Genomic DNA, 51,054 nt, shown 5'->3' with positions numbered 1-51,054 from the left:
TATTATTCAATGGTTCTCACAGCTAGATACTACATACTTTTCGATAGGAATAATACACATTTTTCATATATATTAAAAAAAAAAAACGATAAAGAGTGGTATTTAATTTCCCATCTTCCCTTTTTTTCTTTAATGAGAAAAGGAAACAAAAATGACAATGTCAATAAAAATAATGATAGTAAAAAATAAGGAAAATAAAAATAAACATTGCTAGATGATGAGGAATCCATTTTCCTAGTAAAAGGTTCTTAAAGAGGGGCTATGTTGAATCTTTCAAAAATACAGTTCGTTTTCATAGCTTTTTATTTTTTATTTTTAATGTCTTTTATTGTAGTTGCATATTGGAGAATTTCTTGTGTGAAATTATCCAGGCTGGGTTTTGATTCTGTCCATTTTTTTTTGTGGATATGAAATTTGGCCATAAGTACTACCAGTTGTATAAGGAATGTTGTGTCTTTGTCCAGCTTGTTGTTTAAAAAAAAAAAAAAAAAAAGTTTTTTTCTTGTAGGCTAGAGTGATCATATCACTTGTCCGGTTGTTGTTTTTTCCCATCGTCCCTGAACGCACCACTCCACACCCGCTGACGTCAGCAGGAACCCGGAAGAGCACACGGCGGCTTGTTGTGAGTTGTCGCGGTGGCTTCGCTGCTGCTGCTGGTTTGGTTTCTTCTTCTTCCTCCTTCTGTCCTCCTCTAATGTCGAGCTCCACGGGACCGGGTCGGCCCGGTCCGAGGCCCCGGTCCTCCCCGCTGCTGCTGCTGCTGCTGACGGGGCTGTTGGGGCTGTTGGGGCCGGTGGGCGCCGTGTCCGAGCAGGGGAAATGGATGCAGAGCGTCGACAGTGTGAGTATCCTCCTTCCTGCGTGTTGTGTTGTGTTGTTGCCCCCTGACGCAGAGCTGGTGTGTCGGTGTCGGTGTCGGAGGCTCCAGTCGGGGCTGTTTGACAGTTTACCGCGGTCAGAGCATGGATGTATTATGGGTCAGAGAGGGAGAGGGAGGGGGGACACCGACCCCAGGCCTGTTTCTACCGCCGAGGCTGCAGGTTGGGGGTCTGCTGCTGCTGCTGTAGCACCATAGACTGTAAAAAATAATGTAGCACCGGAGCGAAACTGAAACACGCGGCGTAAAGCGCACACACCGCTGCGCCACAAACACACACACACACACACACACACACACACACACACACACACACACACACACACACACAACGTTATCTCGGTGAAGAGACAACCTGTTTGAATTTGCATTTATTGGTTTAAATATACAGAGATAATGCACATTAATAAACATTTCTGTAAACATGCCGGTTCAGCCAAGTTGGCTAATTTTCAACCGTATAGTCTCTGGGGCAGGTGACTTGAGCACTACAATAATTAAAAATGCATTAAAAAATAAAATAAACAAACACAAAACAGTACTACGTATGCCTACTTATATAAAGTACAGTATACAATACAATATATTACAGTGCATAGGCTACAATAAAATACCTTCATTACAGTTTCAGAACAGATGGTCACATACTTGACCGTCTCTCAACCATAGTTTTAAATGTATTTTAAAAGAAAGATAAGTGTCATCCTCCCTGAGCTGCACTGGAAGAGTAGTCCAGGTCCAGGTGTGAGTAGCTCTCACCGAGAAGGCTGCCTGACCAAAAGCTGCCTGACCAAAAGCACTCCTTCTGTTCACGACTAGTGAGGCATGGACAGACAGTAAACTCAGGACCAGTGAAGCAATGTAACACACTGAACACCGTCCTCACAGAGCAGTGTGTGTGTGTGTGTGTGTGTGTGTCCTGACACCTGAGAGAAACCAGCCATGTTTACTGGTCCACATATCCGTTCCTAGTAACATCCTGATCTCTCTGCTGGGTTATCAGAAATGTAGCTATACATATCAATCATCAGGTTTATTAAGTTGATATAAAACCAAGTGTCCGGAATAGTTGTGTTGCAGTGTTTCACTTCAACACAGAGGCCACTGGAGGGAAGCAACCATTCCTTATCATTTTAATAACAAAAATATTTTATTATAATTTAACTATAGTGATTATTTTCAGTATTTGACCATAACTGATGACTATTAAGGCGTTTTTATCAGGGTTCTTCTTTTATTGGACCAACACTGTAAAACATTACATTTAGCCTAATTTATTATTGTCATGTGTGACTAATAAAGTAGTAGCAGATCCTCACACTTAAAGCAGAAGTGAGTGATATATTTGTGTTAATATAAGTCTTAAATAGTTGTATCTTCCGACAGCAATCACTTCTATAGAGTGTTTGGTCTGAAACACGGGTCTGTCAGTCACTCTGCTCTGCTCTGAGCCGAGGAGAAAACATTTATCGTATCCTACAGTTTTTATCCAATGAGGAGAGAGAACGGCATGCAGGGCTGTGTGTGCAGCCAAGGAACGCCGTGAATGTGGCGACGTAGCGACGAGGACTGTTATGGTGCGTTCAAGGAAACTCGTATTTTTCCGACCGTGAAGTGGTACCAGTTCGATCTGGTACGAGTTCACCGGTCGGAAGTTACGAGTGGCCGTTATAGTGACTTTCACCGGTAAAACAGGTCGGAAAAACACGAGTGGGTTGCCTGGAACGCTACAAAGTCGTAAGTTGTGACTTGAAGCTGTAATTTACGATTTCAAAAGCCTGCCTGGAACGCAGCATTAGCGAAAACGACCGGATCACTCACTTCTGCTTTAAGAAGTAGAATCAGCATTATCCTCAGGGCCGTTGCTAGGAATTCTGGGCCCCCTGAAAGAATACTAAAGTGGGCCCCTGCCCCCTGACTTTTCCACTTTTTTTCTTAGACTACATATGTATTACCATTTTTAATTTAGGCTTCTTTGTTTTGATGCTAATGCAGGTGTTACTATGAGTTGCCTATTAGTCAGGGTCGTATGCAGAATAATTCAGTCATAAAGACACAAACAGAAAATGTAGGGGTGCACTGCACACCGTCACTAACTTGCAAAGCAAATATTCACATTTCCTTTTAATTCATAAGCCTCACACACACATTATGTATGACAGATAACAGATTGTATGAGTCGCCCCCTTTCATGTCTAACCAGTGTAAATAAATAGAACCTTTCTAAAGACAGCAAATTTCCTGGTTGCGCATGTGCAAGAGGATGAAAAAATTCACATGCGCTGTCTCAAATTCTAGGGGCAAAATGCTTCCATTTAGGGGCAGTGTGGAGTCCTGCACCGTCACGTTTTCTTGTCCTCTTTGACCAACAGTTGATTTAACCTGATTCACATTCTGAGCTCAAAGCACAAGCAAGAAAGAAAACCACAAATATTTGTAGGGCAGATTTGCAACTTGTGAATTTTGAAAAATCATATATCAATATAAAAATCTCACATCTTTCTATCAATCAACTCACCAACGGAAACTTTTGTACCTCTTGTTTTATTTATTGACTTATTTCACTATTATAGGATTTACATGCCTTAAAATAATGTCTTTTAATGTGAAGCAGTCTGTCATTTTTTATTTTAAACACTGTAGTAAATACTAAGTCATAAATAAAATAAAGTGAATTATTAATTACAGCTCTAGCAATAATAATAACTATGGAGCTGTCATGAACCATTCAATAACTTGACAGACATGTAATCAGTAACTGCTTTCAGATCTTTTTCAAACATAAATACTGCAGGGTTCCTATGCAAGTATGGAAAAGTATGGAATTTGATTTGATACATTTACAGGTCTGGAAAAGTATGGAAAATGGAAACTATTGTATGGAAATATATCCATCTTAATTCTTATCTGGGTCTTATCTTAAGCTATTTGGGTTAATTATCTTGTATGCGCTATTATACCTAGCTACAATCTCCTGGAAATTATTTGGTGACATAATGGCATACAAATTCAGAATAATGAAATTTAATAAATAAAATAAAATAAATTTCACAATTTATTTACATGATACACATCTAATTAATCAAATGTCACAATTTATTTGAATTTTTTTACCGATAAATCTGGAAATTAGGGTCTGGAAAAAGTTTGGGATTTTGAAATTTTGAATGTGTAGGAACCCTGATACTGACATTCTCTGATCCTCCTGATGACTTTATTGGAGTTGGTTCTCAGTCAGTCAGTATGAAGCAGCAGTGGGTGCAGCGGTGTCTTCCTGTCATGTGTGAGTTTCCTCTGTAGGTGAAGTTAGTAGGTTGGTTTCTGTCACCATCTGCCAGCTGTGTGCTAGATAGTTGACCTGCTGCTGCTGCGTGCCTCTTGTAGAAGTGCTGTAGTTTCACGAACGCTCACAGACTTTTTTTTCTCATCGGCATAATGAATAATGATGTTGGCTCTTTCAGAAACAGGTGCAGAGGTGACGGTCGTCCGTTTTCCTGTAGTTCCTGGTTCTGACGGTTGAACAGGAAGTAGTGGGGCTCGGTTACAGCACCACCTCACACCGTGTGCTGTTTGTTCTTCATGTACAAACACAATGAGGCCCAGTCAGGACTGAGATTTACAGTCTTTTAAACACACTCAAACACACACAATACAAGAGCAGTGTGGCTGTTAGCTCTGTTAATACACCCTCTGTTTGTGTTAAATGTATCTCATATGGGAGTTTGACTGTGTGATGGAGTCGTAGATGACACAGTGAGAAAAGCACTGGAAAATGTGTCAGTCAGTTGATCATAAGGTTCAGTATTTAGTTTCAGTGTTAGTCATAGATGGAAAAAAAAAATCCCACTCTTTCCTGACAGGAACAAACAAAAGGAGTGTAAAAAAAAAAAAGGGTCATTCTATGTAGCACAGTTGCACTCTTTTTATTATTTATTTGCTCCGTTTATTACCGGCAGCTCGATTTGAAGTTAGTTTCAAACATGTCACACTGGTCTGTCCTGCCGGTCCAGTCTTACGCCGTGTTCCCGGCAGGCTTTTGAACCCTGAAGTCACGACTTCAAGTCACGACTTACGACTTTGTAGCGTTCCAGGCGACCCGTTTCCAACCTGTTACCCGTGAAAATGCACTAGAACGCCAGTCAAACCCCGAACTTCCTGAAAACCACGAGCCTGGAACGCACCATTAGTTTGGCTCAGAGTTACTATCACAGTGACAAAAGTAAGGACCGATCCATTTTAAGATCCAGTTTAACACCAATGTTTCTATGGCAACAACCATGAAACCTGTGCTGATGAGTCGCACCCAATAACATAGTTACATAGACAGCGATGAGAGAGTTTTTGGAGACTGTTAATCCATTTGTTTGTTGTTGTTGCTTGTAGAATATTCTATTAGTTTATTATAGATCCCCATTAGTCACTGCCTCAACAGCCACTGTTCTTCCAATATTACAATTATCCTGAACCAAGCAAGCCAAATGGGCCATGCATTAATAAAGTAAAAACAAGCACAAACAGCACACCAAACTAAAAAAAAAAAGAGAAATGAAGCAAGAGGAAATCACTAAAGCAGACATATGGAAACTCATCAAGTGTTGAATTTTCAAACATTATCTTCTTGGACAAACACAGCTGAACAGTTAGATGTGGTTCATTGGCCAGCCAATTGTTATTATGTTAAAAAAAACAAGGTCTTTATTTACCCAGAATGCATTGTAGCACAGTCCGTCTCGGGATCGTTAAACTGTTTATTGCCACAGACAGCCCTGTCACAGTTATTACATCATCACCAGACCGCAGTCGTTTTGCATAATGGTTCAAATGATTTCTCACATTTCATCACAGTTTCCACGTTGGTTTGTTTCCACATTAATTGGAGGTTCGACTGGTCCTCTTTTTATGACATCATCTCATGGCGCCGTCTTCTTCTGCTGTGGTTTCTGAGTGGAGAATTAGCGCCACAAACTGTTTATCTTACGGAACCTCATTTCTAATATTCGACGGCCGCATTTCGATGAGCATCTATTGACATTAGCTTCATGGATTTAGTCGGGGATCCAGGGTTCCTACGCAAGTATGGAAAGTATAGAAAAGTATGGAATTTGATTTCATACATTTCCAGGTCTGTAAAAGTATGGAAAATGGAAACTATTGTATGGAAATATATTTGTTTTATTAATCTTATCTTGGTTTGGTCTCATCTGAAGTTATTTGGGTTAATTATTTTGTATCTAGCTACAATCTCCTGGAAATGATTTGGTTGCATAATGGCAGACACATTCAGAATAATGAAAACAAATGATGAATTGCATGCTTTTTTTTATATTATGCACGTCTATTTACTTAAATATCACAAATTATTTGATTTTTTTACTGAGAAGTCTGGAAATTATTGTCTGGAAAAAGTCTGGAATTTGGAAATTTCAAATGTGTAGGAACCCTGGGGATCCCAGTAACTTGGAGGAGGTGGCGGTCAAAACCACACATTAAAAAAAAAACATCTATGGATCACACAATCACCAAACTTGGAAAGACAGCAGGTTTGAGTGTCTAAATATAAATGTGTTTAGTTTAGTTAGTTTAATGCGGTGTATAGCCAAAGGAATGCAGTCATTCAGTTTGGTTGGGAAAAAACAGCGTTTAAAGAAAAGTTGCAAAAGTTTGACAAGCAGAGAAAGACGATTAAAATGCTACGTAATTAATATTTATTTGTATGGCAATTGTCCGTCCACTAACATGTCATAATGGTGACAGTCCTGGCCTGTGCTTTTGTACATAAAATTATAACATTAATATTATTATAAGGTGGAGGCTTCAGATAAGCCCACTGTGGGTTTTTTTTTTGCCTCTCCCTGCACTGTTTCATTGTCATCTATTATGTTTTATGTTGTATACTTTTAAATTATGCAAAATAAAAAGAACAAGAACAAAGAACACAGTGTGATGATCTGTTTGTGTGTGTTTCTCCTCCAGGAATCGGTGAAAACACAGAGCTTCTTCTACTTCTCCAAGACTCTGTTCAACAGCAGCTTCATCCAGCTCAGACGTGAGTGGAACGCGTCGTCTTCTTCTTCTGTCGACATTCATTTTATTGTGCCTGACATTTTCATGAATCCTCTGTGTTAATAACAACTGTGTGTGTGTGTTTTGACAGTGGAGAACTGTAACTCCTCGTCCCCTGTCAGTCTGAATGTGTCCTGGTATCTGAGGAACTCCCACTGCTCTGATGAGGTCTTCAGCTTGGACGTGAGCTACACTCTGACTTTCCTCTGCTGCTGCGTTCACACCTTCTAAACTTGTCAACAGAAAAACATGAAAATGAAAAACAAAGAAAGATTTATTTTCAATACACTTAATGCAAAGTAGATTTTTTTTGTCAATGATTAGCAGCAACACATATTTTTGTGCTTTAAATCACGCTGCACAAAAAATGCGCTTGTCAGAAGGTGGCTATAGAAGAAATATTATACATTGATATTATTTCCAACTTTTTTTTAGGCTTAATTTTTAAACCAACATCAGTCATAAATCATACACCTTAAATCTTGACAAATATTTAAATTTTTTTCTCCACATGCCGAATATGACGCCATCTGGTGGAGAGTAGTAAAACTGATCAATTCCGTGGCAAAAGCCCAGATTGACACCCAGATATAATGAAATAAATGTATAATGCTTTAATGGAAGTGTACGGAAGAGGATTAATGCTGCATTCAAGACAACTCGGAAGTCGGAAAAGAACGAGCTCCGAGTTGTAAAAAATGAATTGAACGGCGTCGAACTCGGAAATTAGAGGTCGGGAACTCGGGTATCATATCAGAGCTCCGACTTTCCGACTTGACGTCACGACAACATCAAAACATGGCGGCACTCGTCTTAAACGGTTAGAATTTAGACATTTTAAGTTATTTGTTGAGGTTTTAATGCATATTTTTGTGTATTATTGCAGTAGCCGATATGAATTACGTTTATATTAAGCTGTGATTGTTGTATGGTGTGAAATTGCGGTCCTCGTATGTGACGGAAATAACGTTTAACTGTTATCAAGGCTGTAACGTTATATGTGCACTCGTCTGCGGTGTCTCCTCTCCTCCAAAATAAACATTTACTGCTGCATTGATTTTTACTATTCAGCTATGAGCCACAATAATACACCAAACTTCCTTCAGGTATCCATGTTTTTTTTCTCCCGAGTTCCTGCAGCGTGAACGCAATGATGTCGGAAGTCGGACATTTCCGAGTTGGGAATCCCGACCTCAGAGTTGTTATGAACGCAGCATAAAGTCAGAATTCTTCTGAGTTTAAAGTCAGAATTCTGCCATACAAATAAATATTAATTAACGAAAAAAATCTCCTAGACCGTCTCTGGAGCTATTGAGATTTTTTTTTTTCTCAACAAAAAACAAAAAAAAACATCTCAGACTTTTTTCTCAGAATTCTGAGATTAAAGTCAGAACTCACTTTTTTTTCCCCACAGCGGCCCTAATCCTCTTCCGTAGAAGTGAGATCAGATTGCAGTTTGAATGGGTTTCAGTGGTGCAGACTCTTGTTTGTCCACAGTGTAGTTTAGACTTGCTGCAGGAGCTGAGCTGGAAATAAGCAATGACATCATGACATGGTGCTTTGTTAGTTGGTGACACAATAATTTCCTGCAAAGGATTAATACAGTACTATTCTATTCTATAACAAGATCAACTAAAGATACACAATCTTGCCACAAAGTCATACCGTATGCATGAACACAGCCAACATGATAAAAAAACGGTGACCGTCCCTGTTCAAATGAATAATCCGTCTGTAATGTCTGTCCCTTTGTCTTTCATTGTGTTTGTCTGTAGCTCAAACAGGCGAAGAACTACTTCAGGTCGACAGAGGTCGTACCGGGAGGAGGAAGTGGATACTACATCTTCCACCAGTACATTGCCTTCGCCTGCCAACAAGACAGAAATCCAGACTGGGTCTCTCTCTCTTTGTCTTCCGCATGCACACACACACACACACACACACACACACAGATATACGTACACGGTGCATACGCTGACACATGGGGTGTGTGTGTTTTATATTACAGTTCGGCACGAAGACAATGGATGAGAAGACCCGACTGACGGGACTGCCACAGGAGCAGGTGAGGAGGAGTTCACCAGACCAGATAGATACCAGGGTTTCCACTACATGTAATTCAGGGTTCTTACGGATCCTCAAAAAGTCTTAAAAGGCATTGAATTCATTCATCTAAAAACAAGGCCTTAATTGGCATTAAAATGTCTTAAATCAATTTTTCAAACGTCTTAAAAATGTTAACACTTGGTAAGTGGTATTTTATGGTTGTAATTGGTCTCAAATCTCTAAATAATTGGTAACATTCTGACATAGAGAAGTTAGTGGCGGCCGTCAACGTTAAATCTCTCACCGCCACCAGCTCCCGAGTCAGTGTTTTTTTTTTTTCCGGAATTTTTATGCATTTATTTTGAAAGGACAGCTGGAAAGAGACACAATCCAATGTTCATGTAGCAGTCACTTTACATTGGATCACATAGGAAAGTGGGTAAAATTGTCCCTAACCCTATTTAATTGATGTGGTGTTTTTTTTTCTTTTTTCTGCATTTGTGTTTATTATGAAGTCGGTCTTAAATTTCATTTCCAGTGGCTTTAAAAAAGTCTTAAGTCTTAAATTTAACTTGGCTTAAAGCTGTAGGAACCCTGTAAATGATTGTGGCGAAATTCGTGTTGTGTTAACATCACTGCAAGTCAGAGTCTTCTGTCTTCTGTCCTCACTTCCAGTATAGTAAGCTCCACAGTTCACCTTGTCCTCGGTCTCTGCAGCCCTGATGAGCAGCTGTATTTTTGTGCGTGTAGCCACTGTCGCTACACAACGCCCCCTTAACACACAACACAACAGTCAATACAGTGATCCAGCATTGTTTTGCTAGTCGCACAGTCGCATGTTCTGCTCTGCTCAGTTTATGTGGCACTATGCAACAAAAGGCAGATTATTTCTCACAGTTCTGCTAAACCTACTCATGTCTACCTCAACACACTGAGCTACAGAGGGAACAACACAACAGCCTCCTTCAACTGCTAAACCAACCGGACAGGACAACATCGTCCTTTCTTCTGTCCTAAAGCTTCTTTCTGTCTTTCAGCCAATCACAGAGCAGACTTCAGGCAGGAGGAGAAGAGACATTGAGCCTCCACAACCGAAGGTGTGAACATACAACACACATACATACTGAAACTGAATCTGTTGAGCAAATGATTCAAACTGATGCTAAGGCTTTCTGCCAACTTGTTTGTACAAAGTTTTTGGAGCCACGGTAACCAAGATATGCTACTAGATTGTTTTATTTGAATGTTTATTTTGGACATTATAATAAAAACACACAAAATAACAACGCAATAAACAGAGAGAATTGTTCTAAAAACGAGTGGGATGAAGCACATACTTACCCGGTCTCTTCTATTTCAAAGTGAATTCAACTTAAATCAGGTCTCTAGGATTCACTCACAAAACTAAACTGTACAGTACTGAACCATATTACTAGTACTGTACTGAGATCTTCAAATTTCCACTAGTCCAAAGTCCAAACTAATTAAAAGAAACAGTCATGCAACACAAAGTTGTGAGACACAATAAAAAGAGAGTTCACTTTCCTGATCCAAGTGTTTCATGCATATATATACAGTATATATACAAAAACAGCCATGCCAAATAAAACTTAATGTACCCATATCTTGTTTGCTTCATGCTCTACTCGCTCAGTAATAATAATCATCCACTTATAGTAAGTAAGTCCCTCCAGAAAAATGTCATCATGTGATCACATAATTCGACACATAATCAGCTGAATATTATGTGGGGGGGATCACATTTTTTAAAAAGACGGCACATTTTTGCCACAAAAATCACAGATTTCTGTTCAAAGTGCAGGAAACATGCGGACGGCGCTTTCGTGATTTCATAATCCTCCTCATTTTCGACGCTAAAAGGTCACATATGTAGATCTCTTTGCAATAAGTTGAAAAATGTTTACTTCACACAGAAGCAGCCAGTTTCCACCTCCTGTGAGAAGATGAACAAATATTTTTTTTTTTTTTTTACAGCAGCTACTGAACGTCTTTGACTGCAGAATATTTTATAATATTTTGTGCACTTTCTGTGCTGGAGCTGGGGGAATCACTTTTTTTTCTTTATCATCAAATTGCATTTTTTTGCATGATGTTCCTACAATTTCATCATATCAAATTGCATAAATAACCCGCATGGTCCAAAACCTGCTGCTGCATAATGAAGGATTTTTTGCCTGCAACATCACAAAAGAAATCAGTGTTTTTCTGGAAGGACTGAATAACGATCTGTTGGATGTAGACGGGTGGGATCATTGTAGGTTGTTTCCACTGTAGTCAGTTACACACAGAAAGGAATTGCAGGAGCTTTTAAACTTGGTGCAGATGTATTAATGACAAGTACTGAGGAGTGTATTTGTGTTTTTTCTGCAGAGATTCTTGATGTAATTTATATTTCTGTAATGTTTGAAGCTGATTTCACTGCCCTCTCCATCTTTCTCTCAGGCGGCTGCACCGGAGAAAGAAGCAGCACCAGAGAAAACAGGAAAAGCCGCCGCCCCCCCTCCCAAAGAGTCAAAGGTCTGTTTATGAGTCGGTATCCACCACCAACCAACCGACTTAACAATACCGTGGTGTACAGTAGTAATATAAAATGTATGACTCAACTATAAAATGTACTTTTAATTTTAACAAATATTCCCCTTCCAAAATTCCTCTGGTAAATAAATATATCAGGTGATATCGTGTTGTGGTTAAAGAAAACAAAACTTCCTTTTCATTGTAACAAAAAACAAAAAAAATCAATCAAATAAATTCTTTAAAAATAAAACCTTTTTTGTTTTAACATAAATTCAACAAAACAAAACACAATACGTTCAGAACCCCTGCAAAACAATAATACCCCCCCCCCCCCCCCCCCCCCAGATATAGCAGGAAGGGAGTTAAATAACACATTTATTTTTAAATACAGACACAAAGGACACAAGAAAGAAGAAGAAAGGAGGAAAAAAAACGTTGTGCTGTTCTAGGTCGCGCAGCAGCAGCGTTTTCTCAACAAGTCCCAGCCTAGCAGCGCATCGTTGGCATGGAGATCACAACCCGACCAAACCAAAACACACATTCAGTGATAAAACAGATAATTCCGACTTGCACTAAGGCCCTGTCCACACGAACACAGGTATTTTTGAAACCAACTTTTATGGACCCCGGTTAAAAAAAAATTTGCGTCCACACCACCGGTGTGATAAAAAATAACTCCGTCCACATGAGACCGCAAATCCGTCTCCGCCCAGGGTCTGCAGATAGTTGCCCTGCGGTCCGGATGCGGACCAAGGTCTGTCATTTAAGGACCACTGACCACAGTATTAAACATTATTGGGCGAAAAAAGAACAATGCTAGCCCGTACAGTTGAACTTCTCATTTTGACATCTTGCATCTTAAAAAGTCTAAAATTTGAAAATCTAAATTTTAGGCCTTAAAATGTCTTAAATTTGTTGAATTATTGTGTTCAAGTCTTATATAATTTTAGACAGGTCTTTGGGAAAATCACAAAAAAGAAAGATCACAACCTGCGATTGGTCAAAAACTACAAATCCCACAATTCTCTGGCCTCAACAATAACAGTAGTTAGTGTAAGTAAGGGAGAGTGGAGCTGTCGGTGAAAAGAGGGAACAACGCCACGTCTGGTCCTGTTCTATGTTGTTCGTTCACACGTCACCGTTTATTCGTTACGTCCGCGGTGTAAAAGGCCGTGACGCAAAGACGCGATTAGGCGCGAGACGCGGTATACGCGACTTTTTTTTTTTTTGCGACAATACACCCGATTCTTTTATGGCGACGGGACCCTCGCGTCTTCGTCTATTTCATCGTGTTTGGTGGGAAGACCCACAGGGGCTTCCCACTCAAACACGAGGAACGCTTTTTTTTCGCGCGAGCTTTTACGCGCAACCAAACGCGAGATACGCGAATTAGCGAATTAGCGCTCGTTTTGACTCGTGACCATTTTGCGTAAATTCGCGTCTTCACGAGCTCGCCCATTTTCACTACGACAACAACATTTCTGCTCTCACCAACCATGGTTGAGGTCACAACGCTGCTGTAGCTGCTCTGGAAGTCCGAGACGCCTGAGGCCAAACGCCGCTGTCTTCCGGGCTGATGAGCTACAGAGACTTTAGAGTCAAAGAGGAGCAGCGCGTCGCTGTGTCGGACTGTTTGTTTGGATTTAATGAAGAAGCTGCACAGAGTCAGGTGAGCAGAAGCTGCCCCCCGCCCCCCTCCCCTCCCCTCACCGTGGAGCCGCTGCTGTCTCACAGCCACCACCGACCCCTAGAATAAAACACCACCGACCCCTAGAATAAAACACCACTAAGCCGTGGACGGTCGCTGCGTGGCTGAAATGCCGACGGCTAAAACAGCCGCCACCAGGTCACTGACTGGAGAGTTTTAAAGTCGGCACATGGACGCAGCTCAGACCGGCCGGTGCCTCAGCGCGGTGTCCTCCCGTATTTTACCTGGGTCGCTACCGGAGCTTGATATGGAAAAAAACAAACAAACGCCAGGCGCACGTCGCTGTGGAACAAAGTTGACGGGAGAATGTGCGCAGCCCTAAGCAAACTCTGACCCATGCGTAGGCTACGCATGGTTTGGAGGAAAAGGGGAATTGAACTGAAGCCAGACTCAGGAAATGTAAGTGAGAAGAACGATTATGTTTTATTATCGGCCGTCACACATTTAATTTCAACCCGTATGCGTTAGATTCATGTTGCCACGGTGATTTAATTCAACAGTGCCCTTATTTTGCATCGGACTGGTGTTTCAGAAACATCTTCTTAGAATCTAACTTAAAATTCAAAATCAAAATTCCCTCTCTATATTTAATCACCACCATCTCTCCGTCATATTGTCCACTCCCAGAGCGCAGGAGGAGGAGAGGACGGCGCGGCTGCATGGGATAAAGCATCCGGTCATATCGAGAGTCAATTAAATATCAAAGACTGGGAAGAAGCCACTAATCACAATCGTTACGCTCTGTTTTCTTGTTATCAGTCCTACTTAATGCTGTTCATCACAAAAACCGAGAGAAAATCAGCATAAAGAAAAGCGTCATGTTCGTTAATTCTTCAGAATATATTTCAGGATGGAGGAAACCACTAACTGACTCAACATTTTTTATCGATAAGTCTAATTACTGTAAATATATAAATCCAGCGGTGAGCCCCGTGCGTAATGCTGCACCGCGGCACCGCTGGAGGAGAATAAGGAGGGAGAGGGTCTTCAGGGACCAACGACGGCCTGGCCCATGATGGTGACTGGTTCATAACTTGTTTCAGATTCACTACAACTGTTGTCATTGTTGTAACCATGTGCCGAACCGGGTCCAACATGTGAGAGGCAGCGCACCAAAACAACAACGCGTGCGCTCTGTGCCGCTGACGCCGTTAACAGCTGCAGCAACACGTCACGTTGTCACGTTCACACCTGCAGCTAATTCACAACAGCGACCAGAGGTGGCAAAAGTACTCATATTCTGTACTTACCGTAAGTAGAAGTACAGATACATGTGTAAAAAAAATACACTGGTAAAAGTGGAAGTACTGATTCAACTCCTTTACTCAAGTAAAAGTAAGAAAGTACAGGCTCTGAAATGTACTTTCAAAGTAAAAGTAAAAAGTAAAAATGAATTTTTGCCGTTAATGAAACCTACATCATTTGATAATTTTGTTAAACAAAAAAAGTTCAGACAGAATAATCAAGATTGAAGTGACCAGAGGCAGTGGTTCCCAACAGACTCTCACAAAATAATAATAATAATCATTTTTAAACAGCGTTTCACGGGTTGAGTTTTATTTATCATGATAATTAATACATACTTAGTAACAAGCCTGTAAGTTCAACAAATCAGTATATGCTACTGTGATTTAACTAGCCTAGTTAAATAAAAAGATGTAGTTTAATACCATAATATATAGGGCTGACCAAAGGCCAATGTATTTACTTCATGTGTCAGATATTGTGTTGGTCATAATACAGAACAGGTTGTGGCTCGTGTCTGTTGATTAAAGAAGTTGAAATATGTCCATGTTTGTCTATTCTGGGTCACATTAGAAGTCATCACATATTTCAGGCCAAAGGGGAAGTGTTGGTGTTTTTACTGTTCTCCAATGTAAAAATGGCTCACGTTTGACCCTTAACATTATTCACGGCTTAAAGCCATCTGCCTGTTGGTTGCCAGTGAATTAAATAAATAATATGTTCCATAAAATGTTTTAATTTCGCTCCCCAATTTCTTTTTGTGCCCCCAAATAGTTCACTTTAGGCGTGTATTTTCAACTACAAACAAGCCTAACACGCAACTTAGGCTATATATTGTAATCAATTTTTAATTTTGTGACTCTCGCATTTCTTTTGTACACTTTTTATTTGTCATGATAGGTCTTAAATTTCATCCATAATGGTCTTAAAAAGGTCTTCAGAGACAAAGCAGCCTGTGTTGTAGGTGTGGTGTTACTAATAGCGTTGTCCCTGTTGACGTGTCCCTGTCCTCTGTGTTTGGCAGGAGGCTTCCCACTTCCCCCTGGATGCGGTGGCCCAGAGCTGGGAGGACGGACCCTACATGTTCATCCTGCACATCGCAGAAATAAAGGACAAGGCCTCAGATCCCCCCACAACCTGGAGTCTGCAGCGTCAGTACATATTTACACATCTACACACACACTAGCACTCCATTGACAAAGACGGTGTGTTGTTCTAACTGTTTAACCATTAACCATCAGTGATGTTGAGCCTGTATCCTTATTGGTGATGAAGCCCTGATGTGAAACTGTTCAAATATCATAATCACAGGAGCAACATAATGTTCCAGAGAAGAGCACATCATACATGTTGATGAGGATATAGTGACTTATACATCTGACTGACCACACAAATGAAGTAAAAAATGCTGGTAACACAAAGGTTTAACTCCTAAAGGGATAGTTCAACATTTTGGCAAATTGGCCCATTGCCATAATCCCTATAGTCATAGTAGTAAGTTTGTTACCTTTAATTGTCGGTGCAAGCTGTTTTTAGAACGGCGGAGCAGAGCAGCAGCCTGCTCAAAGCTACACTATGGAGGCTAAAGGAATTTCTTGGTTTCCCTCATCAAACTCATCAAATACACAACCTAACAACTCCAAAACGCTGTCGTGGACAAGTTGTGACCTGCACATTCACCACGCTATGAGATAATAATGGAACGTTACGAGACAGAGTTGTTTTAGAGGTAAATACATGCAAAACCGCTGATGCACGTTGCATTCAAGGACAGTTTTTCAGCAAGCAGACTCTGTATTTACTCTGTATTTACCTCGAAAATGGCTCCGTTTCGTAACGTTGTGTTATTATCTCATAGCGTGGTGAATGTGCAGCTCACAACTTGTCCACCAGAGCGTTTTGGAGTTTTTGTATTTTGTATTTGATGAGTTTGATGAGGAAAACCAAGAAATCCCATAATGAGCCTCCGTAGCGTAGCTCTGAGCAGCTCACGGCTCTGCTCCGCCGTTCTAAAAATAGCTTGCACCGACAATTAAAGGTAACGAACCTACTGCTATGACTATAGGGATTATGGCAATGGGCCAATTTGCCAAAATGTTGAACTATCCCTTTAAGGTTTAGGAGCAACATCTGTTTTAACGTTCATGGATGTTGACGACGTCGTGTCATGTGCAAATGCTTTGCCTGTCTTTTGACTTTTTTTTCAAATTATAGTCCATATAACTCATATGACAGACCACAGCCGGGCTGTAAACCTCCACTGAAATGAGTGAAGCAATTAAAATGATTGGACATACACATGAGGATGGGCTAGTATGGTAATAGTATGTGTGTGAATTATAATCCGGTTCTGTATTGTTTTTTTTGAGGGCATCTTTTATGTGTACAAATCACAAAATGAATAAATGTAATACTAATTACACAATGCAAAAACTAAAACATACAACAACAATATAGAATTGTAATTAAAAAAGATATAAAACAAGTTCATATAAATGAATATAATAATAATAATAATTTTTAAAAACATGAAGGGTCAAATCCAGTTCTGTATTCTAATGAACTTTGAGGTCCAGTCATGACACTTGTGGACCAATCGATCTGACGTCGTCTGTTTTGTTGTCTGCAGTGCAGATCAGCATGAAGGGTCCTCATGACTACATCTCAGCCTCTGAATGGCCTCTGATGGTGGTAAGGACACACACAAACACACCTTCACATTCACATTCACACTCACACAGGAAAACACAAATGAAATATTTCACCTGCAGTCATTCAAATTATGAGTGTACTTTTATTTTGTCAACAAGCGTATTCAATCAGTGAGAAAATGACAAACGCTACAACAAATCTACAACAATCTATCAAACATCTATTTATATAGCACCTATCACAGTCATAAAACAGAGAACAACCACCAGACAGTAATAAATAGGCATCCATAAAGGTGCAATCACACAGATTGGTGCGTCATTAGCTGCTTTTTTAGATAAATCAGAAGACACAGCTCTTGACATCCCACAACCTCAGGTGCCACAGATTCAAAAGCTCTGTCAGGAAGCCTTGATTAGAGGACCGTATTAATAGTAGCAGCATTGTGGATCAGTTGTAGCCGACTCTGCATGTCCGGTCACGGCCGCTGTTTTGCTGAGCCTCCTCCCGTTCGTGCATTTGAAGCCTTTGATAATCAATCAGTGGATCGATGGATTACCATACACGTTACGATGTGTTTTGTGTAGTCGTATCTGTCATAAACAAGAGATTACGGGGCGCGGGGTGCGTTTGTGTGGCAGAGGAGAGGAGCTGTGACACGGGTCAGAGGCTTTGATGCAAGTTTACTTTTAAGCCACGATGTGGAAATAAGGAGCCTCCACTCTCCCTGTAACAGGTTACAAGTCGTTTATCTAACATCACAATTAGTCCGAAGCTGTTTAATGACGGTAAAAATGAAACATGGTAAATATCCTGCATACTTTCTCTTTTCTGTGCTGCGCTGATCAGAGCGGTGTCCCTAGCAACGGTCTAATTTTACATGAATAAAATATATTTTAATCATTATTTTGTGTTACATTATTGAATGATTTAGTTGTAGGCCGTGTTCTAAGCGGGATAATGTATAGTTGGTCGGTTGTTAATGGAGAAATAAACCCCTTCATGTTGTATGAAACCATACAACCTGTCGGGGTTTATTTCTCCATAACAACCTCCGAACTATACATTATCCCTTACATAATCGTGATAATCATAATACCGTGATTATTTCTCTTACAATAATCGTACCAAGAAAATGTATAATCGTGACATCCCTAAGTTAGTCACAAAAACAGTCAGACACTGAGTTTGTGTTGTGTGTGTCTGCAGTTCTACATGGTGATGTGCATCGTGTACGTGCTGCTGGCCGTGCTGTGGCTGCTCCTCTCCGCCTGCTACTGGAGGGACCTGCTCCGCATCCAGTTCTGGATCGGAGGGGTCATCTTCCTGGGCATGCTGGAGAAGGCCGTGTACTACGCCGAGTTCCAGAGCATCCGATACGACGGCCTGTCAGGTAGGTGGGAAGAAACACCACGGAGGTGACTGTTGTTGTTGTTGTTGATCTATGGGATGGATGAGCAGCCGTGTGGTGTCTCTCCCTGCAGTGCACGGGGCCGTGGTGTTCGCTGAGGTGCTGTCTGCGGTCAAGAGGACTCTGGCCAGGGTGCTGGTCATCATCGCCAGTCTGGGATACGGCATCGTTAAGTAGGTTTTCACCGGCTGACTGCAATTTGAGGATTCCTTGTATTTAAAGGAGCAATGGAAAGTAGGGCTGGGACGATACGCTTTTCTCCCGATTCGATTCTCCCACGATTTTTTGGATGCCGATTCGATTGAAATTGCGATTCTACGATATTGCCGATTCTCTCGATTTTTAGTCTGCATTTTTAACACCGGTGAAAAAGTTGAATGATCATGATTCTCTACAGACTATTCCAGGAACCATATTTCCCCAAAAAATACACATCACAAGTCAGTTTTTAAGATTTATTCAGCAGCAATATATATGTTTACTCTCTTTTCAAAAGCCTGGACTGCATAAAAGAGGCAAAAATCAAAGAGTATAGAAACAAACAGGCTTCTGAAACCTTTCTGACAAAATGAGATATAGACTGAGGTCAACTGCTACATTTTAACATTTATCTGCACACAAATGTAGGAGCCTATAAATGAACATACTCCATTATAAAGTGAACTTAAACCCTTTTGAAAACCTGGACTCTCTCTGTATGTAAAAAAGGCTAACAAATGCACATGGCACAATATAAAAAAAAAAATATATATATATATATATATATATATATATATAATTTTTTGAAGAAAAAAAATTTATTTAAAAACCACCCAAAAAAATATCGTGATATTTATGTGAATTGATTTTGTATCCCACCCCTAACGGAAAGACTATGTTTATATACACCGATCAGGTTTAACATTGTGACCACCTGCCTCATATTGCATGAACAGCAGGAACTTGTTCAGCAGTCTGAGCAACAGTATCTGGTCTGTTGGATGGGTGCACATGTGTATCAATGAGCCTGTGGCCGCTTCACAACTGTTCCTTCCTTGGACCAACTTCTGATAGATCCTGACCACTGCAGACCGGGAACCGGCTGCAGCTGCAGCACATAAGAGACCCAGTCCTCCTGGTCAGGCTGGATCACATCCTTACACTGACCATTTTTCAACAACACATCAACTCTGGGAAAAACATGTTCACTTATGGCGCTTTTCCACTACACAGACACGGCATGGCTCAGTAAAGGTGCTTTTCCATTACAGCTGAGTTCTTCTAGTTCCTCCTCAGCGGGGGCGAGGTCGCATTGTCCGTCTCTCTTTTTTCAATTCTCTCGTCAGCTCCAAATTCACTCGTATGCACCTCGATTACGGACCACAGTGTGGTTTTCCACACAGCATCATTTAACAGTCTCAATACAGATCAGCGGCCGCTGTTGCCGCTCTGTTTTTGAAATTCCCGGGTTTGATTCTCATGTCGGACGTAGCGCTCGCACTCTTCCAGTGACGACACTCTGCCCAATCAGTGGAAGGCAGTCGGCTGACACGTTTTAGTATCGCTGCGGCTCGCTTGGAACCAGGGCCGAGGAGGTACTAGTTTAGTACCTGGTACTAGGGCCAGTGAAAAAGCAAAAAAAGCGTGCCGTGCCGTACCGTGCTAGTGGAAAAGCGCCATTACAGGTGCACCTCAATAAACCAGAACATCATGGAAAAGTTCGATTCAAACAGTGAAACTCATATACACTGCCTGCCCCCCCCCAAAAACTCACACACTCTAATATTTCGTTAGGCCACCTTTAGCTTTGAGTACGGCGCACATTTGCTGTGGCATCATTTTGATGAGACATTTATTTCCGTCCAGAGTTGAATTAATTTTTAAAGATTCTCAATGGTTCAGGTCTGGACTCTGTGGTCACATTGGACCACATTTCTTCCTTGAAGATGATGGTTCCTCACTCTCATTCCAGTTTTTGATAATGTGTTGGACACTTCTTAACCCAATTTTAATGGGCTCAGAAATCAGTAGCTCCACTATGGAGGAGACTGCTGACCTCTATCATGTTCTACTTTATTCAGATGCTCCTGTACATCCCATCCACCAACAGGTGCCATGATGAAGCGTTATTCAGATTTATTCTCTCCAGTGCTCAGAATGTTAGGCCTGACCGGTGTATGTCCTGTATCTCCTTTACATCTTGATCTTTACCCGTACGCGCTGAGTTGATAGTTTTCATCCGATTCAACGAACACGTCGTCATCAGAGTTTCACCCTGTGTTCGTCTCCATCTGCCCGTCAGGCCCCGACTCGGTGCCCTGCTGCACAGAGTCGTTGGAGTGGGTCTGCTCTACCTGATGTTCTCCATCATCGAAGGAATACTCCGGGTCAATGCTGTAAGTCACCGTGTGTGTGTGTGTGTGTGTGTGTGTGTGTGTGTGTGTGTATGTGTGTTTTTGTATGTGTGTGTGTGTGTGTCTGTGTGTGTGTGTGTCTAACCTGTCTTTCTCTCCAGGATCGAGGAGACAACACCAGCAGTAGATTTTTGTGTGACATAGTGCTGGCCTTCACTGACGCCTGTATTGTCTGGTGGATATCCTTTACCATGTGTACACACACACACACACACGCACACACACACATGGAGAACATACTGTATATGAAGCTAAAAGGATTTGTAAACATTCAAACAACCTAGAAGAACAACTTTTATCCAACTTTCTCTCTCCAGTGTGTCAGAAAAGACTGTAGAAGTTGTAGCCGTATCAGCACAAATAGCCCAAATGATTACATTTTTTAAAAATTAAATTCAGTTTTAATTCAAAATTTAAAAATAAAATGTAATATAGAATAAAATATAAAATAGTGTTCATCACATGCATAGTTGCACTACTCCCAGAATGCAATGCTTCACTTTTGACATCTGACATTGGTGAGGCATAATAATTGTGATTGGTCATGAAGTGTGTTCATATAGAGTGAAGTTTATGAAGTTGTTTTTACATAACCTGTTGCAGTCAGAAATACCTGAATCATTCTCAGGCCACTCGAGGCTTCTGCTCCCCTAGAGATGTGAATACATTTATTATCCCTCAGTATTTCAACAGAGAGACTACTGGGAGATTAAAAACTGTTCACTCATCTTTGCTCATAGAGTTCAGTTGTAAACCAGAGAGCTTAGACCAGTTCATTTTATAGCTGGAGACATAACCAAACTGTTCAAAACATATTGAGGATGTTTGGATATATCAGAAAATAATAAAAGTGCTTAAAGCAGATATCAGCTTCACGGCCGTTTCGGCTAATGCTGCGTTCAAGGCAGGCTTTTGAAACCGTAAGTTACAGCTTCAAGTCACAACTACGACTTGGTAGCGTTCCAGGTAACCCGTAGCTCGTGTTTTTACCATCCTGTTGTCTGTGAAAGTTCCCTATAACGGCCACTCGTAACTTCCGACCCGTGAACTCGTACCAGATCGAACTGGTATGACTTCACAGGAAGGAAAAACACAAAGTACGAGTTTCTTTGAACGCACCATGAGTTAGCAGCCCCCGCCCTTGTCAGGCATCAATTGGTCCTCGTGCTACGTCACCACATTCACGCGCATCCCTTGGCTGCACACACAGCCCTTCATGCCGTTCTCTCTCCTCATTGGATAACACTTGTATCCCACAAGGAAAATTTTCTCCTCGGGTTACAGCAGAGCAGAGTGACGGAGAGACTCGTGTTTAGGCTGAAATACTTCATGTAAGTGATTGCTGACGGAAAATAGGACTATTTAGGACTTATATTAACAAAAACATTCCACTGATATCTGCTTTAAGGCTTAAGGTCCCTTATGGCGCTGTTAGAGCCATTTTGGGGTTATTTGTGTTTTTGTTTATTTTTTGTTTATTGCCTGCAGTCCACAGTAGGTGGCGCTCTGTACTGTGTGTGCAGGAAGTGTGAAATACAGGCACAGGTAATCACTCAGCAGGTGTGCTGTTGACGGGAAGAGCACACAGTTTTTCGACCGTCACCGTCGTCGTCTTTTGTCGCCTTTTGTTTGTGTTGTGGCAAATATGTGAGCCTTTTGTTATTCGTGTGCACAGTACGTTAAGGGCGCGTATTATGTCAAGAGCGCAAGTCTGAATAAATGTCGATGATTGCAAAGCAAAAACGTGTTGGATTCATTGGACCCGGAAGACGACGGGCGCGTCAATTACTAAGTTCCAGTCAGCAGCCCCTCAGTGGCTTAGGTTCGTTTGGTTGTTTTATTTTAAGAACAAGTCACTACATTTAGTCGAAAAACTTCGCTTCAATTAGTCTTAGTAAGTCGCGGAAAGGCAACCGCACGGAGGAAGAGCGACACCGGAGCAACGCTGCAGCCAGCCGGAGTCAGCCAGCCAGCCAGCCAGCCAGCCAGCCGGAGCAACGCTGCAGCCGTCGGCGGAGTCAGCCACAGCCTCGGAGCCACTGGAGGCCACCGCACGGAGGCAGACTCAACACTGGAGCAACGCCGGAGCCGTCGCCGGAGCTGGTGCCAATGCGGAAGCGAGCCACGGGTGTCCCAGCTCTGCCGAGCCGCAGGGAGGAGATCGACATCAGCCGTGCTTCACGGAGTGACACCGATCACCAGCTGATTCATCCAACGAGGTAGTGGTACCACCGGACCATCTCACGGCGCCCACCGCTTGCATGCAGGTATGAGCAGTAACGCTACAGCTTCATGGCCATAATAAAATAAAATAAAAGTGTGCACACTACCTTGCGAGCGTAATCCCAATGCATTGGTCGCTAAAATGACAATGATGATCGCGTCATAAGAACAAAAAACTTTTCTCATCGAGTGCATATTGGATTTCATTGTGGAACATTGTAACAAAAAGAGGACATTATGGACGGTAATTCTGATAATCTGGTCGCGGAAAAGACCGCTGCCACTGCCTTTAGTGAAGTGGGAAATGCAAATGAAACACACTTGGGTAGAGGTAAAAGAACTGTTATATTGACACACAAGGCGTTTGTTGAGAAATGTGAAAGGTTACAAAATGTAAGAAAAGATAAACTAAACAAGGTAAAAAATCTAAGAAAGATAACTGAAGAGTATATGCATGAAATCAGTGTTGCAGAAGTAAGAGGTGCACTGCAAAAAATTCTTGTGTTGTGTGAAGAAGCAAAAAACGCTCATGATTCTTTGGTGCCTTTAATGTCCGCTGAAGAAAGTGGGAAACAAAATACATGGTTTGCTGCAAAAATGTTGGTTGAAAATGGTTTCATAGATGATGTTAAACAATGGTTGAGAAATAATGAAAAAGGTGGTGATGTGGTTGATGATGTTCATCCTGATGATAGTATATCAAATGTTGCCAGCAAACATTCCTACCGAAAAAGCATATGCAGTGGTAAAAGCAGCAATAAAAGTGGTCAAACAACAACATCTGCTCGCATTAAAGTTGAGGCAGAAAAGGCTGCCCTTCTTGCTCGATCTGCAGCGTTAAAGGGAAAACATGCTCTGGAGAAGCAAGAAGCAGAACTAAGGAGACAAAGAGAGCAGCTTGAGCTTGATGCTGAAATTGCTGCATCCACAGCTAAATTAGCAGTGCTGCAAACTGCTTCAGAATGTTCATGTAAATCCCAAGCATCCAATGGAATTAATTCATATCTACAAAGGTCAAAAGAACAAAAAACAACTTCCAATGGACTCAACCCAGCAGCAAAGCCATATGAACCCTGGACATGGAGTGCAATGCCACAAACCAATTTCCCAGTACGTCATAAGGACTCAAGTGCACAGAACACACACACTGTGGAAAAAGGGCAACAGCACATCCTTGAATCAAGACAGGACACACACAGGAAAACAACAGAGCCATATGGAACAACACAATATGGAGATACACAACATCAAACTCTTTATTTGCCAGTAAGTAATGAGCAGCCTGCATCAATGGAGCAACCACATCTACATTCTGCACAAATGCAAGGAGATCTATGCACCATTATGCATAAACAAAATGAAATAACAGCAGCTCTTGTTCAACAACAACGCCTACTGTCTTTACCATCTCGAGAGATTCCCGTATTCGACGGTGATCCTCTCCAGTACAGAAACTTCATCAGAGCTTTTGAGCATGGAGTGGAATCAAAGGCCAATAAAGCTGACTGTCTTTATTTTCTGGAACAGTTTACAAAAGGTCAACCCAGAGAATTGGTGAGGAGCTGTCAGCACATGATGCCGGACAGAGGCTATCATCTGGCTAAAGAACTTTTGCATGAACACTTTGGAAATGAATACAGAATTGCTGCAGCTTACATAGAGAAGGCCCTGGCTTGGCCTGCAGTGAAATCAGAGGATGTGACCTCACTACAAGCCTTTTCTCTGTTTTTGCGTGGTTGTTGCAACGTGATGGAGGAGCTTCACTATATGCAAGAACTAGACATGCCAACCAACATGAGAGCAATCATGACAAAGTTGCCATTTAAATACAGAGAGAAATGGAGGACAAAGGCACACGAAGTCTTGGAGAGACACAATCGCAGAGCTTGTTTTAAAGATCTTGTTTCATTCATTGAACGTCAAGTTAAGATAATTTCAGACCCACTCTTTGGGGACATCCAAGATGCATCAGGTTCACCTGCTTTTAAGAGTGTTAACAAGTTCAATTCTCAGTCCAAGTTCAGCAGAGTCAGAGGAGACAGCTTTGCTACTGTTGTCGACTCAACCGAAGGGGCATGCTCAATCGCCGAGACACAGGACTCAATGGAAAAGCCAAAAAGGGCATGTGTCTGTTGCTCCCAGTCCCACACATTGGAGGAATGTCCAAAGCTGAAAAGAAAGAAATATCAGGACAAAATCATCTTTCTAAAGGAAAAGAGGATGTGTTTTGGCTGCTTGTGTAGTGGACACATGAGCAGGGATTGCGACAGGCGCCTAACTTGTAAGGAATGTGGTCAGAACCATCCTACAGTGCTTCATATTCCTGAAAGGCCAAGAAGCAGCATTGAAGGTGAACACTCTGAGGAAACAGAACATGTCAGACCATCTTCTTCAGAAACATGTGGTCATACAGGGGCCGGAAAGGACGATGGCATTTTGTCCATTCTGCCAATCCAGGTTAAATCTGTCAAAGGAGACAAAATAATACAAACCTACGCATTCCTGGATCCCGGCAGTACGGCTACGTTCTGTTCAGAGCACCTGATGAAAAGATTGAACATTGATGGTAGAAGAACCAATTTCCTGTTACGCACCATGGGACAAGAAAAAGTTGTTTACACTCAAGTTTTGAGTGGTTTGGAGGTGGCTGGTCTCGAAAGTAATCACTTTTACAAGCTTCCAGAAGTCCTCACACAAAGACAAATGCCTGTGACTCCTAACAACATCATCACACAGGAAGAGCTGACAAAGTGGCCTTACCTCTCTGACGTCCGGATCCCCTGCATAAAAGGCAATGTTGACATGTTGATTGGTACCAACGTCCCTAAGGTATTGGAACCCTGGGAAGTTGTCAACAGCCAAGGGAATGGCCCATATGCAGTAAGAACTGTACTTGGTTGGGTTGTTAATGGTCTCCTTCGAGGCGAAGAGGACAGCAAACCTAACAAGGGGATCTCAGTGGCTGCTGTCAATAGGATTTCTGTGTGTAAGCTGGAGGAGGTGACAAACAATCAGTACAAGCATGACTTCAGTGAAAGAAGTACAGAGGAAGAAGGGATGGCAAGAGAAGACATCGAATTCCTAAAGACTATGGATGAGGCAGCACAGCTTCAGGACGGCCATTACAGCATGAAAATGCCGTTCAGGAAAGAACAGTGGTCAACAATGGTCAAGCAAAGGCTGCTGGGATTAAAGGGGAAGTTCAAAGGGGATGAGCTGTCCCACCAAGAATACACCTGTTTCTTCAGTGATGTTATAAGGAAAGGCTATGAAGAGAAAGTGCCTCAACATCAATTGGGTGGAGAAAATGGAAAGGTTTGGTATATTCCCCATCATCGTGTGCATCAGCCCAGAAAAGCTGCTTTGTGTGTTGTGTTTGACTGTTCAGCTGAGTTTAAAGGAGCCTCACTCAGCAACCAGCTTCTTCAAGGCCCGAACCTGACAGTGCTGCAAACGATTGAAGAGGAGCACAGAGCTAAAGACTGGAAAGACTTGGATTTGGATAAAGATGAGCTTCCAGTTAAGAGAGCCCTTGGACTACAGTGGTGTATGGAGTCGGATGCATTCAAGTTCAAAGTGATGGTGAAGAGAGTTCGAAGTTTGTGCAAGCGTTATGGTGTCGTCTTTACCTGTTTTGCAAGCAGAGTTGTTCATTTGGAAGTACCGCCATCCTGGGATACTGACACATCATGTATTACTGCGTTACGAAGGTTCATCAGCCGAAGAGGACAAGTGTCTTCTATGCATTCAGATAAATGGAATCAAGAAAGGAGAAACGTTGTTACTGGAGACATTGTTGTTGTGATGGATTCCGCTGCTCCACGTGGATCTTGGCCTCTTGGCAGAGTTTTGGAAACTTTCCCCGACAAGAAAGGTTTGGTACGCTCTGTGCGTCTCCAGACGAAGACAAACATCTTGGAAAGACCTGTCACAAAGCTATGTCTATTACAAGAAGCTGCAAGTTGTTAGTGTTGACTTTATGGTGACCTCTGAGTGAACCCAGGTCATTAGTACAAATATTGGGTATTGCTGGTACAAAATATTGGGTATTGTTCGTACAAAATATTGGGTATTGGTACTACAAATATTGGGTATTGTTTGATACAATTTCTATGTATTTTTGGTGTAATGGCTCTTTAATTTAATTTTGAAGGTAATTGTAATGTCAGCCGCCATTTACAATTAGGGGCCGGCGTGTTAGAGCCATTTTGGGGTTATTTGTGTTTTTGTTTATTTTTTGTTTATTGCCTGCAGTCCACAGTAGGTGGCGCTCTGTACTGTGTGTGCAGGAAGTGTGAAATACAGGCACAGGTAATCACTCAGCAGGTGTGCTGTTGACGGGAAGAGCACACAGTTTTTCGACCGTCACCGTCGTCGTCTTTTGTCGCCTTTTGTTTGTGTTGTGGCAAATATGTGAGCCTTTTGTTATTCGTGTGCACAGTACGTTAAGGGCGCGTATTATGTCAAGAGCGCAAGTCTGAATAAATGTCGATGATTGCAAAGCAAAAACGTGTTGGATTCATTGGACCCGGAAGACGACGGGCGCGTCAATTACTAAGTTCCAGTCAGCAGCCCCTCAGTGGCTTAGGTTCGTTTGGTTGTTTTATTTTAAGAACAAGTCACTACAGGCGCTTTTCCACTAGCACGGCACGGCATGGCTGTACTCGGTTTCTTTGCTTTTCCACTAGCCCCTAGTACCTGGTACTTTTTTGGTAAAGTTGCGTTCAGACGAATGAGTTTGGAGCTGACGAGAGGATTGAAAAAAGAGAACGAGACACGTCCGTATGTCACTGACTGACTGAGTAATAAAGTTGAGTGAGGAGTTCCACCATTGAACCGTCAAATGACATGTGACCGGTTTTTACTTTTTAAAAATAGAGTGCCGAAGCGGAAGTAGAAGTAATGGCACCATGGGTCCTCAATTCGAAAAAAGTCTCCATACAAATGAACGGGACTCCAAGTTTTATTTTGTGATCCATTTGAATTGTGCCATGAGAAAAAAATCTGTCCTCTACCTGTTTAAAACATCATGTTTCATGAAGAGAAATCAGCAGTTTGTTGTAAAACTATTGTAGTGCATGTGCCTACTGTATAAACAGGACCAGACGTTCACATAGTTTTCTCTTACGTTTACGTTCTTTGTTACAACTCACCATAATATAGCATCACAATAATAATGTCAGTCATCTGGGGGGGGTGCTCCGTCTGTCATCTCGGGTCCGTTTTGCTGCTGGAGCTGCAGAAAACTCTGTTTCACAAACATATTATGTTTGTAATGGAAGCAGGTTTTCAGTGCTTTTGTGGCGATCTCAGGATATTCTGCTTAAATCCAGAACGCAGGGAGAGAAGTTTTCTGTGAAGTGATGAAGCGGCAGAGAGCCGGCCGGGTCCCGCACATTGTATTACACATTGCGGAGCTTGGAGCAGGTGAATCACCTGTTGCAATGAACCCGTCATTTAAACAGGACTCGTGCTTTTTCTTTTAGAACAGCTTTCTTCTTGTTGGAAGGCGTCGGGTCTTCTGTCGTCTCATTATTGAATTTTTCCCGGCCCGGTGTGTTTTTCACTCTTTTATGTTTGTGGACCTGCCTGTCAATTGCCTGTCAAAGCGCTGGGAAGATGCACAAACGGAAGTGGCAACATTTTCAAAATAAAACGACCGGAAGTGTGAAATAGACAAAACAAACAATTTTATTATTTTTTTCAACGTCTTTCTGCGGCCCGGTACCAAATGATCCACGGACCGGAAACGTGATGTTTTAAACAGGTAGAGGTCATATTTTTTTCTCATGGCACACTTCAAACGGATCACGAAATAAATCTTGGACTCCCGTTCATTTGTATGGAGACTTTTTTCGAATTGAGGACCCATGGCGCCGTTACTTCCTGCTTCCGCTTCGGCACTCTATAGTAGTCCATGTGTCTAGGTCGGGAGCACATTTTCCCATGATTCCACAAAGACTCGCACATAAAGGCTGTACAATATACAAAAGAAAAGAAAAAAAAAGATTGTGATCATTTTGGCAGACAGAGATTTCTGTTGTTTGTATTTGTATTTTCACAGAACAAAATGATAAATATGACGATCTCTGTCTGATACGGCACACACACACACACACACAGCAGCTCCTTTGTGTGGTGTCTTTTCCTTCGTCTTCCAGCTGCAGCCACACGAGGGCGACAGAGCCCAGAGCCCGTCGGTCCTCTTGTCTTTCTGTCTGGTCTGTTTGGGTTTTGTTCTGTTGTTCTCTGCCGGCGCTGCCTGTCAGGACTAATAACCAGTAGCTGCGGTTTGACCTGCGTGTGGTTTCGGTGTGTCTGCATTTTCACACTGCCTCCTCTCTCGCCCCCTCTGTCATCCTTTCACCCTCTGCAACCCGACACTCTGTCCTCTTTCCCTCCTTCTCATCTCACTCTCCCTATTTCTCCTTACCCCGCTCCCCATGCACTCCCCTCCTCCCCTCCTCCCCTCCTCCCTTCCCCTCTGTCCTCTTTCTTTCTTTCTTTTTGTCTCTAGGCTGAAGATGATGTAGTTCTCCTGGCTGCTATTCCTCTGGCTGTGCTCGACTCTACCCTCTGCTGGTGGATATCCGTTACTGCACCTCCCTCTTTTTAGTGCCACCGAAAAAAATTGTTTTTCTCTCTCCCCCTTTTTTTCATTTTTCCTGGTTTCTGCTTTGTTTGTCTTTGTGTATTTGTCTGTGTTTAGCCGAGGACATGGCCAGTTAAGGCGAGACACTGCAGGCAAAAACATTGGTACACTGATCAATTTTGTGATTTTGGGCTATTTTGCTTTCATAACCTGTCTTCTTTCAGACTAGCGCAGAGAAATGGTAGATAATCCACATTAAGGTGGTTATTTTACTTCATGTTGTCTCTTTCATCTGTAGATTTCTCCTAAATTCACCAAAAGTTTGCATTTTACCGCGGCGTACTGCACCGTGCCTGTTCATGTCAGGTCTCACTATAAAGCTCTCTCTCATTCGCAGCCTGATTTATTAAACACTCTACTCCTAAAAACAAGGTGAAAATTTATATTTTTTTAGGGCTGGTGACAGTACTTTTTCTCATTTATGGAGTGATAAAAAGAGATATCTAAAATCTCCTCTGTTAAATCGTGTTACTTTAAAGGGATAGTTCAACATTTTGGCAAATTGGCCGATTGCCATAATCGCTATAGTCATAGCAGTAGGTTTGTTACCTTTAATTGTCGGTGCAAGCTGTTTTTAGAACAGCGGAGCTGCTCAGAGCTACGATACAGAGGCTCTCATAGCGTGGTGAACGTGCAGGTCACAACTTGTCCACCAGAGCGTTGTGGAGTTGTTGGATTGTGTATTTGATGAGTTTGATGAGGGAAACCAAGAAATCCCATAATGAGCCTCCGTAGCGTAGCTCTGAGCAGCTCACGGCTCTGCTCCGCCGTTCTAAAAACAGCTTGCACCGACAATTAAAGGTAACAAACCTACTGCTATGACTATAGGGGTTATGGCAATGGGCCAATTTGCCAAATGTTGAACTATCCCTTTAATATGTCAACAACATTTCTGGAAAGCAAATACGCACGTTTCCTCCTACATATTGGCTGTAATAACAGATTTTAGATTCTTTGAGTCGCCCCTATAACAGTTTACCAATTAGTCTTATGCTAGCTTGCTAAATACAACGAGACAGTTGCAGCAGCGTTATGGCAGAAAGAAGGAGCGTTGCGTATTCCTGCGCTCCAACTGTTTTTCTAGAATCTCGTAGGCTACTCCCTCTTTAAATGCTCTATTTTCATGATATAATATCACTGTAGCATGAACTTCTCACATTTTCCATAAGTTTCACCTGAAAGTCCTTTTGTGAGTAGTGTATGTTAGTTAAGTTTAGTTTATTAGTTTAATAAGGGACAATGTGCAATTACATTAATCATTTAAAGGAAAAAATGAAAAGATGGTTGCACCAGATTTAGCTCCCAGCTAATTTCCATCTGTAGTCTCTACACATAACATAAAAGTAGTAAAACACACAGAATACAAGCTATTATACAAAGATGAGGCATAAACAGATACAGATTGACAATGGACAACACTTAGACTACAACATGTATGAGGTAGGCAAAGTGCAAAGTGCTCATAGCAGCAAGATGTTGATTGTCATATACTGTGTGTAGTGGACACACACAGTATCAGTACAGTAACAAACAAAAACAGAAACAAGAAGTGCTAACGAAAAAGAGAAACAGCCTAATGAGTCGGACAGTTCACTTGTAGTGTCTCGCCTTAATGTGAATGTCATGTAATAAACACCTGAATTAAGTTAGTGAGTTCACTTATGTTTGGCTGCTTATTTCAAATGTCTATATGAAAAAGTGATAAATATTAGAAGTGATAGATGAACACAATATTCATCCTGTAGAAGGGACCCACAGACTGTCGGTGCTTCTCCTCTCATAGTTGTGTCTTCCCTCCTTGAACGCTGTCGCAGACCAAACAGCTAACCGCTAACAGCTGAGTTTTGTCTTCACTCGGGACCTAAACGTAGTAATGTAATGAAACGATGAGTTTGTTTTCACTGTGGTGGTCGATGTTTCCTTGACTGTGTGGTCACATCTTCGTGAGTCTGGCTCAGACCATGAAGCTGCTGCGGCTCAGGAGGAACGTGGTGAAGCTCTCTCTCTACAGGCACTTCACCAACACGCTCATCTTCGCCGTCATAGGTATGAAAAATACTCTTAAGTTTACAATAACGACATGTAATCATCGTAATAACACATCTCAGGTCTTTAAAGTGTTGTGTGTGTGTGTGTGTGTGTGTGCTTGTGTTTTTCAGCATCTGTCATCTTCATCATCTGGACAACCAAGACCTTCAGGATGTCTAAATGTCTGTCTGTGAGTATACGTTGATTTTTCTAGAAAGAATGAATGAATGAATGAATGAATTTATTTATTTATTTATTTCGGTATATATCAAGCTTATATAACCGAAAGGGTGTAGGTTGAAGCCAAAGCTTATATACCCCTACCCCTTTTACCTTAAAAAAAAAATAATAATAAAAATAAAAATATATATACGCATTAAAGCAGAAGTGAGTGATATATTTGTGTTAATATAAGTCTTAAATAGTTATATCTTCCGACAGCAATCACTTACATAGAGTGTTTGGACTGAAACACGGGTCTGTCAGTCACTCTGCTCTGCTCTGAGCCGAGGAGAAAACATTTATCGTATCCTACAGTTTTTATCCAATGAGGAGAGAGAACGGCATGCAGGGCTGTGTGTGCAGCCAAGGAACGCCGTGAATGTGGTGACGTAGCGACGAGGACTGTTATGGTGCGTTCAAGGAAACTCGTATTTTTCCGACCGTGAAGTGGTACCAGTTCGATCTGGTACGAGTTCACGGGTCAGAAGTTACGAGTGGCCGTCATAGTGACTTTCACCGGTAAAACAGGTCGGAAAAACACGAGTGGGTTGCCTGGAACGCTACAAAGTCGTAAGTTGTGACTTGAAGCTGTAATTTACGATTTCAAAAGCCTGCCTGGAACGCAGCATTAGCGAAAACGACCGGATCACTTACTTCTGCTTTAATACAAAAGGATCAGATCACAGACATTTGAAATTAATCAGTACACTTAAATTTCTGATCACAACAAAATAAAGAATTGTACACAGCGCATAACCCAAAATAGTACAAAATCATTGAACTTAATTTTCCATACTGTAACGAGAAATTATGATGTTCTTATAAAGTTTTTTAAAGCTGACTAGAGTACAGCATAATTTAATATTTTCAGGACAATTATTCCAGATGTTAATATTCAGGCGACTAAATAGTGAGTTGGTCGGCTCACGGAAAGGTTTATTACTGATGATTCTTATAGCCTTTTTTTGCAATAAAAAAATAGAATTTGTATTTGTTCTGTATGTGTTTCCCCAGACCTCAAAGCAATATGTCATATAAGGGGCAATTAATGCATAATATAATGTGACTAGTGATTGTTGAGAGAGGAAAGCTTGGGCTTTATAAAGAATTGCAATGGATTTTGACATTTTGGATTTGACATAATTTATGTGTGATTTACAATTTAATTTATCATCAATGATAGCTCCAAGAAATTTGGTTTCAGGTACAAATTCAATTTCTGCATCATTTATTGAAGCTTCAGTGGAAAAGCTTCTTTTTGTGTTAACAGATGTATTTGTGTTCTATTGATTATTTATTTTTGTATGTTTGAAAGATAAACACTCATTGGCTTAATACATTACAGTAAATTAAAAATTGATATCAAAAGTAGCTTTCTGCAGTTGATACTGATGTATTGTAATCATACTGTGGTTGATGGAAGTAGATGTAAGAGACATTTTGCAGATAGTTCATTCCTTATTGTGTAAAAATGTTAAACAAAAAAAACCACACAGACTACATATATCTGGAAACTATTATAAATAATAACTAGTTAACTAATCCTGACAATCTGTGACTGACTGACTGACTGAGTGACTGAGTGATAGAGTTCCCCAATTGGTCAGTGGCAAGCCATTTGACTGAGTTTTAGTTTACACATTGGTTTGGTCTCTTTAAAGCCCTGTTTTTAACTTATTTGGCTTTTTATTAACAAAAATCAAACATGTCTTTCATAAATACGTATTTCACTGAAGGTGAATCACAGCCGCATACAAATGAAAGCTTTCTGGTTCCTTAGAATGAGTTGTTACAAGTCGTTACAAATACATAAGTGGGCGACGCACCGAACCGAGGCGGCCATGTTGCATCGTGACCGTAGGTAACCACGGAAACGGCCTGTTAAAACTGTCACCACTGTGTAGTGTGAGGAAGGACGGAGGCACTGGTGTTGCATTCAGGTGCAGTCAGGCAGACGGCCGTCGGCAAACCAACCGGATGTCATTTTACTCCACCAGAGAAAGACGGTAAAACAATACCACATCACCATGACAACATGTTGTCAGGCCTGTATTGTTTTGCCTCGTGCTGGCGGACCACCACTGTTGTCTGTCTGACGTCTGCCCGATTTCACGTGAATGCAACATCAAGAATACGTTCCGATATGCAACCGCACCGCTAGATGGGGGGAATTCCTACACATTATACCTTTAATAATAAGTTGTCTCTAGATCAGGGGTGTCAAACATGTGGCCCGCGGGCCAAAACCGGCCCGCCAGAGGGTCCAATCCGGCCCGCGGGATGAATTTACCAGATTTAAACAACAAAAGACAAAAGACAACTCACAAAATCCCACATCAGAGCGCCGACACACAACAAAGCAAATCAGAGGCAAAGGAGGGAGATGCACACAGCAGCCAATTAACAGAATCTTTATTGAAGACAAGTTAACATAAAAAAGAAATCTAAATGAATCAGTGGTGTGGGTGAGTGTGGAAGTGCGTGGGTGCGACGTTGTAAAGAGCAGTAAAAGAAACCAAGTGCTGAACAAAAGCCAAACAAGGCGAGCACAGCACAAGTTTTAATGGACTACGTTTAAAGTTGTTGCTTCTACTGAAAAAAAGAGAAACATAAAAAGTTTCATTGTGAACTCGGCTGCATTCAAACCCTGTGGATGTGATGTGATTTTAAGTATTTCCGTTAAACCCGTCTTTCTTTCTCTCTCTCTCCGTGTGTGTGTGTGTGTGTGTGTAGGACTGGAGGGAGCTGTGGATAGATGACGCATTCTGGCGCTTCTTGTTTTCCACCATCTTATTGGTCATCATGTTCCTATGGCGACCGTCGGCCAATAACCAGAGGTAAGGTGACGTGCGCCGAGGTTGCTGCTGTTACTTTGACACTTTCTCTGTTTTCAACTGCAATCAAGCCAATTTGTCTCTCTGTGTGTGTGTGTGTGTGTGTGTGTGTGTGTGTGTGTGTGTGTGTGTGTGTGTGTGTGTGTGTGTGTGTGTGTGTGTGTGTGTGTGTGTGTGTGTGTGTGTGTGTGTGTGTGTGTGTGTGTCAGGTACGCTTTCAGTCCTCTGGTGGATGAAGAGAGTGAGGAAGAGGAGAAGGAGCCCATGATGAACGAGGCTTTTGGTCAGAAACTTTCATCCTTTCCTCTCTCCCTTTGTACCTCACCTCTTTCTCTATTCCACCGTTCATTAATTTAAAAAAATCTGTTAATTCATCACAGTCGGTTTTACTGCTTATTCTACCGCTTAACAAACTTTATTTCTTATTTCTCTGTGTTTGCGTTTTAGAGGGGATGAAGATGAGAGGAATGAAGAACGAGACCAACGGTACAGTCAAACCCAACAAAGTGGTGAGTGATGATTAAATGCTTTCAGGCCCAGGCCGGGTCAGGCTCAGGTTATAATATACATGCACTTTGTTACATGATACATGCCAGCACAGCCAACTTAAAGGGATAGTTCAGCATTTTCACAAATTGGCCCATTGCCATAATCCCTATAGTCGTAGCAGTAGGTTCGTTACCTTTAATTATCGGTGCAAGCTGTTTTTAGAACGGCGGAGCAGAGCCGTGAGCTGCACAGAGCTACGCTACGGAGGCTCATTATGGGATTTCTTGGTTTCCCTCATCAAACTCATCAAATACACAATCCAACAACTCCACAACGCTCTGGTGGACAAGTTGTGAGCTGCACATTCACCACGCTATGAGATAATAACGGAGCGTTATGAGACTGAGTTGTTTTCGAGGTAAATTCATGCAAAACTGCCGATGCGCGTTTCCGTCGGGGGCAGTTTTCGGCAAGCAGTCTCTGCATTTGCCTCAAAAACATCTCTGTCTCGTAGAGAAATCCCATGAACCTCCGTAGCGTAGCTCTGAGCAGCTCACGGCTCTGCTCCGCCATTCTAAAAATAGCTTGCACCGACAATTAAAGGTAACGATCCTGCTGCTAAAACTATAGGGATTATGGCAATGGGCCAATTTGCCAAAATGTTGAACTATCCCTTTCAGTCAGACATGGGCCCATTAATACAGTTAATGGACTGGGCTCAGACAGGACTCACATGGGTCGGACTGGTTTTCGACTGAATCCTGTGATTTCGTTGTTTGTTCTTTCAGGATGAGGATCTGAAGTGGGTGGAGGAGAACATCCCATCGTCTATGGCCGACGTGTAAGTCGTCATGAGCACGAAGTCAGCCCAGTTCTGTAGAGATGTTCTGTCACAGATGAGCACTGTTCAACATTATTGCCATTGTGATGCTGATGCTGAGAGTTGTTCTCTCCACAGCGCCCTGCCCCCCCTGCTGGACTCTGATGAGGTAAGATGTCTGCTTTTCTCACTTCGTTAGTAAACTGTCATGTAACCTCACACAGACAGGAGGTTAGGATTCAACATGAGCTGTTGAGAATTCAATAAATAGAAAACAAGAGTCTTTTAGTGTGGACAGTATCAGTTGTGTGATAGATTCAGAGTCAGTTCATTAGATAGAAGTTCTACACAGTCTTTACCATTAATTTAACCTATTTTATTTTGTCAAATCACTCTTAATGTCTTTAATCTGGAAAGAACTGCAGTTGGAGACAACTGAAAATCAACTCAAATGTGCAGACAAACGCACTAAGACAGTCGCATATCTTTTTTCAGTTTGATTGATTGAAACCTTTATTTATCCCCTTAGGGAGATTCAGTTGTCTAAAACAGCAACAGTTAAAAAGAGAGGCAGAAGACAGTCATTTAAACAGATACTGTAGGTTAAAGAAAGGGAATTAATTAATAAAGTTCATAAACAAATAGAATAATAAAAAAGGACAGCACGAGAGAGGCATAACCAGATAATTCTAAAAGTATTGAAGTGCCAAGTCTGTGCAAAATGCCATGTCGGTGTGAGGATACTGAGTTAAAGTGCCGGTGCAGGGTGCAGTTCTCCGTAGGGCTGTCAAAATTGCTCCAAAATCATGTTCGAATATTCGCTTTAAAAAAAACACATATAATGAGCATATACCACGGCCTGTCGTGATATATTGCTTAAATATATAGTGTTTTTCTTTTAACTCTCATCTCTGTCAGTCAGCCCCTCCACCTGCACATGCAACCCAGCACACACACACACACAGCTAATAAATGCCAAATGTGGTAAATCGCACTAATTGTACAGTGATCAAATTACCGCTCCATCTACTGACCAAAATCCGAAGTATTTCCAAACGGGGCTTTTTAGTTTGCTTGGAGTCCAAACCACTCTCTCTGCTGCCGAATTGGCATTTAGTGGATTGTTAAATGTCAGGTAGAGACAGATGTGCATCACCTGCTCCTAGAAAACTACCTGAAAACAGCAGAAATACACCGACTTCTAGAAGAAGAAGAGAACATGGCAGCTTTTGTAAAACAGCCAGTTGACTTTGTTCATACTTAAAACGGTAAAAGTGCAGATGAATCATTTTCACATCGTAGAATGTTTGATCTCTTCTGTTGTACTGAGATAAAGTATGACACAATCTCCACACAAACACACACACACACCACTCTTATCACGAGTGTGCAGCAGGGGGCAGCAAAGAGCCAGCAGAGAGCATCAGTTGCCACGGTTACATCATCCAGTTGTTTATCCTCTTCTCTTGTTGTCATGGCAAGCGGGACAATGTGGCGGTGCTGCAGCAGCTTAACGCATCAATCTTGATCACAAAGATGCACACAATCTAAGGAATCCCATGATTTATCTGCTGGAAACAAGCGTGTGTGTGTGTGTTAAAGCTGCTTGTGTTTATTTTCTTCTCTCCACTGTTTACTCGGGACCATTTCCAAAATTATTTACTCTGATCTCTAGGCACATGCTTTTTAAGTGATCCAACAATCACTGAAGTGCCTCTTATGTAAAATCAATTTCTTATGTAAGCTGCTGTATGCACACTGAGAGATATTAAATCCATAGAAAATAGTCCTCGGTCCTGATGCCCTGTGTGTGTAACCCCTGTGTTGTAGGGACAGAATAGAACAAGTGAAGGAGGGATAGATGGAGGGAACCAATGAAGGAAGGTTTCTACCAGGGCTGTCAATCTTTCCCCCTAATACTTATTATGTTGATTTGATTTGATGATTTGATTTTTATTTGTCTCAAACAAGCAGATCAAAAGACAAACAATCAATGTAACAAGAAACAAAACAACAATGATACTGTGCAAGTTTGAGAAGGGGCTGAAAGAAGCAAAGCTTATCAAGTTCAGCCCCCCCGCCACATTGTGATTCATTTCGTACAGTACATCTGTAGTTCCATACAATTCAGAAGATTAAAAACATATTGCTTTAATATGAAATAAGACCATGATTATAAAAAAAGAGTAAAATTAGCTGTCCAGTTCTTTATAGCTGTCCAAGAGTGTATGTTTGTACTTACTTTTAAATTGTTTTAAGTTATTGCACATTTTTATATCCTCATCTAGTCTATTCCACATTTTAACACCACAAAAATAGATGCTAAAACTTTTCAGGGTAGAATGGATGGTAGATTGTTTAAAGTTACAGTTCCCTCTTAACTCATTGAGTGCCAACCACGTAATTTCTCGTTTTTCGTTCCCATGCGTTGAGTGCCAACAACGTAATTTTACGTTTTTTGCTTTTTTTTTAAATTATGAAAATAGACACTTTAATACACATTATATGTAAATTTGGGGACTCTACGACGAGGAGAACTGAAATAGATGACGATCAAAGTCACATGACAGCTCATGATCTGGAAGTTTTTATCATAACTCGGCTTCTGCAAACGAGTTCTGCATGCAGATGCAGCGCAGCTCTCACCCGCGCTGCTGCTCCAGCTGCTCGAGCTGCTCGGAGCAGAAACAGGAAGCTCTCAGCCGACAGTCCGCCCGGTCTTCAGCTGGAGCAACACCGTGTCCTCCCCAAAGTCCTCCCGGGGTAAAATCTGATGGTCTCTGGGCCAAAGCAGACCGGCATCACCGACCCGTACCACAGAAGGACCGCGACCACCGGCGGGACCGGTCTTCCCGAGCCGCGGTGGCCGACTGACCCTCACGCTCCGCGGGGAGAAGCTGTGACACGGCACGGTGCGTCTGTGTTATTGTTGTTTAGTGGCGCCCCCCCCGCCCCCGATGGTGGTTTTGTGAATAGAACAACCATTGTTGTATATATTTATCTTATACGAGCCCTTTGATCCAGAAATGCGAGTGTGAGAAGAGCGACAGACACAAACAGCGCAACTTTCATAAAAGACGCTCTATCTCCTTTTCTAGAAAAAAAGGAGGGATTTTGGTGAAACCCAGCCATGTTTAGCTTGACTTTTCTCAGGAACGGAGGCACGTAGAAACAAACGGTTTGTGGCCACTTGAAGCATTAAGGTAAACCTTTCAATTGAGCCACAGTATGTGTTGGTGGCAATAATATAGAATACACTGTGGCTCTACATAAAAAGTCAAAAATGGTCTAAATTGCCGGTACACTTGACTAAAACTTTGGAAAGGAGCGCAGCACTCAATGAGTTAAATCATATATGCTTTCTCTGACCATAAACATTTTCTGGATGTTTATTGGTAGCAACCTATTCCAGGCTTTAAACAAAATCTGACCTGTTTTGAATTTGACCAGGTCCTCAAATCTTAAAATACCCGATTTTAAAAACAACGGATTTGTATGATCAAGGTACCCAGCATGATGTTAAAGGGACATTGTGTAACTTCCAGTGGCGTAAATATCGACGGTGCAACCGGTGCAGCTGCACTGGGGCCCATGAAGGAAGAGAAAAAAAAAACAGCTGTCCAGAATTGCCACAGGCCCCTGTTTTGTGAATGGAATAGCTCGGGGCGGGTCGGTAAGGTAACGCTGAGCGGCTAGTATGGGAGGAGGAAATGATAATTTGTCCAATCACCTTGATAGGCTACCTGTCGGTTTGAGCCCAGGTCAGGGCAGGCTGTTAGATAAGTGTTGATAGGGAGCTGCTGTCCGTGGTGCTTCAACGCTGGTTTGCAGGGTGAGAGAACTGATACCAAGTCAGTACCAAGTCGATCCGGACCTTTATACAGTCTATGGTCCTGACACGTAAAAAATACGTCGGTATTATACTGTCGGGACCGACACGGAAAGAGTACGCACGTGAGTCTGAGCAGCGTGTGGTCTCCGTGTGCGCTTCTGTTTAGGGCGGCGAGTAGGGGCACAAAAAAAATATTTGCACCGGGGCCTATCACCATGATGTTACGCCTGTGGTAACTTCTCCTGTTATCTATTCAGGAAAATCGATTATTTCGTTCAAACGTGTATTGTTTTGCCTCGTGCTGACGGACCACTTGTTTACATAGAGGCTTGTTCATGCCGTTACGTGCAGCCGCAGCGGCTGTCGTCCCTCTGCCGTCTGCCCAATTTCACGTGAATGCAGCGTGAAAAATACGATTGAGTTGCTTGCGATATACAAGATGGGAGTAATTCCTACACAATGTACCTTTAAATATTCAAATTATATTAGAATTATTAATGTGTGTATTTTTTTTTTAGCTCATTATATACACCTACAGTATACCAGCTAATTATTACATCCCACGTCCACTAAAGGGCATTCACACCAAATCTGTTATGTAACATTTGCAACACATTTAAGTTTTAACAACTCAATATAAAACTTCAGGAAGGGAAATCGAAAGATTATAAGTAGTGGTCGATCGCAGTTGATCCGGGATCGGCACATAAATGGTCCGCGGATCGAACACGCATCGATAAAACGAACCCGCATCGCCCCAGCCGAATTAACGGGCAATAAAAAAAATGTTTACTACCCCGAACGTTGCGACGCACTACGTTTATTTCCATCGTTGCGGAAGGCACTCATTCGAATGTCCGTTTTCAGCTTTGAATGTTCTCATTTTGAAAATAATTCAAATTCTGTTTGAATAGCGAAGTTGGTTCTGAGTCTGACAGCCCTAGTTTCTACCAGTACAGAATAATGTTTAAGTATAATGATGAAAACACACTTTTTTCCCCATCACGTCAGTCTTTTCATGTTTAAATTTAAACTGAAGCTGCTTGACGTGAGGAACAACCAGTACAACCAGCACCAGTTGAACACATCTCTCTCATTAGCAGATGTAATGAAGGGGAAACGTTTGCATGAACCTCCTAATAATCGTGTCCTGATGGCCGACTGTGTAATCCACTCTGGTTATTTAAGAGGGATCTTCTCAACCCAACCTGCTCATTATCTCCAACTATGACAAATTATGTAATTGATCCTGATTAAGGAGGGACGTTGCCTCGGCCTGCCACCACCCCAAGGGCAATCTCCCAGTTTAAAAATGGCACAACTCTGACCTACATGTCACCTTTTCACTGTGTTTGAGCAAATAGTATTGGAAAAAGTGCATTTGTTGGCGACTAAATACAGCCGTGAATTAATTACCATAATGTATAGGTGCTAGGGATGTCACAATTACTTGTTTTTACAATTAATCGTGGTATTAAACGCCACAATTAATTGATCATAAAGATTACTAAATACCGTTACTTTCACAAAAATTTGATGTTGGAACCTTATTGGCAGATGAGCGCCAAAATAAAGGTAAATGCACAGATACTGGTCCATTTATCTAATGTAACATTGAATTGGTGGGAATTTAAATGTTAGCTTGTCATTTAAATAAAAATAAAAAAGCAAAACAAAACAAAGGATTAAAATAAACGCAAACATTTGGTATAGATGACAATTTATGACCTGAATATTTCAAACATTTCCCCTGGGATTAAGAATTGGTCATATATTAATAGGATACTTGAAATATTTTGTGTAAACAATGAGTAATGTAATTATATTTTGACTATATTTGATTTTACACATTCATAGTGTTGTGAAATTAATTAATGCGTAATAATCGTGATAATCGTAACACCGTGATTATTTCTCTGACAATAATTGTACCAAGAAAATTTATAATCGTGACATCCCTAATAGGTGCATCTCAATAAATGAGAACATCATGGTAAAGTTCATTTATTTCAGTAGTTCAATTCAAACAGTGAAACTCATATTATGTCTTTATTTCTTTTAATCGTAATGATTATGGTTTACATTTAATGAAAACCCAATATCCAGTATCTTAAAAAATCAAAACATAGTCAAAAAAGTTCACTATTGTAACCTAATGGTGTCTCACTCTAATCAGCTGATATGATCAAATTGAAATAAAATCAGTTTTTCCTCCTCGGCATCCCCCATCCATCACGTTACTGATTTTGACATCAAATATGAGTATGTTGTATTAATTCTGTAGATTTCCCCAAAACACATTTGTCTTCGTTTGGTTGTCACCTCCCTCCCAATGCACTTCTCCATCAATCTATATAAAAACATAAATCAGTATTGAAACAAAGAAGCACGGCGGCTCCTCGTTAAAAAAGCCGGACAAATTGGCTTCTTCGTGTCGACCGTGATCTCATCCTTCACTCATCTGTTTACAAAGGAATCGGCTTAACGATGTCGACCCCCTCGCCGAGGGAGGGGGAGGAGGGGGGGGAGGGTGGGGGAGGGGGTCAGTGAGGATGGAGTGATTCAGAAAGTCTGAAATACTGAGCTGTCACATCCATGAAATAGCCTGGAAACTGAATAAAGATGGAGAGAAAAGATGCTGAGTGTAGATTAATAACAACTTTAGGCCTTCATACAAGGAAAAACATGGAAACTGAGGAGTTTTTCAGTGTTTTAAAGGTCCAGTGTGTAATATTTGTCAAGTTTTATTGGCAAAATCTGAATCTACTACCAATGAATATATTTGTATAAGTGTATAATCGCTATAAAATAAAAACCTGTTTGGTTATCGCAGCCTTATAATTCTTCTTTTACATATAGCCTATATAGCAAGGGTCTTGCTTAGAGAGTGTCGCCATCTTGCGCTGCCATGTTTGTACAGAATGGAAAATCCAGCCAACCAGAGAGCACGTTTCAAGAGTTTCTTATAAATAAACAATATAATTATTTAATAGATAAATAATAGAATCGGAAAGCTAGATGTCACTGTTTCCCCCTCATTTTACACACTGGACCTTTAAATCAAGTGATTCAAAATGCTGAACGTCTTTTTATGTGGATGTTATTTTTTTATGTGTTGAATTTTTAAACAAGAACACATACAGACAAACATTTGGCTCACATCCATCTTCAGATTCATATTGGCACAGGCGAGATATTCAAGAGTCACATCCTATACAAGTAAAAATAAATGTACAAAATAAAATAAAATTCACACGTTCTAAGAATTCATTAGATTCACATGACGTCACTGTGTTTCCGCGCCGCCATATTTGTGTCCGAATCAGGGCGATCTGGGCTCAGATCACAGCGTCACGTTACCAGAACAAGTGGAGTAGTAGGAGGAAATCAGCAAGAGACCGAAAATTGACGTTATTTGAAAGATGCCAGGATTATATTGTGCTGTTGGCTGTGATAGCAGTCGCCAAAGAAACCCCGGACTGCAGTTTTATTCCATCCCAAAAGACGTAAAGTTATAGGCAGAATAAATAGTTGACTGCAGGTATCTATCAGTGCAGCGTGGGCTGTGACAAGTCTCACTAAAAGAGTGGATTAACTTTTTTTTTAACAACATGGATATATTGAATTCTGCATTTTGATTACTTTCTTATTAATTACTCACTGATTCTGCATTTAGGGTCTTTTATTTCTGTATAACAGACCGTTGCTAAGGAAAACGGGCCGTTGCTAGGGACGCCGCTCTGATCAGCGGAGCAGGGCAGAAGAACTACCAAGGATTTTTACCTTGTGTTTCATTTTTACCAGCTTCAGACTAATTGTGATGTTAGAGAAATGACGTGTAGCTTGTTAGAGGGAGAGTGGAGGCTCTCTGCCTCCCTCACCGCTGCTGGAAACCAAACCTGCGATCAGAGCGGACAGAGCGGACGGGCCAGCGCTGTGTCACAGCTGTGACCAGCTGTGTCTGTGCCACCGCGAGTCCGTGACACAAACGTGTCCCGTAACCGTCATCTCTTATGACAGACAGGACGACATAAATGCGCACATCGTAACATTTACATGATAATTCATCAATCTACTGATTGATTATCAAAAGCTCGTTGAAAACAACTACACACGAGTCGACCGAGAGGAGGGTGAGGAGCAAACAGCGGAGAAGTGACCGGACTAAGGACTTTGATCAACAAAACGTCTAAAATTAATTAATTAATTAATAAACTGTAATAAGTGGGATAATATAGAGTTAGTCTGTTGTTATAGAGATATAAACCCAGACAGGATGTATGAAACCCTGTCATTTTGTCAAGAAACTGTCATTTCCATCCTGGGGTTTGCATGCTGTCATATGAGGAGAACTGTCAAATCGGACACAAATATGGCGGCGGTCCCTTCGAGGTGACGTCACTGCAACCCATGAATAGCATCATCTTGAACTTGAACCTTAGATGAAACTTTATCCGTGATCCAACTGAGAAGCGTTTGGTGAAGTTTTCTTTTTAACTAGTCAGTGATGGACATATCAGATATGCCATTGCCAAGAGCTGTTATTTCTATTGATAGACAGAATCTTATCAATTTCCCGCCCTATGAGCTGCCATAACTGCTGTACTTTTTATTTTTTTATACGGATGTTAATGATGGCTTTGCTGTAAATGAACTGAGGGTGCTGAGGATATTTGTGAAAAACCGTGATATCTCCCATTCAGCAGAAGCACCTCACAGAAATCCAACTGATTCATTCATAAATTCACCTTGCTATTGAATGGCTAGATTGCTCAGCCACTCCACTTCCCTTAAAAATTCATTCAAAATGACGGTGTGTGTCTCCCCTGTTGCAGGAAACCATGACAACCAAGTTTGAGATGTCCAAGATGGAGTGAAAAAGCGGAAGAGGAAAAGACGGACAAACGGAGGGAAGACGGAGCGTTTGAAAACGGATGGAGAAATGATATAGATGAGTATTTGGTGTAGGAGGTGGAGGCGTCTGATTTAAATTAATGCACACGTGAGGAGAGATGGATGAACTGATGGATGAAAGAGGGAAAGCAGAGAAGAACGAGTGTTTGCTTTACAGAGGCAGAGGTGTCGGTGTGTGATTTAATCCCTGAATTTATGAGCTTTGTAAGCCTTGATTGTACATACACTGGGAGCAAAATCGATCACAGCGACACAGTCCCTTTTTATTTGTTCTTTTTATTGCCTGTTTGTATTTATATATCTCTCTCTATATATATATACAATATATTTTGACAAATGATGTTAATTAATGAGGTTCTTTGCCTTCTCACCGTTTACATGCAAAAATGTGATTTTTTCAAATCTTGTGTTTGTGTCGTCGGACATGTTGTGTGTTCACTGTTGCCACGGCAGTAGCCTCCCCCGTCACTGCTGTCAGGAATCCTTTTTGTTATTTTTACATTGACAGTTTTGTAAAGAGTAAAAAAGAAAAAAGAAGAAACCAAAGCTGTGAATCAGAGAGAAAAAGAACATTTGAAATGTTTTCTAATTCGTACCTGTTGGAATTTAGATTTTGTCATTGAAAGTAATTCATATTGTTGCAGCTTTGGATCCCAGTGCAATTTAGACCATTAAATTGTCCACATTGAATTTCTCCTCATGCACCTACTGATATGTTTGTATTCTTTTATGCTTTGGAGTGAAAGTGATTTGTTTTTTTCTTTGTGTCTTTGTCTTTTCAAACAAAACAAAAAAAAAGTCAGAAAGGACAAAGGATTTACTCCACCTGACAAACTACAGTCTGTGGGAATTCATTATATTTCATCCACTTTCTCATCATTAGCGAACTGCAGTCATTACCCAAAGTTGCTGTTGCTCTTGCTGTCTTGTTGACCTCTGCTGTCTTTTAGTGAAGTGTCTGCAGAACCATGTTGAAGCATCAAACAGACACACACAGTCAGTCATCAGCTTGAAAATCCTCAGTGTTTCCAGGGGACACTAAAAGGTGGCCGACCTGACTTTTGAAGTTGAAAAGCATTGAGCAAGTGTGTAGATTCATCGTGTTTTAAAGAGGAACTATGTAGCCTAAGTCCGGTCGCTTTTCCACTGTTTTGCTAACCCTCCTTCTGGCCATGTGCATTTGTTTACAATGAAGCCGGCGAGAAATCAAATCAGTCAGTAGAGCGGTACATAACGTTATATGATGTTACAACGTGTATATTTGTGTAGCTTATATAATAATAAACAAGAGATTACCGGTTACAGGGCGCGTTTGTGTGGCGGTGCCGCTGAGACAAACACCGGGGCGGCGACGCTGATCTTACAAGTTTGGTTTTCAGCCAAGAGATGCAATTAGTGAAATGCTTGTAGAAGGCAGAGAGCCACCATTGTCCCTCATAACAAGTTTATTATTAAACTATTAAATTATTAAACATTTATTAAACCATCACAATTACTCTAAAGCTGTTTAATTATGGTAAAAATGTAGCATAGTTAAGCTACAAATCCTGCATAGTTCCTCTTTAAAGTTATGTGTGCCTTTATAGTAGCATCAGTGAGATGCCCCCCACCCCACCCATCACTTAGTGTCAACTGGAAACACTTCAGCTGTGCAGTTTGAGGTGGATGATGCTGTTGGCTCTTCTGTAATATGTCCATGGTGCACTGTAGGTGAACTCTGATCCTTGTAAGATTAACATTTGTTTGAAATGACTGCCATTATAACGTTATTATTATCAGTATGTCCAAATTGTTGCTTTTTGAACTAGTGACATTCCCGTCAGTCTCGGCTGCAGTTTGTTTTTAGCGCTGATGTTCCAGTTGTTAAATGTGAACAGGCTAAACTAAAGACACTGTAGCAGTTACTCCGAGCTAAATGCTAAGTAGCCTACAGCCTCATATAGCTGCTAGCATGGCTTTACAGTCTCCAGCCTGTTGGATTAAGAGCTACAGCAGTTACACCATTTCCCCTCACACAGGCGCCTGTAGCCGTAGTCCAAGTACAAGGAAATGCAAGATGTGCAGCTAAAGCTAAAGCCAGGTAATGTTAGCTTGTAAAGATGCAGCGTAGGTATGGTTCGTTGTCTCTGTGTATGTTTCCTGTTTGCATTTAACATAGGGAAAAATCATGGTTTGTAAAAGCACATACGGATATCACACATACGGAAGAGAATTGGGGCCACTGAAAAAAAAAAAAAAAAGTGAGTTCTGACTTTTTTCTTAGAATTATATTACTTCACTAATTATTACTTCAATCTCAGAATTCTGAGGGGAAAAAAGAGATCAAAACGAGGAGTTTTGGAAAAGCTAAGTGTTTTCACACTACATTTATGACCCCGCGTCTGCAAAACCGAAAGTAAAGAAACGCTGGTCGGCTCGCCCAGCATTTCCACCACCACTAATAATAACAAAATAACGATAGAGACAAAACTTTATATTTATCGAAAATGGGCCCATTAACAAGTGTGGGTAACGTAGATTCATCCACATTAATATGAGACTATTTTATTGTCGCGGAATTTTTCGTTCTGCCGACGGAGAAACTCCTCGTTGTCCCTTTAAAGTTAGAATTCTGAGGAAAAAAAAGTCATGATTCTAATTTAAATCTCACAATTCTGACTTTGATCTCACAATTCTGAGAAAAAAAGAATACTGAGATTAAAGTTAGAATTCTGACTTTAAGTTTTGATGTCAGAATTCTGACTTTCTCACTTTAAATGTGTACAGAAAAGAAAAATGAACGATGTAGCCCAAACTTTTTGCAAAATTCTATTTTCGAGTTAATCCGGGATGAAAATGTAGTTTTTTTTTTACATTGGATAATGCAGGTGCTGCTCACGATTCATCATGCCACTGATATTAGATCCGTCATCCGTTGTTTTCCTTACTCCGGTAAACAGCCATTTCTGTACACCTTTAAGTCAGAATTCTGAGAAAAAAGTCCGAATTCAAATTTACATCTCAGAATTCTGAGATTAAACTCATTACTCACTTTTTTTTTTTTTACAGTGACCCTCATCCTCTTCCGTACACACACACTTTACTCCATTGTGTTTTTATTTGCTCACTGGCCACTTACAGTATCTGTTTACACACACACACACACACACACACACACACACACACACACACACACACACATACACACACACACACACACACATTACTCCTCTCCCAGCCTGTGTGTGTGTGTGTGTGTGGTGTTTTTCTATGACAGCAGACATTATCTCTCTGAGTGGCCTCTACAGCCAGCAGCCCGCTCCGCTCTGTGTACATTTGAACATAAAGACTGTTGTGTGTGTGCGTGTGCGTGTGTTTTAAGTGTTGACAGTGACTTGTGTGAGTGGACTAAACGCTCCATACATCATCCTGCTAACCGCAGCCTGCAGTCTGCTGCCTCTCATCAGGAACATCAGATAACATGCCTGTCTTTCTTCTCTCTCAGAAAGGTTTTAGGCTGAAATTATGGATTTCATGATGATTTTTTTTTTTTTTTATCTGTTGATCCTAATCTGAGGTCTTTAATACTGGATATTTTCAGATAGTCAGTCTGAGTCTGTATTTTTCCTTCTCTTTCATGAAACAGCCGCTCTCATAAAATAGACCTACAGTACAGCAGGAGCGGTGAAGCAAATTCACTTTGGCTGAGACAATTTTTGACAGTCAGTATTGTTTCTATAAATCCAGTGTGTAGGATTACGCAGCCATTACAAGTGAAAAATGACTCACTTGCTCGCAGACTGTGCTATAAATTGTCCTGCAAGTGTCAGGATTTGAGAATGAGGCTCTTTTTTCTTTTTTTCCCCACCACATTCAGAACTCATTACATGAAAATCTCTGCCACAGTGCTGAGAGCAGGAGCAGTATTGGTTTATGGGACTGTTTAAAAATGAAACATCTGCTCCTCTGAAGTGTCCAGTTGTAGACTTGAGAAGAGGAGGCAGGAATCACTCCAGCTAATTAGTTGTTGAAAAGCCTTTTGTAATTACTTTTGCTGTTAATCACTTTGAAAAGACAAGGTGTGAGGAGGTTTCATGTCGGAGAAGAAGCGGCCCCTCGGTGAAATGTACTCCGGCTTTGTCGCTCCATCTCTCACAGCTGCCATCTGTCTGTTCTGTTCTGTTGTTGTCCAAAAAGCTGACATTAAAAATTGAGATTATATGAAGTCCTGTGTTGTTTGGTTTGTAAATGAATCAAAAGTTACTAATAAAAATCCTGTAAAGAAGAGAAAATGTGTGTCTGTTGTGCTGTGCCCTTTGTGTGTTGTCCAGGATGCACAACTCTCCAGAAAAAGCAGCAGTTTTATCTCTGGTCTGTTATTGGATTGGCCCTTATCAGCTGCCGTACCTTGACCTCCTGGCTGTATGGACAGTTTAGTTTCAGACCAAAGTGCTTGACAGCGAAGAAACGCCGGCAGTAGAAAAACAACAACATCATCATACAGATACAGAGCAGCTGGGAAGACAATCTATCTACTTTTCCTCCAAGTACAAAAGTAATGTTGCTATGTGGGATATAATATTATATCATTCATTTTCAGGATATACGAGTATAAAAGTTTAGGGTGTACATTTATCAAAACATGCTTAAAGGGATAGTTCACCCAAAATTCAAATTTCACTCATTATCTACTCACCCTCACGTCGACTAAGAGCTGTGAGTATTTTCAGAGTCCTCCGTGTCTTCTCTGAGTTACGGGGGGTCCGTGCAGCAGTATTTGTCCATATAATGGTTGTGAATGGTGCTCACTTTTCTTTGTCCAAAAAGACACACCAAAAAACATCCAAATACCTCCATACTGCTCGTCTGTAATGTCCCTCTTGTATTGTAAAAATTAAATAAGTCTATATTTTAAGCGGAAGCTCCCAGTGTCTCGGTTCACTGCTCTTCCGGTGTGATTTGCACTGACTGGCGGGACAATTTCTCATGTCGGGGCTTCAATACAAGAGGGACATTACAGACGAGCAGTATGGAGGTATTTGGATGTTTTTTGGTGTGTCTTTTTGGACGAAGAAAAGTGAGCTCCATTCACAACCATCAGGATAAAATGCTGCACAGAGCCCCCTGTAATTCAGAGAAGGCACGGAGGACTCTGAAACTTCTCCCAGCCCTTAGTCCACATGAGGGTGAGTAGATAATGAGTGAAATTTGAATTTTGGGTGAACTATCCCTTTAAAATTATATAATAATTGGGGTTACAGAATTATGTTTTTAATTCCTAACTTATATTACATAATATGCACACATAGGCTTGCATTAACATATATTTATCCATATGTATCTCCTGCTGATTATACACTGTTGCCCATAAAGTTGGAATAAAATATATTTTTTACATCTTCTTGTGAGATGATTGTAACAAAGTGATTTTTTTCTTCATAGATAGCGTGTATATCTTCTCCAAACTTTCTTTATCAATCTCTTTCAAACATGTCACTGTGTTTCAAACCACAATTAACCTTTATAATAGGAATAAAAAGAGGAATGTGTCTGAAAACAAAAAATATTGCAAATGAATGGGTAAACGTGTATTTATTCTAAAAAAATCCTCCACAATCGAGTCAGGGGAATTTTGTAAAGCACAGCATTGACTTTTCCTTCATTTGTCTCCACAATTAAATTGTCTGTGCCGTGAGTCAGTGTTATCAGATTCCCATGGAGAGAAGCTAAACCATCAATATTGTGTAGCTTCAATACCTACCACTATTAGCTAAGTGCAGTGTATTGTTTTAATGATACGACTCAACCAGCTATGTGTTAATGTTGCACATGCAGCATGTAGCATCCAGTGGTGATGCTGTTCTGTTCTCTCTGTCCATCTCATCCAGTAATAACAGCTCTATCCTATCTGCCACTCTACTTTACTAAACTCCTCACATATTTAAATCTACTAATGTTCTTTCATCTGATCATGAAGACAGCAGCGTGTCATGTAGGTGTCTTCTCTATATTTAGCAGCTGGTGTCTTTACATTATAATCCTGACATGTAATCCATCTGTTCCTCCTCTTTCCATGACTTTGACCTGAACTGAAGCCTATGAAAGACAAACCTAAATATGATGAACAG

At 41.1% G+C, this 51,054-nt stretch overlaps 1 protein-coding gene across 2 annotated transcripts; it reads left to right on the top strand.

Annotated features, from left to right (window-relative positions):
• The first annotated feature begins 618 nt into the window (after nt 1-618).
• On the top strand, nt 619-46,151 carry LOC310995926 (transmembrane protein 87A). Of its 2 annotated transcripts, XM_083985138.1 has the most exons (21): nt 619-841; nt 6,851-6,923; nt 7,032-7,123; nt 8,716-8,835; nt 8,949-9,005; nt 10,024-10,083; nt 11,450-11,524; nt 15,502-15,628; nt 17,107-17,168; nt 18,339-18,522; nt 18,614-18,713; nt 20,822-20,915; nt 21,035-21,114; nt 31,748-31,854; nt 31,968-32,026; nt 34,792-34,895; nt 35,102-35,175; nt 35,340-35,401; nt 36,170-36,222; nt 36,340-36,370; nt 44,869-46,151. In XM_083985138.1, the coding sequence occupies exons 1-21, from the start codon at nt 695-697 to the stop codon at nt 44,908-44,910; spliced, it is 1,803 nt and encodes a 600-aa protein (XP_083841264.1). In that variant the 5' UTR covers nt 619-694; the 3' UTR covers nt 44,911-46,151. The 2 variants fall into 2 exon arrangements, 1 of the variants encoding a protein (XP_083841264.1); XR_014595863.1 differs by lacking the exon at nt 35,102-35,175.
• Nucleotides 46,152-51,054: the final 4,903 nt, after the last annotated feature.

This window comes from Trachurus trachurus, assembly GCF_905171665.1.
Source record: "Trachurus trachurus genome assembly, chromosome: 13".
NCBI classification, from domain to species: Eukaryota; Metazoa; Chordata; class Actinopteri; order Carangiformes; family Carangidae; genus Trachurus; species Trachurus trachurus.
Note: the sequence above shows the minus strand (reverse complement) of the source record. Positions and strands in the feature narration are given on the sequence as shown.

What these genes read in the sequence shown, in the direction of transcription:
- LOC310995926 (XM_083985138.1), top strand. Translation starts at nt 695, where the DNA reads ATGTCGAGCTCCACGGGACCGGGTCGGCCCGGTCCGAGGCCCCGGTCC. An exon ending in CTGAATGGCCTCTGATGGTG is followed by an intron (nt 17,169 to 18,338) that starts GTAAGGACACAC and finishes GTGTGTCTGCAG; the next exon opens with TTCTACATGGTGATGTGCAT. An exon ending in GCTCATCTTCGCCGTCATAG is followed by an intron (nt 31,855 to 31,967) that starts GTATGAAAAATA and finishes TGTGTTTTTCAG; the next exon opens with CATCTGTCATCTTCATCATC.